Here is a 63,544-nt window from a genome sequence, read left to right on the forward strand (position 1 = left end):
AGGGAGAAAGAGACTGGGGGTTGGCATCCTCTCTCACATTAAAACATACCTGCAGACGAGAGACAGAGAGAGAGGGAGAAAGAGACTGGGGGTTGGCATCCTCTCTCACATTAAAACATACCTGCAGACGAGAGACAGAGAGAGGGAGAAAGAGACTGGGGGTTGGCATCCTCTCTCACATTAAAACATACCTGCAGACGACAGACAGAGAGAGGGAGAAAGAGACTGGGGGTTGGCATCCTCTCTCACATTAAAACATACCTGCAGACGAGAGACAGAGAGAGAGGGAGAAAGAGACTGGGGGTTGGCATCCTCTCTCACATTAAAACATACCTGCAGACGAGAGACAGAGAGAGGGAGAAAGAGACTGGGGGTTGGCATCCTCTCTCACATTAAAACATACCTGCAGACGAGAGACAGAGAGAGGGAGAAAGAGACTGGGGGTTGGCATCCTCTCACATTAAAACATACCTGCAGACGAGAGACAGAGAGAGAAGGAGAAAGAGACTGGGGGTTGGCATCCTCTCTCACATTAAAACATACCTGCAGACGAGAGACAGAGAGAGGGAGAAAGAGACTGGGGGTTGGCATCCTCTCTCACATTAAAACATACCTGCAGACGAGAGACAGAGAGAGGGAGAAAGAGACTGGGGGTTGGCATCCTCCTTCACATTAAAACATACCTGCAGACGACAGACAGAGACAGAGAGAGAGGAGAAAGAGACTGGGGGTTGGCATCCTCTCTCACATTAAAACACATACCTGCAGACGAGAGACAGAGAGAGGGAGAAAGAGACTGGGGGTTGGCATCCTCTCTCACATTAAAACATACCTGCAGACGAGAGACAGAGAGAGAGGGAGAAAGAGACTGGGGGTTGGCATCCTCTCTCACATTAAAACATACCTGCAGACGAGAGACAGAGAGAGGGAGAAAGAGACTGGGGGTTGGCATCCTCTCTCACATTAAAACATACCTGCAGACGAGAGACAGAGAGAGAGGGAGAAAGAGACTGGGGGTTGTACATGACACAATAATTTTTTCAACAATTTTTCACCGACAGATTATTTCACTTATAATTCACTGTATCACAATTCCAGTGGGTCAGAAGTTTACATACACTAAATTGACTGTGCCTTTAAACAGCTTGGAAAATTCCAGAAAATTATGTCATGGCTTTAGAAGCTTCTGATAGGTTAACTGACATCATTTGAGTCAATTGGAGGTGTACCTGTGGATGGATTTCAAGGCCTACCTTCAAACTCAGTGCCTTTTTGCTTGACATCATTGGAAAATCAAAAGAAATCAGCCAAGACCTCAGATAAAACATTGTAGACCTGCACAAGTCTGGTTCATCCTTGGGAGCAATTTCCAAACACCTGAAGGTACCACGTTCACCTGTACAAACAATAGTACGCAAGTGTACCATGGGACCATGCAGCCGTCATACCGCTCAGGAAGGAGACACGTTCTGACTCCTAGAGATGAACGTGCTTTGGTGAGAAAAGTGCAAATCAATCCCAGAACAACAGCAAAGGACTTGTGAAGATGCTGGAGGAAACAGGTACAAAAGTATCTATATCCACAGTAAAACGAGTCCTATATCGACATAACCTAAGAGGCTGCTCAGCAAGGAAGAAGCCAATGCTCCAAAACCGCCATAAAAAAGCCAGACTACAGTTTGCAACTGCACATGGGGACAAAGATGGTACGTTTTGGAGAAATGTCCTCTGGTCTGATAAAACAAAAATAGAACTGTTTGGCCATAATGACCATCGTTATGTTTGGAGGACAAAGGGGGAGGCTTGCAAGCTAAAGAACATCATCCCAACCGTGAAGCACAGGCGTGGCAGCATCATGTTGTGGGGGTGCTTTGCTGCAGGAGGGACTAGTGCACTTCACAAAATAGATGGCATCATGAGGATGGGAAATGACGTGGATATATTGAAGCATCATCTCAAGACATCAGTCAGGAAGTTAAAGCTTGGTCGCAAATGGGTCTTCCAAATTAACAATGACCCCAAGCATACTTACAAAGTTGTGGCAAAATGGCTTAAGGACAACAAAGTCAAGGTATTGGAATGGCCATCACAAAGCCCCGACCTCAATCCTATAGAACATTTGTGGGCAGAACTGAAAAAGTGTGTGCAAGAAGGCCTACAAACTTGACTCAGTTACACCAGCTCTGTATGGAGGAATGGGCCAAAATTCACCCAACTTATTGTGGGAAGATCCTGGAAGGCTACCTGAAACATTTGACTCAAGTTAAACAATTTAAAGGCAATGCTACCAAATTGTACTTGAGTGTATGTAAACTTCTGAACCCACTGGGAATGTGATGAAAGAAATAAAAGCTGAAATAAATCATTCTCTCTTATTATTCAACACTCAACATTCTTAAAATAAAGTGGTGATCCTAACTGACTTAAGACTGGGAATTTTTACTAGGATTAAATGTCAGGAATTGTGAAAAACTGAGTTTAAATATATTTGGCTAAGGTGTATGTCGACTTCAACTGTACGTGTTTGTGTAGCATGTGACAATAGCAGGATCAGATCAAGGATAGCGTCACAAACTAATACATAAATACCACTCGAAGCTTAATGAGGAGTTGATGATTTGAATCAGCTGTGCGGTGCTAAGGCAAAACCAAAAATGTGCACCCCTTTGAGACCCCAGGACCAGGACTGAGAACCACTGCTCTTCATTGGGACCTCTTCATCTACAGACAGGCTTCCATAGCTCTCTTTATCTGAGGACAGAAACCCTCATAAGGAACAGACTTCATTAATGTCAAATTACACCACACTGAATATTATGTTACTATTATCTCCGTCCTCACTTCTAGGGACAGGAACTACACACAAGTACCTGCCCTTTCCAGAATGGTCTACTCTCTCACTTTGACAGTTGGGGCTGCTATCGTAGCCAACAAACTAGCTCATTTGAGTTAAATGAATTCAACAGCATTTGTTTGTTTTTTCAGCATTCTTTGAGTGTTTGATTGAGAATGTCTGGTGTGCCCAGTGGGACTGTTTTGCACTTTTGGGACTAATCTATTATTTCCATTGCGCCAAGCAAGCTCAATCAATTTCAGCTTGAATATTTGCAAGAAAACAGACACTATTTGAACCTAGGTCTGGTGAGAGGGCTAGCCCAAGGCTATACAAGGGAGATAAGGGAGTGTCCTTGAATTTCAGTTTAAATGCGCCCTCTTCACCATCAGATCTGTCTTTGAGGTTGGCATGAAACGATGTGGGGGTTGGATGGAACTGTAATTGGATGTGGGGGGATATGGAGTGGGTTGCCAGATTGCCAGATGAAAAGGTTCATATGATCACTGGTCTGCTGGTGCCTCAGCTTGCCAGGTGGGGGATATGGAGTGGGTTGCCAGATTGCCAGATGAAAAGGTTCATATGATCACTGGTCTGCTGGTGCCTCAGCTTGCCAGGTGGGGGATATGGAGTGGGTTGCCAGATTGACAGATGAAGGGTTAATAAAACTATCCCACCAGGTCACCGGTGTGACTCAGGTGCAAATGAAAGACAAGAGACTGGTATCTGCTGTGATGTGAGGCAGCTAGATGGAAGCATCTGTTGGTGCCTGCCCCTGTTAGGCATTCAGGGGTTGCCCTGCTAGCCATAGGCGAGGGAATATTTTCTCTCCAATATGTTTTGATTAGGGAGGATGGGGGCTGATGAAAGAGGTGTGCCTCAGGGTGAAAGAGTGAAGTTCTCCTGGATTCGCCCTCTCTACCGCCTTCCCTCTTTTCTACATCCCTCCTTCTCTCTCTTTTCTACTACATCCCCCTCGTGCCACTTTCATCTCCACCTCCTCCCTTTCTACCTCTCACTCGCTCCTCTCGCTCAACCTCCTTCCCTCTCTTTTCGACACATAGCCCATTCCCACTTTTCATCCCCATCACTCTTTCTACCTCTCACTCAATTTCTCTCTCTCTCCAGCCCTCTCCTCTAAACTGCATTCCCAACTGTCACCTCTCTACATCCTCCACCTCTCTACATCCTCCACCTCTCTACATCCTCCACCTCTCTACATCACCCACCTCTTTACTTCCTTCACCTCTCTACATCCTCCACCTCTCTACACCCCCTACCTCTCTACATCCTCCACCTCTCTACATCCCCCACCTCTCTACATCCTCCACCTCTCTACATCCTCCACCTCTCTACATCCCCCACCTCTCTACATCCCCCACCTCTCTACATCCTCCTCCACTCTACATCCTCCACCTCTCTACATCCTCCACCTCTCTACATCCTCCACCACTCTACATCCTCCACCTCTCTACATCCTCCATCACTCTACACCCTCCACCACTCTACATCCCCCATCTCTCTACATCCTCCACCTCTACATCCTCCACCTCTCTACATCCTCCACCACTCTACATCCTCCACCTCTCTACATCCTCCACCTCTCTACATCCTCCACCTCTCTACATCCTCCACCTCTCTACATTCTCCACCTCTCTACATCCTCCACCACTCTACATCCTCCACCTCTCTACATCCTCCACCTCTCTACATCCTCCACCTCTCTACATCCTCCACCTCTCTACATCCTCCACCTCTCTACATTCTCCACCTCTCTACATCCTCCACCACTCTACATCCTCCACCTCTCTACATCCTCCACCTCTCTACATCCTCCACCTCTCTACATCCATCACCTCCATTTCCCTTTTGTCCTTCCTCCTTCCCTCCCTCCTTCCCACCTCCATCCCTCTCTCTCTTCCCTCTCCTTCCTTCCCTCTCTCCCTCCTTCTTTCCCTCTCTCTCTCTCTCTCTCTCTCTCTCTCTTTCTCTCCTTCTTTCTCTCTCTTGGGGTGTGTTTTCTGCTTCATCTGTGAGCCACAACTCATGAATTATTCAATGTGCAACACAATGGGGGGTGAGGAGCCACACTCACCATTTGCACGCACACGCACACACGCATGAGCACGCACACGCACACACAGCTCAAATAGACACACCCCAGCAGAGACCTTTCAAACAGCCGATGCATAGACGCTTGTTTGCTAAAGGTAAGCAATGCCCCAAACACTCGCGAGTTTGGCTAAAAGATGAAAATCTGTGTTCAGTGAGCAGTTAGGACACGTTTTATGATAAACTACAACCCAGCACTGAGGAAGGGCAGCGAACACAAGGCAACCAGCATCTTATCTTTCGAGCAACAGCTTGAGGAACTAGTTCACTGACCAGGGGCTTGAGCAATGACAGAACACAGCTTTTACAGAGTCTGAAGGCAGTTCAAGACAACAAAGCAAAGGCCTTCTCTCACAGACTGAACAGATAGGGAGGGGACCAAAGACAATATTGCATGGCTATTATTTTACACCGACACACAACAAAAATCATTTTGTCAGTTCCTTGTTCTCTGTGCCATGTGCTTTCCCTGAAACACAGACACCTAACAAGAGGGGTAGTGAAAAGGGGGAAGGGAAGTGTGGATGTACCACGCCCTAGCTCAGTCCTCCTCTGTCATAGAATGGTGTTACATTGCTCTCCTCTGCCAAGCGGAAAACATACACGCACGAACAAACAGATACACACACAAACACACACACACACACACACACACACCCTTCACACATTTCAATCTAATAAGAAAGGATAAGACTATTCACCAGACTGGGCATTGAAGGGAATTACATGATGTATATCAACTCAATGACTGCAGATTGATATCAAACTAATTGGAAAAGCCCAGCAGGGAAGAGGGCTCTAGAGAGTTCTGCCATCAGAGTACCTAGCGAGCACCTGAGTGTGACAAAGGAGATCTCTATGGCTACAGTCACCAATGCTGCAGACTGCAGTGCACTTCACAGACAATGGCTGTAAAACTCCCAAACGATCTCATCATCAGGGCAGCATTTTCCAAACAGGTTAAAGAAGACAGCTTTAAAGGGTCATTCATCAGATCTTTTAATAATGTTCCGTTTGGCATGTGGTTTAGATTTACGCAGTGCTACTGAACTGTAGATAAAATAGTCCTTCTGGTTTCTTGGAGTGCTGGCGTGTGTGCGTGCGTGGTTGCGTTTGTTTGTTGTGCATCGTTGGTAGTGTTTTTGTCAAGCGGTGCGACGATGGTAGTGCCACACCCTGTTGTGTTTCCACACAGTCAACGTGAGGGAGGGAGGGAGGGAGGGAGGGAGGGAGGGAGGGAGGGAGGGAGGGAGGGAGGGAGGGAGGGAGAGAAAAGAAAAGAGGAGAGAGAATGGGTTTGTTCTGACACCCAGCGTGTGACTAGGGGAGTTGTCACTCTCCTTCTGTGAAGCTACTGAACATGTGAACCCTCCCCCCTCACACACAACCAGCGGGCAGACACACACAGGCGCTCGTGAGAATATGAGAGAGTGCACTGCACATGTATAATACGGAACATCACGCAACCCGATGGTATTAAAGCACACCAGAATACACGCACACACAAACACACGCTCACAGCGCCTGAATATTCATAGAGCACTAAATCCAACAGCACTGCAAGTCAGGGCACAGAACACATGACCATATAACATTACACATCAACATACATCCACTTCCTCTCAAAGTATCCCACAGAGAAAGACTAGCAAACTGTGAAAAAGTGTAGTAGGAAAACAATAGGAAAAACACGTTGGCATGGTTACCTCTTTAATCAATTGGATGCTTTCACAAGATTCACTGGCGTCCAGGGTGTGTTCATTTCACAAATCAATCTGGCGCTGTATGTCTTGATGAGAAATCGAATTACTCCGTTTTATTTCAAATCACTGGCAGCCGCAGTGCCAACTGCCAAGATACTTTCAAGCTCTTAGACAAGCATCTGGGTCATTGCCATCCAGAACATCATTCATTTGTTTCGATGAAACAACATTTCTGTTTCATTTCCTACTTCAAACAAACTACTACTACATCCATTCCCCGACAGTCTGTTGAATTTTGTAACGGCAGGAGCAAATTAACCTTCTAAGGAGAAACAGACAGAATAGAAGCTGTGATCCACATATTGATAGCTAAAGGATGGGCAGGTTTGAGACGGACGACCTTGTGCTGCACATGATCCCTGATGGACAAATCACCTAGCACGCACACACACACACACATCACACATCACACACGCACACATCACACACACACATCACACACACACATCACACATCACACACACATCACACATCACACACACACACATCACACACACACATCACACACACACGCACGCACGCACACACATCACACACACACATCACACACACACGCACGCACGCACACACACACACACATCACACACACGCACGCACGCACGCACACACACATCACACACACACACACACACACACATCACACACACACATCACACACACACATCACACATCACACATCACACACACATCACACATCACACACACACACATCACACACACACATCACACACACACATCACACACACACGCACGCACGCACACACATCACACACACACATCACACACACACGCACGCACGCACACACACACACACATCACACACACGCACGCACGCACGCACACACACATCACACATCACACATCACACACACATCACACATCACACACACACACATCACACACACACATCACACACACACATCACACACACACGCACGCACGCACACACACACACACATCACACACACGCACGCACGCACGCACACACACATCACACACACACACACACACACACATCACACACACACACACACATCACACACACATCACACACACACACACATCACACACACACACACACACACATCACACACACACACACACATCACACACGCACGCACGCACACACACACACAAACACACACATCACACACACACATCACACACGCACGCACGCATGCACACATCACACGCACGCATGCACACACACATCACGCACGCACACACACACACACACACACACACACATCACACACACACACACACACACGCGCGCACGCACACACAAATCACACACAATGTCATGGAGACACAAAGATCCAACGACCACATGGACACTGGGGAAGAGAGAAGCTGCTGTCTGTACGTTGATGCTACAGGAGGTCTGCAGCATGTCTATGTGGCATTTCAGGAGGCAGGCGGCAGATTCCGCATGAATTAAGACGACACGCTGCAGGTCCTGTCTCTGGTAATTGCTTTTAGAGGGGAGGAGCCAAACAGCCATTGATCTTAAATCAATAACCTTAGGCCCTTTACGTGTGCTTCAGTCCTGAGCCAGCATTAGTAGGGGGCAGATCTACAGTTCTATACATTATAGATCTATCTGGGAGGGGGGAGGGGGGGGGATTATTAGCAACAAACATTCTAATTTTGTTTTTAGGTGATGAAGAAAGCATTAATATGGCTATAAATAGAAACAGTAACCCATATAGGAAAGTTTCCCTTATTTCTAGGGAGTTGTCTGCGTGACAGATTCCTCCTCATCTTCAGCAAACTAGTGATGTTCAGATGTCCAGATTCTCAGATTCTCCGCTGCTTCCTCCTACCTACAGGGTGTCATTACACTGACATTCCAGCACCAGGTTTTACATGGACCAGGGTCCTTTTACAGGGGAGGTGTAGCTGGAGCACTGCGTTTGTTGCATAACAGCTGCAGCAGTCTAGGGCGATGTGGGGGCGAGGAGGGGGGAACGCACAGACCTTAGCATTACCCAGCCCAGGGTGTGGTCCCATGCAGGAGCAGATGTGGGACTGAAAGTCCATTCTAGTACTCTCATCTTCATCCTCCAAAAACAATCTCTCTGTTGTGTGATCCAGAAACAGACTAAATGTTAAACGCTTGTTTTTCACTAACTGCTTATTCTAATAATAATAAACGCAGGAGTTAATGAATTAATTTGTGACCAGAATGGTAGGCTAGCGGTTAAGCGGTTGGTCCAGTACCCAAAAGGTTGCTGGTTCAAATCCCCAAGCTGACTAGGTGAAGAATCTGCTCTTGTGCCCTTGAGCAAGGCACTCCAACCTACTTCCTCCAGTAAGTTGCTCTGGATAAGAGTGTCTGCTAAATTACTAAAATGACAAATGGATGGACCTTTCCCCACAGAGTATAACTTTCAATTAACTATTGAATTTCCTACTTTATGCTGACAAGACCTCCTGCTATGATATTGTATACGAAACATACTAGTTTGCCTTTCAACTCACTGAAACACCAATCACATTACAATAAATCACCTTATTCAACAGAGGTCCCCCAACTCACAGGGTGCATCCAAAAATGGCCTCGTATATTGTCACACCCTGATCTGTTTCACCTGTCTGCTGCTTGTCTCCACCCCCCACCAGGTGTCTCCCATTTGTCCCTATTATCTGTGTATTTATACCAGCGTTTTCTGGTTGTCTGTTGCCAGTTCGTCTTGTCCCGTCAAGCCTTACCAGCGGGTTCCCGTGTATTCTGTGCGCTAGCGTTTGGTTTTCCTAGGCGTCCCAGTTCTGACCTTTCTGCCTCTCCTGATCCTGCCTGCCATCCTATACCTGCATGACTCTGAATTGGATTATGACTCTTTGCCTGCCTTGACTTCCCTTTTGGTGAACGGATGATCTCTGCATGTGTGGTTCCCACCGTGAAGCATGGAGGAGGAGGTGTGACATTGTGGGGGTGCTTTGCTGGTGATACTGTATGTGATTTATTTAGAATTCAAGGCACACTTAACCAGCATGGCTACCACAGCATTCTGCAGCGATACGCCATCTGGTTTGCGCTTAGTGGGACTATAATTTGTTTTTCAACAGGACAATGACCCAACACACCTCCAGGCTGTGTAAGGGCTATTTGACCAAGAAGGAGAGTGATGGAGTTCTGCATCAGATGACCTGGCCTCCACAATCACCCGACCTCAAGCCAATTGAGATGGTTTGGGATGAGTTAGACCACAGAGTGAGGGAAAAGCAGCCAACAAGTGCTCAGCATATGTGGGAACTCCTTCAAGACTGTTGGAAAAGCATGCCAAGAGTGCAAAGCTGTCATCAAGGCAAAGGGTGGCTACTTTGAAGAAGATAAAATATATTTTGATTTGTTTATCACTTTCTTTTGGTTACTACATGATTCCATATGTGTTATTTCATAGGTTTGATGTCTTCACTATTATTCTACAATGTAGAAAATAGTCAAAATAAAAAAAACCTTGAATGAGTAGGTGTCAACTTTTGACTGATACTGTATATACACTGCTCCAAAAAATAAAGGGAACACTAAAATAACACATCCTAGATCTGAATGAAATATTCTTATTAAATACTTTTTTCTTTACATTGAATATGCTGACAACAAAATCACACAAATTATCAATGGAAATCAAATTTATCAACTCATGGAGGTCTGGATTTGGAGTCACACTCAAAATTAAAGTGGAAAACCACACTACAGGCTGATCCAACTTTAATGTAATGTCCTTATAACAAGTCAAAATGAGTCTCAGTAGTGTGTGTGGCCTCCATGTGCCTGTTTGACCTCCCTACAATGCCTGGGCATGCTCCTGATGAGGTGGCGGATGGTCTCCTGAGGGATCTCCTCCCAGACCTGGACTAAAGCATCCACCAACTCCTGGACAGTCTGTGGTGCAATGTGGCGTTGGTGGATGGAGTGAGACATGATGTCCCAGATGTGCTCAATTGGATTCAGGTCTGGGGAACGGGAAGGCCAGTCCATAGCATCAATGCCTTCCTCTTGCAGGAACTGCTGACACACTCCAGCCACATGAGGTCTAGCATTGTCTTGCATTAGGAGTAACCCAGGGCCAACCGCACCAGCATATGGTCTCACAAGGGGTCTGAGGATCTCATCTCGGTACCTAATGGCAGTCAGGCTACCTCTGGCGAGCACATGGAGGGCTGTGCGGCCCCCCAAAGAAATGCAATCCCACACCATGACTGACCCACCACCAAACCGGTCATGCTGGAGGATGTGGCAGGCAGCAGAACGTTCTCCACGGCGTCTCCAGACTCTGTCACATCTGTCACATGTGCTCAGTGTGAACCTGCTTTCATCTGTGAAGAGCACAGGGCGCCAGTGGCGAATTTGCCAATCTTGGTGTTCTCTGGCAAATGCCAAACGTCCTGCACGGTGTTGGGCTGTAAAGCACAACCCCCACCTGTGGACGTCGGGCCCTCATACCACCCTCATGGAGTCTGTTTCTGACCGTTTGAGCAGACACATGCACTTTTGTGGCCTGCTGGAGGTCATTTTGCAGGGCTCTGGCAGTGCTCCTCCTTGCACAAAGGCGGAGGTAGCGGTCCTGCTGCTGGGTTGTTACCCTCCTAGGGCCTCCTCTACGTCTCCTGATGTACTGGCCTGTCTCCTGGTAGCGCCTCCATGCTCTGGACACTTCGCTGACAGACACAGCAAACCTTCTTGCCACAGCTCGCACTGATGTGTCATCCTGGATGAGCTGCACTACCTGAGCCACTTGTGTGGGTTGTAGACTCCATCTCATGCTACCACTCGAGTGAAAGCACTGCCAAATTTATTGTCAATCAGTGTTGCTTCCTAAGTGGACAGTTTGATTTCACAGAAGTGTGATAGACTTGGAGTTACATTGTGTTGTTTAAGTGTTCCCTTTATTTGTTTGAGCAGTGTACATTAAAATACAAAAAGTCATGGGAAGCACAAATGTAACATCACAAATCACCCAGAAAAAACAATTACATTCCTCAACTAAGTCCCCAATCAATGTTTTAAATTGACCGAATGGCATCAGAACATCAAAATGAAATGTACACTACCGTTCAAAAGTTTGGGGTCACTTAGAAATGTCCTTATTTCTTTAAAGAAAAACACATTTTGTGTCCATTAAAATGACATTAAATTGATCAGAAATAGACGTTAGACGTAGACGTTAATGTTGTGAAAGAAGGGCAGCATCCCAGAGTTGCCGCTTCACTGTTGACATTGAGGCTGGTGTTTTGCGGGTACTATTTAATGAAGCTGCCAGTTGAGGACTTGTGAGGTGTCTGTTTCTCAAACTAGACACTAATGTACTTGTTCTCTTGCTCAGTTGTGCACCGGGGCCTCCCACTCCTCTTTCTATTCTGGTAGGAGCCAGTTTGTGCTGTTCTGTGACGGGAGTAGTACACAGCATTATGCGAGATCTTCAGTTTCTTGGCAATTTCTCACATGGAATAGACTTCATTTCTCAGAACAAGAATAGACTGACGAGTTTCAGAAAAAAGTTATTTGTTTCTGGCCATTTTGAGCCTGTAATTGAACCCACAAATGCTGATGCTCCAGATACTCAACTAGTCTAAAGAAGGCCAGTTTTATTGCTTCTTTAATCTGAACAATTTTCAGCTGTGCAAACATAATTGTACAATGGGTTTCTAATGATCAATTCTCCTTTTAAAATGATAAACTTGGATTATCTAACACAACGTGCCATTGGAACACAGGAGTGATGGTTGCTGATAATGGGCCTCTGTACGTCTATGTAGATATTCCATTAACAATCTGCCAATTCCAGCTACAATAGTCATTTACAACATTAACAATGTCTACACTGTATTTCTGAGCAATTTGATGTTATTTTAATGGACAAAAAATGTGCTTGTCTTTCAAAAACAAACTTTTAAACGGTCGTGTATTTTGAAATTTGTTCCATCAATAGAGTGCATTCAAACTAAACTCTGATTGATTTAAATGCTGACATGTGTTAGATCAGACTGCTATGAGACGGTTGAACCATGTTAACACATACAGACATGTGGTTTTGGCCAAATCTAAAGCTATAATTACAGATGTAATTTGATCACTCTTTTGTTGCTGAGAATTATGAGCTTTGTGATTTCAATCAATTGACTGTAAACCCACACTAACACACGGTTATATTAACAGTATTGCACTTCATGTAGCCTACTTTTGGCCAGCTAGTGGCCTAACCACCGATCAAGCAACATTATAGACTAAACGCTCAGATTCTGTCGCTGCAGGATTGTTTTGCTGTGACTGAATATAGATCAAATTAAGATCGTACACCTGTATGTGATTCCTTAAAATAATCAATATCTTAAATGAAATCTCTATGTACAATGTCTTCAGACAAGATGACTAGTCTGGCTAATGTCAGATAAGCAGTGTAGAATATAAGAGGATATACAGGGATTAGTGAAGGATAAAGATTCCCATCAGAAATCTCGCTGGGAGAATGATTGAACACAGGCTGCAATAGCACGAATCATTGTGGCTCAAAAGAGAGAGAGAGAGCAAGAGAGAGAGAGAGAGAATGTGTGTGTAGCCACACTGTAAAGGGGTTACCATGAATTGGACAGTAATTTAGAGGGAGGTCGGTGGCAAGTAAAATTCTGTATTTAATATTACTGTACACCTACTGTAATATAAACATGGTATCAGAGCAAGTACTGTGTAATGACACCCAGTACAATACCGTAAAATGTACATTCTCACTCACGGGTGCAACAAATATAGCCTTTTACAAGGCGCGCCTCAAAATGTGTTAATGAGCCAGAAACAACAATACCACTAGTGGTCAAAAGGTTTATGACGCTCCAATGATACGGCATTCTGTGGGGTGGAATTACAGTACCATTCGATATACAGCAACTTTCCCACAATGCACCATCATTTACCGTATGAGTTATTTTCAGTTGATAATACCTAAAATGAAGGTATAAATGACAGTTTCCGTTAAAGTGCAGAGAGAGAGAAAGTACAGTGGCACACGTCACACTCACTGTAACAATGAGCACGCTTGCATGCACACTAATAATTTGAATATTACACATGATTATGGCAGTAGGCCAAGTATGGCAATAGTCACGTAAACAGTTTAGTATTTTTTATCTTAATTGGAATAAGGTCCAAGCATACGCCAAATAAAACACCTAGTTTGCTGAGAAATCATTGGAATTATTAGGAATGTAAACACCTTACTCGGTGTTCCAGCGGTGTGTTAGATCTGCGCAAGTACCAGCACCGGTAGGGCAAGACTCTCTCTTAAGCGCGAGTGAAGTGAGTTCGGAAAAAGTAAAAGTATGCAACTCAGAGATAGTTTTCACATACAAACTTTACATGTCCGAACGTAGAAACAAATAGGCTTCACAGAAATACCATGGTTTCTGTGGTAGAAAGTTCAATTTGACTGGATTTTTTTTCTGCATTTATTTAAAGGGGAAGTTTACCCAAAATCAAGAAACTCTGAAGTGATTCCATATATATATCAGGAGTCATGTGACCCATTTTTGCAGTTGCTTCAGTATAACACTACAGTGAGAGAGAGGGGGAGAGTACCAACTCCAATGAACTAGTTTCAATGTATGGAATATATATTATATCATGAATTCATGATTCAGAATTCGGTGAAATGTTGTTTTATTGAAAGCCTCTGACCGAATGAGCTATTTTGGTCAAAAGTACTATCGGTTTGAGTCAGGAAATGTTTACTTATTCACCATGTAAACTGGATTATTAGGAAAATCCTTCTTCTTGCAAAGCATGTAAACAGTTTAAACAAACTATTATATTAATCTGACTATGCACAATAATAAAATTCCAAATTGCATTATTGTATTATTGTGTGCATGTAACCGTACTCAATATGTCTTTCTCGTAGAATAGCATTGTTGGGAGCAGCAGGTAGCTTAGCGATTAAGAGCTTTGGGCCAGTAACTGAAAGGTCGCTTGGTCGAATCCCCGAGCCGACGAGCTGAAAAATCTGTCGATGTGCCCTTGAGCAAGGCACTTTGCCCTAATTGCTCCTGTAAGTCACTCTGGATAAGAGACATCTGTTAAATGACTAGAATATAAAAATATATTGCTTTTTCTTTCTTTTCTTTTACACCATTTCATTACAAACATCAGCAATAAAAAAAATATACCGGTATTGCCGAATCCCTTTAAGGAGATTTGATCTCTCTCTCTCAAACGTCAGGGAAAGTGACAGTGGGCCCAAAGCGCCACCTACTGGTACAACTGACACATGACTGGCACATATAGATCACAGATCCCCAGTCAAGGATAATCATTTTTTGTATATTTTTGTCAACAGGTGAAAAATATATACTAACTAAAACTAAAAGCAATACAAGTAATGTCAAAAATATTTACCTCTAAGCTATTATCTGTCCTCTTCAATAATGTTAACTAAGTTACAAATACACGATTTTCATATGATACAAAATGTAAACATCATAGCACAATATTTCTACAAGCAAGAAATATGAGTTGGCCATAATAAATCGTTTCTAAAAATAAAAATAGAAATTGTTATAAACTCGAATTTTGATTGGCTGCTGTACAGGAATGACGGTTCTCTAAGAATTCGCCTACACCACTGAGAACCAACGAAACTACAATTTATTCTTTCGGGGGACCAATCAGAATGGCAGATATTGTGCGGTCCACGTTTCTTTATTTTGCCCGTACATGCGCACTTCATTTCGAAAATGGCGGCTGTGCAAGATGGTCAGCTCAATCTGGAGGTCGAAAAAGACATAAAAACAGAAATAACAAACGATGGGTCTGGAAACATCAATGCAAACTCTTCGTCACCCGGTTCTACGTCTTCGGGCGGTAAATCGAAATCTCCTGCGGGATCGGGTGAAGATCAACAGACACTGCTCGCGGTGTTGCAATTTCTCAAGAGGAATAAATTGACAGAGTCGGTCGACATTTTGCGGCGAGAAGCGGGCTTATCTGCAGATGCAGATGATTCCCCGGTATCCGAGTCGGCGGGAGCTGGATCGGGTGGCGTCCCAAGTGTCGGTGCTGATGGGGGGGATGCCAACTCTCTCCTCAGCCGAGTGTCAATCGTCACCCCCATCGCACCCCCGGCCACGGCACCCCCAAAAGGTCTCGTGCGATCACATTCAAAAGTCATGCGTATTGTTTTTATTTGCCTTGTTAGCTAGCTACCCAGCTAAGATACCAAATAAAATATTATAACTTTGCGTATTCACAAGGGCATGCAATGCAATTGATTTGTTATTGCCAGTTGGCTTACTGTTGAATGAATAAAACACGAGAGAGCTTGACAGCCAGTCCTGAAACTGCTGTTTTTGTTCCTCATACTGGTAGATGTATGAAAACAGTTCTTGCGATAAGACCATAGCCGCGGGAAGTAGGAGCACCCCCTGAAAAAAAAACAGAATAAAAAAATAGTCATATTTTTGCAAAAAATGATTTTCACAAAAGTAGTGCCCTCGGCCTTTACTAGTATAAGCGGACAGAAATAGAGGTCTGTTACCGTGAAGCACGTTTTTCCCCCAGCATCTCTGCTTTGGAAGAAAAGGTCGTTGAATAATTCAGAACAGTATCCTGCAGAATTCAATAGTTGCAATTGTAAGAGTTGTCGCCACCGTCCCTGCGATTGTCATTCTAATGGAATCCAGAAAGAACAAAACCCCATCCTCAAACATTTATATTCGAGGGCAGGGTTTTAATATTTTTCTTGACCAAATAAAATAGAAAAAACAATTGACCATCCTTACAAACCACCTAATGTAAATGTACATGACTGTATTGTACATAGGCTGGTGATCGAGGTTAGTACCGGTAGACTTTCCATCACCATGAAGAAAAACAACGTATAATACAGTAATTGAGTACATTGAGGAGGAGGGGGGGGGGCAGTATGAAAAATGTATGCATCACTACAGTTAAGTTGCTTTGGATAAGAACCGTCTACTAAAATGGAAAAGGAATGAATAGACCATTTTCACTTTTCACAAATAAATAAGTTGCATTTTCTTAGTATTTCAAGAAACTGGAAAACATATCAAACAAGTATTTTTATGTTCCACAAGTTAACTGTTTTGTACAGATAATTATCAGACTCTGGTTACAAACGCAGGTAAACACTCAAATACATTTAGCTTCTGTTTTCACAAAAGTAGTGCACTGGGCCTTTACTAGTCGCAGCACCTCAACCCCAAAACTACTATGGATAAGACCAATAGTTCTATTACTGTTAGTTAGCTACTCCAATATATTTTCATTCTTCTAACAACTGTGCTTGTACAGTGGTGGCAGCATCAGGTGGGGAAGACCAACCAGACGTCAACGTTGTCTTGTCGGCCTACAGCCAGCAGGGGGACCCTGTCCTCTACCCACTCTACTATAACGGCCTGAAGAAGTTTATTGAGTCTGTCCTGGACTGCCACAGAGCTGAACTCTCCCAGGTCTTCTACCCACTGTTTGTCCACATGTACCTGGAGCTGGTCTACAACAACCACGAGAATGAGGCTAAACAGTTTTTTGAAAAGTAAGTGTTGTGGACTGGTAGTGTCGTTGCACCTTTGTAGCGTCTCCAAAGTTCCTGCCTGTCAAGTACACGTCTTTTATTGATTTTAGGTCCAACTGGTGTATTGATTTGCCAGGGACTTTTGAGTTCCACAATGAAATGGGTAACAACCTGTTCTATTTGTAGCTGCCTAGCTCAGTGTAATGTGACACTATGCGTGCGTTATGTAGACGTTAGATCCACGGACTCTGCTCCCTGCTGTCTCTCCCTACCTCAGGTTCAGCGGTGACCAGGAGTGTTACTACGAGGAGGACCTCCGCATCCTCTCCAGCATGTCCAAGAAGGAACACATGAAGGGAAACGAGACCATGCTGGACTTCAGGACCAGCAAGTTTGTCCTCCGCATCTCCCGAGACTCCTACCAGGTAAGTAGTCTTGGAAAACCAGAAATGTCAAGGTCTCTGTGGCGGTTAACAATAACGTATCGTATGTTATCTTACCAGCTTTTGAAGAGGCACCTGCAGGAACGTCAGAACAACCAGATCTGGAATATTATACAGGAACATCTCTATATTGATATCTTTGACGGGATGCCTCGGAGTAAAAGTCAGATTGATGCCATGTCGGGCAGTCTGGCTGGGGAGGGCAAGAGAGATGCCAACAAAGCCAAGGTGTGTGTGTGTGTGGGGGGGTTGGGTTGTCAGTGATGCTTAAGCAAAAATCTGTAATAGTTGGTTTGTTTTAAAGTGATAGTGTTGTCAATGTAGGTGTAAGTAAGCCAGTGAGCAATACTTTTTATTTTAAATTTCAGATACGCATTAATGTATTTGCTGATTAAGAGCATTGATCTGTACTGACTAGACTTACTGTACCACTCCTGGCTGTTGTGCAGGTGTTCTATGGTCTTCTGAAGGAGCCAGAGATTGAGGTACCTCTGGACGATGAGGATGAGGAGGCAGAGAACGAGGAGGGCAAACCCAAGAAGAAGAAACCGAAGAAGGACAGCATGGGCTCCAAGAGCAAGAAACAGGACCCCAACGCACCCCAACAAACTAGGTTCATCACCAATGACATACATTTCTTTAGTTAGTTGTTTTCCTTAGTGCACACGCCCTAGCAAGCCGTTTCGCTAGGGGAAATTAACATGTTTATTTCTTATTGGACCAGTCCAGGTAGTCCCTGTTTCAGTCCGTGTTCATTTGGTGCCTAATGAACACAGCCCAGATTTCCTTATGTTTCAGAGACCACGAACAACATTTGTACTCTATTCTGCACTAGAGTTAGCCAGGAAGCTTGTTAGTATTTGCAGTCCCTCCCCATTGAAACAACTGTTACTGCCTGACTATGACTTATGAATGATGTATAAATTGACCGTGTTCATTTTTAATATCCAAGAATCCCCCTCCCCGAGCTGAAGGACTCTGACAAGCTGGACAAGATCATGAACATGAAGGAGGCCACGAAGAAGATTCGTCTGGGCCCAGACAACCTACCCTCCATCTGTTTCTACTCCTTCCTCAACGCTTACCAGGTCAGCCATGCTTGGATATGGATTTTGAATGTTTGAATGACAACTTTATTAGTATACAAGTATAACTTTGATTTCAATGTTGACAAAAACTTTGTGATGAGCTCAGTGTTCTCAACGTGAAGCTTCTAAAGCATCATTATTTAATATTGTGAATAAAACTTTTACTCACAGTATTAGCACAAAACAATGCGGTAACATACAGTATTCTGTCTTGACCTTTGACCTGTAGGGTCTGACAGCGGTGGACTTCACAGATGACTCCAGTCTGATCGCGGGGGGCTTCGCTGACTCCACCGTTAGGGTGTGGAGCGTCACACCCAAGAAACTACGCCGGGTCAAATCTGCAGCAGGTAAATGACAATGGTGACCACAGAGAATATATACAATACATCATGCACACATCCAAACACATGTTATGACCAAGGATGAAAGTAGCATTCCACAAGCCATCTATAACCATTGTTGAACTTGAGATCATAAATTGATAGTAACCATGACTTTAAATCTGCTACCTCTCTCATCTCCCTGTAGATCTGAGTAATATTGATAAAGAGTCTGATGACGTGTTGGAGAGGATCATGGATGAGAAGACGGCCAGTGAGTCTAAGATCCTGTACGGACACAGTGGACCAGTATACGGCATCAGCTTCAGCCCTGACAGGTAAGATGCTATAAAGTGATCAGTGGGGGGGCCACTTTCCCAAACTCAGATTAAATCTGGTCCTGGACTATGAATAATGCTCAATGGAGAATGGAGAAGGTAAGGGGTATCGAACTGATTTTGCCCCGGGGGCCGCATTCGATCTTCAATGAGGTCTGGAATAGAAGTCGACCGACTATGATTTATCAACGCCGATACCGATTATTGGAGGAACTTAAAAGCTGATACCGATTAATTGGACGATTTTTATTTATTTATTTGTAATAATTACAATGACAACAATACTGAATGAACACTTATTTTAACTTAATATAATACATCAATAAAATCTATTTAGCCTCAAGTAAATAATGAAACGTTCAATTTGGTTTAAATAATGCAAAAACTAAGTGTTGGAGAAGAAAGTAAAAGTGCAATATGTGCTATTGTAAGAAAGCTAACTTTTCAGTTCCTTGCTCAGAACATGAGAACATATGAAAGCTGGTGGTTCCTTTTAACATGAGTCTTCAATATTCCCAGGTAAGAAGTTTTAGGTTGTAGTTATTATAGGAATTATAGGACTATTTCCCTCTATACCATTTGTATTTCATTAAGCTTTGACAATTGGATGTTCTTATAGGCACTTTATTATTGCCAGTGTAACAGTATAGCTTCCGTCCCTCTCCTCGCTCCTCCCTGGGCTCGAACCAGCAACACAACGACAACAGCCACCATCGAAGCAGCGTTACCCATGTAGAGCAAGGGAAACAACCACTGCAAGGCTCAGAGCGAGTGACGTTTGAAACATATATTTGATATATATATATATTTGATATATATATATATATATATTTGATATATATATATATATATATATATATATGTGTGTGTGTGTGTGTGTGTGTGTGTGTGTGTTTCTAAAAAGGAGTCCACTATAGTGATTATTAGTTAGCTGGACAGTCAAGAAACAACACTGTTTGACACCCCTGGTCTAAGGGCTTTTTAGTCCAGGACTATGCTTAATCTGTCCTTGGAGAACTGGACCCGGGTGTATTGGACTAATGTTAGGAGCCAAGGATACATAGTTTGAATTAACTGTAAACTTCATAGAGATTTGAAACACGAGTTACGGTCTTTTCTAGTGTTCTTATTTCTATGGTTAACTTCAATTCTCTTCTAATCATGTATTTTAGGAACTACCTGTTGTCCAGTTCTGAGGACGGTACGGTCAGACTGTGGAGTCTGCAGACGTTCACCTGTCTGGTGGGGTATAAAGGACACAACTACCCTGTCTGGGACACTCAGTTCTCACCCTATGGTTACTACTTTATCTCTGGGGGACATGACCGAGTCGCTCGGTAAGAACCCTTTATGAATACCCAATGTTCCATTTGTTTCAATGCGATTATGAATGGCATTCTTTGGGCCTGTTTCCTGGACTGAAAAGGATGTTCAATGGAAATCTTCTATTGAAAGGGCTTTCAAGGCTTAATTTATGTCTAGAGAAGCCTGACTAATTTGGTTTTGTTTACCTGATGGGTCACAAGAAAACAGCCACTGGTCTTTTTGAGGTTTTGCTTGGTCTTCTTCCGCAGTCTGTGGGCGACTGACCACTACCAGCCCCTGCGTATGTTCGCTGGTCACCTGGCTGACATCACGTGCACCCTCTTCCACCCGAACTCCAACTACATGGCCACGGGTTCAGCTGACCGTACCATCCGCCTCTGGGACGTCCTGACTGGAAACTGTGTCCGCATCCTCACGGGTCACAAGGTACGAAGAGTTCAAGGTCGTAGGGTACCCGGTGATCTGTTCTCTCCCAATAGAATGTCTCATAGGATGGTTTGGTAGGCACAAAATGGGAGACTACACCTTGAAAGGGGGGGAGGAACAGCCTAAATTCATTTTTCACAACCCTGAGTAACATGTCCTTTTGTACAATTTGAAATCACTTATTGCATACTGTACACAACAAGATTAGTATGTGTGATGTTACAACCTCCATATCTCAAACCGGTTTGGTTCCCAGGGCCCCATTCATTCCCTGGCCTTCTCCCCCAATGGGAAGTTCATGGCCTCGGGAGCAACTGACGGGAGGGTTCTACTGTGGGACGTTGGTCACGGCCTGATGGTCGGAGAGCTGAAGGGACATACTGACACCATCTACGCCCTCAAGTTCAGCAGGGACGGAGAGATACTAGCCTCAGGTTGGTGTCCCTTTAATTTTACCTTTATTTAACCAGGCAAGTCAGTTAAGAACAAATTCTTATTTTCAATAACGGCCTAGGAACAGTGGGTTAACTGCCTGTTCAGGGGCAGAATGACAGATTTGTACCTTGTCGGCTCAGGGGTTTGAACTTGCAACCTTCCGGTTCCTAGTCCAACGCTCTAACGACTAGGCTACCCTGCCGTCCCTTTACTGACATGTAATACCCTTTTCACACTACTAGCCCTGTGATGGCCTGGTCATGCACCCACCATACTTAGACATTGCGAAAAGAAAATATCTGCGCAAGCACAGTATGGTTTAGGGGGATATTGGGTCTACAAGAAATGTATGCTTGTAGTTTTCCACCACTCCACTTATATATTTTCCAGGCTCAATGGATAACACTGTTAAACTGTGGGATACACTGAAGGCCTTTGATGATGTGGAGCTGGATGACTTCACCGCAGCAACAGGTCACATCCATCTACCAGAGAACTCCCAGGAGCTGTTGCTAGGCACCTACATGACCAAGTCCACCCCTGTCATTCACCTGCACTTCACCCGCAGGAACCTACTGCTGGCTGCAGGGGCCTACAACCCATGAGGACATTCAGAGAACCCCCTGCTAGAAAAAAACAACTGGGGTTGTGTGAGATGAGAAATTACAAAAGTCTGATCCAACCAAAATGCCCAACTGAAGTGTGTCTACTGTGATGCAGACCTAAGGATCATGGTTGTTCCAAAAGCTGCAGCACCATCAAGCCGATCTAGGATCTGATTATGCCCACCCAGCCTAAAATGGCTCAGGGGTGAAACTGCCCCTAGATACAGATCCAGGATAAGCTTGTCCTCTCAAATCTTAATCCTTAGTGGGGAAATGCAAAACTGACCCAGGACCAGTGTCTAGGTGCAATGTCACCCTACTCCCTTAAAAAGAGTGCCATTACTAGCCTATTAAAAAGACCATGTTTCACTGCCACAAACAGCTTTATGTGGCTGTCATGCTGTATAGAGTATTTTATACTGGTGCATATTGTGTAAATAAAACACTTTTTTAATGACTCGGTGGGTTAAATTGTACATTGTTTTTATTGTTAACAACACAGTGATGCCAAATAATGGCCTTATTTCTTACAAGCACATCCAGCTGCCGCCAAACTTCCGACCACTATACTACAGAACAGTCAGGACACCTGTGGGGAAACAAGAACACATTGGAAATATACAGTTAACTTTCCACCAGGCAGAAACATGTATTGTCCACACGACGACTCCCGATTAGTCATACACATTTCTGAATAAAACAGTGCAGTCTTTATAAAATGGTAAGTTTGCTAGACAAAATGGGTACGAGAAACTGACGGTATCCTATGCAATACACTCACATCACTTTGCCGTGACAGCCGCCTGTTTCTTGGGCTTCAACTTGAAGAAGAGGGCAATGGTGGCTATGCTTGCATATGTGAGCAAGACACACTGTGGACAGAATAACACACGTGTGACCTTTCTGAGAATGTGGACTGGTTGTACACCATCTTGCACCGTAATTCATGCATGAACTTACGTTCCTCCTGCCTGTGATTGTGTATGCATTGAAGTACTTGGCAAAACCAGTAAACTGGTGACTGGTTCCTGCGTCGTGTCCGCCCATGTTGGATAGTAGCTGGTCCAGAGAGAAATAGATTACTCAGTCAATTACAATGTATTGATAATGGGAGGATTACAGAGGGCAAGTAAAAGTAATGGCATCCACAAATTATGGAATTACCTATTTCTATCACCCACGCGCAAGAAGTTAATGTCAAGTACTTATTGGACTCGGGGGGGGGATAATTACTCAAGACAACTTGCCTGTCAAACATTGAATCTCAGTAGCCCTAGTTGACAAGCCTAACGGTCTGCAAGCCAGGCAGTTTCTTTCCACAACAGGGAAAACAAATGAGCTAACGTAACGTTAGCTAGTTACAGTAATTATCTCATGTAATTGTGTGGTACCATTCAACCCAAAGCGGACTGCTATATTTGTGTGGGTATTGTTAGCTGGTTCACTTTCATTCAAAAACAGTACCTGACAGGCAGTAGCTAGCTAGCTACCGCTAGAGGTTAACGTTAGCAAACAATCTGGCTTGAGCTACCTCGCTAACGTTAGCAATATTGGCTAGCAAGATTAGTTGGTACTGACAAACAACTAAACAGGCATTTTAGAGACACCACAAGCAACGGCGTTCTGGACAACGCTGTTATAAAACGTAGGGAAATGAATAAAGCTAGATGTTATATTGATTGTCACTATTCTTACCTTCAACACAAACGACCCTTGTGCACGGAATTGAACAAGTGCCCTTCAACGAGAGAGGCCGAAATGCTAAAAGTATCAGGAAGTCCCGCCTACTCTCTACAGCGCATGTTCAGTGGTTAGTGTTTAATGAACCAATTTTTTGGGACGAAGCGAACGTCAGTCAATGAATAACCCCGCCTTTTTAATGTCAAATTGGACAGCGACAGGTTTGTTGAAACGTCAATCACTCGAAAGATGGACGTGAATGGACAATTAGGGAAACGCCCACTGAAGTTCGTTTCCGGTTTGAAAACATGGTGTGCTTCTGATCCACACATGTGAGTTTGCGTACCAACTTCTGAACTGGATATTTAAAAAAAAAAGGTAGAGTTTGCTGATCGATGTTACATTTTCATAAACATGTAGAATCGAGGAAAACGTTGGCACGTATTGATTGTTGTATTTTTGTGTTTTAACCGATTGTCTGGTACGTATAGCTTGCATGCTAATGGATTGTAGCTTACTAGCTAAGGTTAGCAATGCTGTTTTGGGATGTGCTAGTGGGGATCTAGCTAAATATTTTGTAAAGCAGAAGGTAAATAATACATTCGATGTGGATGTAGCAATGCCAAAGTGTTCACAATCAAAAGCTAGGTGTATTAGAAATAGTAGATATATGAAACTGTACAATCATACATTGCATGATATGTGCAGTGGTGTAAAAATACTTTTAAGTACTACTTAAGTCGTTTTTTGGGGGAATCTGTACCTTACTTTAGTATTCATATTTTTGACTACATTTCTAAAGAAAATAATGTACGTTTTACTCCATACATTTTCCCTGACACCCAAAAGTATTCGTTACATTTTGAATGCTTAGCACGACCGGACAATTGTCCAATTCACGCACTTACCAAGAGAACATCCCTGGTAATCCTTACTCACTAAACACACGTGCTTCGATTGCAAATTTTGTCTGAGTGTTGAACTGTGCCCATGGCTATCCTAATAAAAACAAGAACATCGTCACGTCTGGTTTGCTTAATATAAGCAACATTTTTTTTATGTATACTTCTAATTTTGATACTTAAGTTCATTTGACACCCAATACTTTTAGACTTTTACTCAAGTCGTATTTTACAGGGTGACTAACTTTTACTTGAGTTAATTTCTTTAAAGCTATCTTTACTTTTACTCAAGTATGAAAATGGTGTGCTTTTTCCACCACTGGCATGTGTTCTAAAAGAGCCCTTATCACACCCCTTTCCTCTATGATTGATAACATTCACTGTGTCATTTGTCTCTGTAGACCTTTAAATCAGTAAACAACCATGGCATCAACGGAGGAGGACTTCCCTCGTGGAGGTAAAACCAAGCAGACCACTGAAAGTAAAGCAGAACCTGTGAGAAGGCATACAGAAGTGGACAATCTGTTCGAGGTATAAAAAAAAAATGAGTCTAGTCGATCATCAATGTGATATACGAACCTTGTTGTGGTTTAGCTCTAATTAGCTCTGGTCCAGAGATTCGTTCGCGACAGTGCAGCCGACTGACACTGGCGACAATGCAACCTACTGACGCCCTGGACCAGAGATAAGCTCAAATGTGCATCTCAAACAGTATTCTGTCTGTCAGTAAAGATACTATTGTGGTTGACTCTTTCAGACACATACAGCAGAGGAATCCAAGAAAAGGAAGGGACAGAAAGAGGGTGCGTTGAAGAAAGCTAAGAGGCAAAGGACGAGCAAAGAGGAGGCGCTGAAGCTCAATACAACAACCTCTGTAGATATCCTACAGTTAAAAGTAAGTTCAATCAGCAACATACTTTTTAGCATTTTATATTTCTCTTCCATCTCATTTCCTTTGCACACCCTTTGAATGTGATCTGAACCTGGGTCATGCTCATAAGGGCACAACGTTGCAATGTTTTCTTTAAAGGTTGTGTAACAGGGAAAGGGGTAAAAAAAAAAGTGTTTCTTATTGGACAAGTTCAGGGAGTCCCCCTGTTTCAGTACATTTTCTTCTGGTTGATTACTAATGAACACAATCCTGTTTTTTTTGTGTGTTTTTTTTTTACCCCCAGAGCCTGAAGGTGGGTACCCTACTGCTGGGCTGTGTGAAGGAGGTGGCAGATTTTGAGGTGACGGTTAACCTGCCCAGCGGCCTTCTGGGATACCTGAACATTTCCAATATCTCGGACTCGTACACCAAGATACTGAGTGACCACCTGGATTCTGCTTCTTCAGAGGTAAACACATTTAATGTAACTCCTACCGAAGGGATTGTTCTGTCTTATATAGGTAAAAGGCTATGCACTTGTTTCTGAGATGTCTAATAAGGCCGTTCTAAGGGCATGTCTACACTTGGCACATAGCTGCTACTTCTGCTATCAGAATATGAGAATTACTTAAAAGACAGTTCTAGGCGCACAAAAGTCGCACTGGGTTCATATAAGGCTGATCACCTCAGGGACGCATTGTGTGCGGACTTCTCCTGAGTCTGGACGCAATCAGGCCACTGAAAGCGTATATAGTGGGCGACGTCATCAGCATTCCAACGGCAAGTTTTTAGAAACTTGTTTTTTGGGAGCGAGAGCCATCTTTTCATTATACTGTTGTGGGGGAAATATGTTCTTTGTGTGTGAGGAATGTGTTTGCTGGCTTCATAAATGTAATCCAGCTGGCTAATATTTTGAAAAACACAATTTTGTTTAGCTAGAGTTACAGAGATGTTTCTGCTAAGCTCTTTAGCTTTCCGAGCTTGCTGGCTAGCTACGGGGGCTAGTTGACTAGTTACAGTATTTTACTACTGCCATCAAGTTATTGTGCTATTACCATCTTTTGCCTATGCCACCATTAGCAGAATGCTTACTGACATTTGATTATAGTGCGGGAAAGGAAATCCGGACACTGTAGACATATTTTATGTAGTGTAGATGCATGATCAAAACTCCTTGCTCAGAATACAAAACTTAATTAACTGTAGTCTACACACGGCCTGAGAGGTCTTATCCTCATATTATACAATATTTAGAAGAACTGCTCTGAGTTTTTTTTTTAACATATACAGCTTTAATTATTACATTTTTTGCTTTGTGCGCCTGATGCTGTACGAATGAGGTGTGAACAACACATCCTAATGGATCCACTTTGCTCTTTCTCTCCAGGAGATCTTCTCACTCGCCAGTCTCTTCTCCCCGGGCATGCTGGTCAGGTGTGTGGTAACCAGGTTGAACACTGCCAAAGGAGGATCGGTCAGCATTCAGCTGTCAATCAACCCCAAAGAGGTCAACAAGGGCTTGAGTACTGGCTCTCTGATGGCTGGCTTGGTGAGTCAACACCTACAGTATACGTGATATAGTACAAATTAAAAACAGGATCTGGGCCTGTGATATCCTCTTCAGTGATGATACGATGACGAGTCGGAACGGAGCACAGTCTGTCATGGGGCGTCACTGAGTCAGGGTCATGTTTTGTGTCTCTGGGTTCAGGTCCCCAGAGCAGTGTCTCTTCCGTTGAAGACATAGAGGCATTTGTATAAGAAGAGCTAGAAAAATAAAGAAAAGTTGTGATATCCTGTTTATGATTTGAGGTCATGCTTTAGGTTTAGACGGATGTGTCACGTTTTTGTTTCAGATCCTGAGTGGTTGTGTGGAGAGTATTGAGGATCACGGCTACCTGGTTGACCTCGGCATCAAGGGAATCAAGGCCTTCCTGCCCAAGCAGGCAGCCAAAGACAAAACGAATAGTCCAAAAGGTATCTAAAGAGTCCCCTTTCACATCAAATATAGTACACATACAATTCAATGTCAAGCTGTTAGTTTCTCCAGGAGTCTGATACATTTCTTCAATGTACTCTGTAGATGTCAAAATTACGAATGTGTTATTAACCTGTCTAGAACTGGCGGAACCCCTCGCCAACAGCCAATGAAATTGCAGGGCGCCAAATACAAATCAACAGAAATCTCATAAATCAAATTTCTCAAACATACAAGTATTAGGCACCATTTTAAAGATACAATTCTCGTTAATCCAGCCACAGTGTCTGATTTATAAAAATGCTTTACAGCGAAAGCTCCACAAACTATTATGTTAGGTCACCACCAAGTCACAGAAAAACCCAGCCATTTTTCCAGCCAAAGAGAGAAGTCACAAAAAGCACAAATATAGATAAAATTAATCACTAACCTTTGATGATCTTCATCAGATGAAACTCATAGGACTTCATGTTACACAATACATGTATGTTTTGTTCGATAATGTGCATATTTATATCCAAAAATCAAATTTTACATTGGTGTGTTATGTTCAGTAGTTCTAAAACATGCAGTGATTTTGCAGAGTCAAATCAATTCACAGAAATACTCATGATAAATGTTGATGAAAATTCAAGTGTTATGCATGGAAATTTAGATACACTTCTCCTTAATGCATCCGCTGTGTCAGATTTTAGAAAAACTTTACGGAAAAAGCATAATCTGAGTACGGCGCTCAGAGCCCAAACCAGCCAAATAAAATATCCGCCATGTTGCGCAGTCAACATTAGTCAGAAATAGCATTATAAATATTCACTTACCTTTGATGATCTTCATCAGAATGCACTCCCAGGAATCCCAGTTCCACAATAAATGTTTGATTTGTTCGATAAAGTTAATAATTTATGTCCAAATAGCTTCTTTTGTTAGGGTGTAGGGTAAACAAATCCAAAACGCGCGTTGAGGTCCAGCCGAACGTCGGACGAAAAGTTCAAGAAGTTATATTACAGGTCGTGGAAGCCTTAGGAAGTGCAAAATTACCCATATCCCACTGTGTATTCGATAGGGGTTGAGTTCAAAAACTACAAACCTCAGATTTCTCACTTCATGTTTGGATTTTTTCTCAGGCTTTTGCCTGCCATATGAGTTCTGTTATACTCACAGATATCATTCAAACAGTTTTAGAAACTTCAGAGTGTTTTCTGTCAAATATTAATTATAATATGCATATATTAGTATCTGGGACTGAGTAGGAGGCAGTTTACTATTCATCCAAAAGTGAAAATGCTGCCCCCTATCCCAAAGAAGTTTTAACTGTGTTGAATGTGACTTTTCTGGGTCATGTTCATTGTGGCTCGCAATTGAAAACGTTGAAATGTTTTGCAACGGAAAATATAAATGAGAATTTCTTATGGGACAAGTCCCGGTAGCCCCTTCCTGTTTCAGTCTGTTTTCTTCCGTTTGATGCCTAACGAACACAACAACCCTGGTGTTGCAGAGCTGAAGGTGGGCCAGTATGTGACTTCTCTGTTGGAGGAGGTGAAGAACGATGAGCGCGTGGTCCGTCTGTCCATCAGCCCCACGGCGGTGGCCCAGGCCGTTGCAGACACAGCGCACGGCTGGACCCTTACCAGCCTGCTGCCTGGCCTACTGGTCAAGGCGCAGATCAAAAAGGTACATTGACTGAATACTGTATTCTAACAACAATCTTATACATATTAGTAGTCTAAGTCTAAGCACAGAGAAGTGTTGGCTTACACCTATGATTATAAATGAACAATTGCACCGTTTCATGGCTTAGTATTGTTGGTAAATGTCTCTTGTTGCTTGATGTATACACTTTTTGTAATATTTATAGCAACTAGAGAACTTGCAATTTAGTATATCTGAGAGGTCTCCTTTTTTTAAAGTCAATAATCTGTTGATGTCCTGTTTCATTGTGCTTGACCCTGTGGTTCTAGGTGACCCTACATGGTCTGATTCTGGAGTTCCTCTCCTCCTTCACCGGCCTGGTGGACTTTATGCACCTGGAACCAGAACAGGCCTCCACGTTCAACGAGGGAGACAGCGTAAGAATTGACAGTCTATTAGGCTATTGCCAATCAGTCTGTCACACAGTTGGATGAGACAGAATGGTATAGAATGTCGGACTTTGCAGCATATGAAAGCGAGTTTTTCAACAGTAATCATAGATGCAGGAGTTGTACTTATTTCAACCTCGAGTAGCAAAACAAAAACAAGCAATTCATGAGAATTTCAAATTGGCCAATTATGACTGTAATCTTGTTTAGACATTGCATTCAGTTGGCCTTTATTGACCTTTGACCTCTTACCCCTTTCTCTCCCAGGTGAAGGCCTGCATCCTTTATGTGGAGCCGTCCACCCGGCTGGTGGGCCTGTCCCTGCGCAGCCACCTGCTGCAGCCAGGGGGCGTCGTGGACCTGGTGGCCACTGAGAGGATAGGGGAGGTGGCGCATGGCTGCAAGATGACCGCTCTCCATCACCTGTCTGGAGCCATGCTGGAGCTGCCTGACCAGACTGTGGTGTTTGTACATGTGAGTCCGTGTTGTTAGACCATACCTGCTTTGCGTCTTGTGAGTTTAAGTACCAACTCGGGTCTTCGTACATGTTCGTTCCTATTGTTGGTAGACCATATTGTTGGTGTACCATACTAACTATAGCCAAGCCCCTCTTTGTAGACCAGGTAGAGCACCTTACTACTGCCAAAATGCTAAGGATTAGCCACTATAGGACAAAGACAGTGTTGTAGAGAATATTGCGATGGTGAGAACATAATGGCGAGCCCGTGCCCCTTGGATCATGTGACAAACCAACATTAAAAACAATGCAAACCCTCAAACCCTGTTTTGACCTGGCCCAGTGAAAGTGGACTAATGTGGTCTGTGACTGGCCTCGTGGCAGTGGTTTGTTGTGATCCGTCCATTTCTCCCGTCTCCAGAGGAACCACATGAAGGAGCCCAAGGAGGCGTTCAACCTGAACCGTGTCATGGCCAAGCCTGAACACACCTGTAGGATCATGGACTTCAGCCCCATGGAGCAGGTGCACCTGGTCAGCCTGCGTCAGTAAGTGTGGTGTGTGTGTGTGTGTGTGGATGGACATCCTGTTGTGCAGTGGTACTCAAATGTTTTCATCCCCCCCCCCCCCTCCCCCAGAACCAATAAATACATGAATTCAATAACATAGTATTTTTCAAGTTATCTTTCTCAAACGTTTGTGTAATGTCCCATACAATAATCTGTATTCTTAGTTGTCTGTTTCGGGTGACCCAACTACAATTCCCAAGCAACCCCACTAAGGGTCACAAACCCGACTTTGAATAGTGTGTGTGCGTGAAAGCCCTGTTGCAAATGTGTGTGACGTTTTCAATTCCATTCAATACATCTGGAAAGGACGTATGTTTGTTCCAGCTTGGAAAGGACATATGTTTGTTCCAGCTTGGAAAGGACGTATGTTTGTTCCAGCTTGGAAAGGACGTATGTTTGTTCCAGCTTATAAAGGACGTATGTTTGTTCCAGCTTGGAAAGGACGTATGTTTGTTCCAGCTTATAAAGGACGTATGTTTGTTCCAGCTTGGAAAGGACGTATGTTTGTTCCAGCTTGGAAAGGACGTATGTTTGTTCCAGCTTATAAACGACGTATGTTTGTTCCAGCTTATAAAGGACATGTATGTTTGTTCCAGCTTGTAACCTTGCTGTCTCTCCTATAGGAGCATCGTTGATGCCCCGTTCTTCAGAAGATACCATGACATCCAACCTGGACAGATTGTTCAGGTAAGATATTTTATATTTTTAGTTTGTCTCTCTCTCTCGCACAACACCTCTGAAAGTTCTTCAAAACAAATTGCCCATTAAAGTGTGTGTTTGTGTGTGTGTGTGTGTGCAGGGTGCCAAAACTGGTAACTTTCCTAGGTTTTCTAGAAATCCAGGTTGGGGGATTCTGGATGATTTGCTCCTGATTCCAGGAACCTTCCAACCTTGGAATTCTGCATTCCTAGTGGCGTGTGTTTTAACCCAGTTTGTCCTCCCTCTCTCCCAGGGCACGGTGATGTCCCTCCAGAACCATGGCATGATGGTGAAGGTGACCGACTATATCAGAGGCCTGGTTCCCCGGACACACCTCTCTGACATCATCCTCAAGAAACCAGAGAAGCAGTACGCAGTGGGCATGATCATCAAGTGCCGGGTCAGTAGTACTGTGTAACCGCTCACCTTTAGAAAGGGTCAACCTTGGTGACCTTTAACCTTGGGGAACCAATCATTGATGAAATAAACACCTACTCATAATTCTCTTTAGGAAATATTAGGTGTAGGTTAATCTACCTAATAAGAGATTAAAAATGGTCTTGTAACGACATGTATATTCTTTGCACCATTTGAAAGGAAATACTTGAAGTTTGTGAAAATGTGAAAGGAATGTAGGATAATATAACACATTAGATCTGGTAAAAGATAATACAAAGAAAAAAACATGCGTTTTTTTGTATTTTTTTGTACCATCATCTTTGAAGTGCAAGAGAAATTCTATAATGTATTATTCCAGCCCAGGCGCAATTTAGATTTTGGCCACTAGGTGGCAGTGGTGAATGTGCAAAGTTTTAGATTGATCCAATGAAGCATTGTTTCTGTTCAAAATGTTGTATCAAAACTGCCCAAATGTGCCTAATTGGTTTATTAATAACTTTTCAAGTTCATAACTGTGCACTCTCCTCAAACAATAGCATGGTATCATTTCACTGTAACAGCTACTGTAAATTGGACAGTGCAGTTAGATTAACAAGAATTTAAGCTTTCTGCCAATATCAGATATGTCTATGTCCTGGGAAATAGTCTTGTTACTTACAACCTCATGCTAACCACGTTAGCGCACATTAGCTCAACTGTCCCGCGGGTGGAACACCAATCTGTAGAGATCCTTAAGAGGTTTTAACGTACTCTGTGCTTGCTTGTCTGGTTTGCTGTTTAATTTCTTAGTTTAAAACGGTTTCCCTCCATCCCTCTGTCTCAGGTGTTGTCGGTGGACCCACAGGCGAAGAAGCTGACCCTAACCAGGAAAAGGGCCCTGATAGATTCCTCCCTCCCCCCGTTCCTGACCTACGAAGATGCCCGCCGCGGTCGCGTCTCCCACGGGTTCATCGTCTGTGTCAAGGACTTTGGCTGCATCGTCCGTTTCTTCGGCGAAGTCAAGGGGCTGGTGCCCACCAACGAGCTCAGCACGGAGCCAGTGGTAGTTCCTGAGAACTTGTTCTACGTCGGACAGGTGAGGGGGAACAAAAGGGCTGCCTGGAACTTTTCTGTATCTTGATCATTCTTATGCGTTGTAGATTTGTTGTTGTTTTTCTGTTCTACTTGCGATATAGGCTAATTGTCCTCTTGAATAACTTTGAAGTAGCCTACTGATAGTTATTGAACTTTGACACATAAAAGTTTAACTGAAGTTCTTCCACCAGCTTGTCTTGCCGGTGTCAGAAAAGGTTCTGTTTTAAACTTCTGTATCAAAACAGGGAAGTCTTAGTTTAGACAGACAGCCCAATTCTGTTCTCTTTTTCACTAATTGGTCTTTGGACCAATCACATAAAAAAAAAAAAAAAAGATCTGATGTGAAAAGGTCTGATGTTAATTGTTAAAATGGCAATTAGTGGGAAAAAAATATCAGAATTGGGCTGCCTTTCTCAACGCAGTCTTAATGGCTACCTTGGTTCTCTGTTCTGTTCAGGTGGTGAAGGCTAAAGTGCTGAACTGTGACGTGGAGAAGGAGAAGCTCCTTCTTTCCTTCAAGGCAGTGGCAGGAGGAGACACTGAGGGACCGCCTAAACCCAAGTTTGACTTTGAGGTTGGGAAGGTAAGAATATGGCAGCACGTCCTTTCATATTGTTAATAACACATGTAATCATTTCTGAATTATTATTTTTTTTTTAATTAAAAGATGGTCTCTCTTTTATATAGTTGCATGTTCTATGCAGTTGTTAAACGTTAAGGTTAATCTCTGTTGTTGGTTTGGAGTCTAAAATGATCTTTGTATTCTGTTTTTTGTCTTTTTTTGTTTGTTTTAGAAAGTGGAGGTTAAGGTGGTGAGTAAATTCCTTACCGGTCTGGAGGTGTCCATTCTGCCAGAGGAGACCCCCGCCTTGCTACCCATGATGCACCTCTCCGACCACGTGTCCAACTGTCTACTGCTGTGGGAAGGGCTGCAAGAGGGTGACATCATCTCCAACATTCTCTGCCTCAGCAAGAAGAAACAGACTATTGTATCCTTTTCATACTTTTAAACTTCAGATCGCTCACTTACCTTCACACATTGATTTCAGACACATAGCCCAAAACATAACAGAACGCTCATCAGTGTGGCTGAATGCTGTGTTTGTCTCACCATTGCGGTTGGCTGTCGTGGTTGTGTTTTAGAATGTAGTGGCTATACCAAGGATACGACTACCTCTTACTAAAGGACATCGTAACCACGTTTTACTGTAGTACGACTACACAGTACCTCTTTCCCTTAACCCTGCCTGTCTCAAGACCCTGACTAAAAAGCCCACTCTGAAGTCATTCCTGGAGGAGGGGGGCGTGGTGGCTAAGGAGTTCTCTGACATCACAGTTGGGGTGCAGCTGATTGGCTGGGTCAATAACGTCATGCCCTATGGAGTGTTTGTGGAGTTCCCCTATGGCCTGGTTGGCCTGGCCCCTAAAGCGGTGAGTTGGTAGGGAAGGAGTTACCTGTGGGAGTTAGCCACAGTCAATTGGAGTTAGTGGGAGTAACTTGGAATTTACTAAGAGTTAGTAGGGGTCAATGGGAGTTAGTAGGGGTCAATGGGAGTTAGTAGGGGTCAATGGGAATTAGTAGGGGTCAATGGGAGTTAGCTAAGAATATATTATGCAGTTTGTTGAAAAGGTATAATCACCCTGACAAAGATTCACAAGCATCTGAAGCTCAGTCATATGTTCAACCAAAGAAACACAATGGGAACAGATTGTGCTTTTCAGGATTCCTCTCGTTGTAGAATTTATGCAGCTCACGTCTCCTTTCTCCTTCAAATCATCAATAACATTGTCTTAAAGCCATTAGTATAGAATAATTTATATTGACATACTCTTTCTCCTGTAGGCCATGAGTGACAAGTTCGTCGGCGACACTGCGGCTCACTTCCAGCTGGGCCATACGGTGGTTGCCAAGGTGACCAACTTGGACGAGGAGAAGCACAGGTTCCTGGTCAGTCTCAAGGTATCAGAGGTCCCCTCCCCTGAGAGAGACGGCCAGGCCAGGCTGATCCGAGGCCTGCAGGAGAGGAAGGCGGTGATGGAGATGATGGCCAGCAGAGGTACGTGGGTGGAGTTGTAACGTTGTTGTCAACTGTTCAAGGAACTATTCGTTTTCTTCCGTTTGCTAAAGTTCCCTTTTCCTAGTAGGTTCAAAAGTGCCATTCCAATACATTTAAATTGATCAAAATGATTATGCTAAGAGTTACCTTTAACTCTCTATTTTCTTGTTCATCCTCTCTCCTCCCTCTGTCTCTGACAGGTGACTCTGACCTACTCAAACAGCTGTCTGCGCTGACCATAGGCCAGAGGATGAAGATGAGCGTAGACGAGGTGAGGGAGGATGGGAGTGTCACCTTCAAGTCAGACGAACTCAGCGCAGCCACCGTACTGGCCACCAAGGACCATGCGCCGGGTGAATATTCACTATATGTTCAGACAGGGTTGGGCTCAATCCTCTTTCAATTCAGGAAGTGAATTGAAATGACAATTGTAGCTCCTGCATTGACTGAATTGAAATGGAATTGACCCTGTACCCAGTGGAACTTTTACCAGACATAATATGGGGAATCTTTTGACTGTTACACCTTAGTCATCGCAATGAACCCAATAATAGAGCTTTGTTTACCCTTCTACCAGATACATGAGGAATCTTTTGAGTGTGACACGTTTTGACTGTTACATCATAGGTATAATGTAAACTAAATGTGTTTAATATTTCAGGTAAGTTGGCGACGGGACAGGAGTGCATGCCGGTAATCCTCCACGTTGACCTCATGACCTCTGAAGTCTACGTGTCCCTCTTGGCTAAACTGACCGGCAAGAGGAAAGCGGTGAGTACAAGGCTGCATCTCAAGTGACACCCTAGTTCCTATATAGTGTGTTTGGAACACTGCCCTACTATAGCTAGTATCGTTTGTGACTACGTGAAGCTTCTTTATAAGTGGTTGGGTGGCTGAAAAGTCAATAGTGGTTAATTTTTTTTTTTTTTAAATTAAACATTCAATGCAATAGATCTGTATTCTCCCTCAAGTTGAAACTCCCTGCACCCTTATGGACTAAACAATCTTTTCCACTTTGAAAAGCCTTTAAATCTTGATAGTTCATAACCTGTGTCCTTATAGGTGGAGACAGGGTCCACACACACTGCCACTGTGCATCACGCCGACCGCGACTTTGCCGTCATCTCATTGGGCGACACGGCCCAACTGACGGTCATCCAAACCACCAATCACCTCAACGAAACGTTCCGCTTCGACGCTGAGAAACTGACCGTCGGTAAAACCCTGGCGATCACCGTCACCAAATCCAGCTGCGAGGAACTAGAAGGGCTCCCCCTAGTGTCCTGGGATCTCGCCCCGCCCATAAGCAAAAGATTAATCTCCAACTCCAAGAGGTCGAAAGGCATGTATCGCTACGGCGACGTGGTCAAGGGGAAGGTGAAGACAGTGAAGCCTACGTGTGTGCTGGTGACGCTAGAGGACGGGAGCACGGGGTGCGTGCACGTGTCCGAGATACAGGAAGTGGTGTGCGTGGGAACGTTCCCCACGTCCTTCCTCAAGATAGGAAGTGAGGTCACAGCCCGGGTCATTGGAGGACGGGAGGGCAACAGTCACAGGTCAGGATAACAATATAGTAACAGATTTAAGTAGCCACATTTTGTTCTATAGTTCGATCATTTGAAGGATATTTCTGAATTACAGGTATTCTGCTTGAAATATTTGCGTTATTTTAGTTGCAAATATATATTGTCTGTCTTTTATTTAGGTTCTTGCCGTTCTCCCATCCCAACTTCACTTACTCCATGCCTGAACTCTCACTTCTTCCCAGGTAAATGTTCTGAACATTTAGAAGAACGTATTCTGTTATTATAGTGCCTTTTTGGTTTCTTGTTAGATAATCTTTCCCTCTCTGGTCACAGGAACCTGAAAGAAGACGCAGATGTTAAGCCTGTCAAGACCAAAGAGAAGCTGAAGCGTTATCAGGTCGGCGACGACGTCATTTGCTTTGTGTCAAAGGTGAGTTTGAACAAACGTAAATTTAAGTTAAGTAACTTGTTATACAGAATGTGTGAAACATATTTAGTTGTAGTACTAGTTGTGTTAAATTTGTATTTCTTCCTCAGTACTTTCCAAATAGGAAGTGTCTAGAAGTGACTACTGGTCCCTCAGTAACTGGAACTGTTGAACAACTGGCCATGACCTCTGACCTTAAAGTATGTTTTATACACACTTAACTCAATGTTTTCCTCATTCCTTCTATGGGGAATTCCCAGACATTTTTGTAAAATGGTAAAATGTAGATGGTGTCATCCCTCAGATGTCCCTTATACTGTATGGATCTGTGTTCACCCTAATAGGTTCTCTAAAATCATTAATTTTGTATTATTCAGGGTGCCAAACACCCAGAGAAGCTGTTCAAGCTGGGCCAGGCGGTCAGTGCTAAGGTGGTGACAGTCAGCTTCTCCAAGCCCTCACGCCTCTCATTGTCTCTCAATGGTGAGAACACAAAATAAACACAACCCTCTTCTAACCGTCAATACAGTGAATATAAGACCCTTCCAACCATCAATAGTACACTGAATATTGCATAGAACCTTCTAAACATCAGTACATTGAAAATAGGCCCTTCTAACCACCAATACAGAAATATCAACGTATAACCAACTTTTAAACTTTGAATCGTCAATACAGACATGTCGACTCACCATATACAGCTATCTCGCTATGTTGTGGTTGCATTTACTCACTCGTGGTGTCTGTTGTCAATCGCTGTCAGGTGTACACAAGTTGGAGAAGGGCCATGTAATCATGGGGTTGGTGCAGAAGCTAGATCCAGTCCTGGGTCTGCTGGTGAAGCTGCCGTTCAGCGCCATGGGAACGGTTGCCATGGAGGACCTGGCCGACAAATATAAGCCAAAACCTCTGGAGCGGTACAGCAAGGACCAGCTGGTCAGGTCAGTGGCACACTTTAAACCTGGGTTAAAGGCTAACTGGACCAGCTGGTCAGGTCAGTGGCACACTTTAAACCTGGGTTAAAGGCTAACTGGACCAGCTGGTCAGGTCAGTGGCACACTTTAAACCTGGGTTAAAGGCTAACTGGACCAGCTGGTCAGGTCAGTGGCACACTTTAAACCTGGGTTAAAGGCTAACTGGACCAGCTGGTCAGGTCAGTGGCACACTTTAAACCTGGGTTAAAGGCTAACTGGACCAGTCTAAAAGTTTATGTAATTCTTCACGTTATTTCAAGGTTATACTAAGTAATGTGTTAATGTTTTTGTGCTCTTTCTCTAGGTGCTGCATTGTAGGAGAGGCAAAGAGCAATTGGCAGTTGTCCCTCCGCTCTTCGAGGTACGATTCCCTATCTGACTTGGTTTTCATGGACAAAATGAATTAAAGAGTTCAAGTGTATTATGAAATGCAATATCGACACCCTATTCAACCCTGTCTCTCTTCGTTCTTCTCCTCTATTCTACTGGTCCATTCTAACTATCATATATCTATGTTAGGCGCTTTGAGCACTGGAAAAGGGCATATTCTAAGTGAATCATTTGAATGATCTTTCAGGACGAACCCAGAGAAGGCCTCGGTAGTACAGGACCCAGAGATTGTGTCTCTCGAAGACCTGTCAGAGGGGCAGATCGTCAGAGGCTATGTGAGGACTGTCAATGCACAGGGAGTCTTTGTTAGGTAACTCAGTCCATTATCCCTTTATAGAAACCAACCCTTTTAATACAATTTAAAAAATGACGTACCTTTACAATGTCCTGGAAAGATATGAAACTATGAATGAAAAATACATGTAATGTATTCATTACTTCTGTATTATACTTAGACAATATATCTCAGATTCACCGTCCCTTTAGTATGCATGTACAATGGTCTGGGAAGGTATGACATTATCATGCAGCTTTTTCCTGAAGATCAATTCTGATTATGAAAAAGCAACGTATAAAAGCTGTTGCTATGGTAATATAGCTAATTGAAAATGTTGCTTTTTTTGTTTTTGACAGTTTGTCTAGATCCATACAGGGCAGAGCCCAGTTCCAGAAGGCCACGAAGTACTTTTTGGCTAGCCACCAAGACTATGCCAAGAAAGTACCACAGTCCACACTGCTCACCACCAAGATCCTCAGGTAAGACCCCCCCCCCCCCCTACAATAATTTGGTACAACCCCACCACCACTGCTAGGGGAATAGGTCGGCCCTTCCTGACCATCTCATTCTTGAATAGGGGTGTTCCATGAAACAAGGAAGTTAGTACCCAAAAATATGACTAACAACCTAGATTTATTTGTTATACTGAACATGTCTGTGACCCACAGGGTTATTATGGCGTAAACAGGAGCCCCAATGTGTAGGGGTTTTACGTTTTCTACATTTTGGTTTTTAACACAAATGTGTTGTTCCTCGCAGCATCGACAAAGAAAACGGGCTGGTGGATCTGTCTCTGCTCCAAGAGGACACTGGGAAACCAGACGTGCTCCCAGAATCCCTGGGGCTGAACCTGCGCCTGACAGGAGAGGCCAAGGAGAAGCGTGACGCCACCAAGAAGAGGAAACACACGGAGTCGGAGAGCAAGCAGGTGTCCATTTGTCCCTCTTTTCTTAATACAAGGTCATCTAAATTGACACTACGTTGGAGACGCTGTGTCCCTGAAAACTGGATGTTTCTAGTGACCCCGCTGAGGGTGAAATACAAGCTAATCCTTTTTAGTTTGAATAAACAAAGTGATATGACACTTGCAACAAGATAACTGAGATGTGAGTGCTTTTTATTTATTTTTAATTATACATGTAATACAATTTAGATAATAAGCTATTTTCAAAGGAAACCTGTCCTCTTCCATGATGTCACTGATACTAATACTACCAAACAGAATAGAGGACGCACTGATCACTGTATAACTTGGATTGCCATAGCAGTTTGACCGGGGACTGGAATGTCTAATCCATATAATCACTTATCTTCTGTCTTAACGCAGGGAACCGCAGAGAATGTTTCAACGAAGAAGAAGAAGAAGACGAAGAAGGGGAAAGGAGAGGACAGTGACAGCGGAGTGGAGGTGTACTTCAGAGAAGTAGAGGAGGAAAATAAGTTGGCGCCTGCGGAGGTAGAGAAGCCCGTCCCCGTGCAGCCGGCCAGACTGCAGGTGACCGGAGGGTTCTCCTGGGATGCAGCGCTGAGCGCCCTGAAACCAGCGCCCGCTGCCCTGGGGGGAGAGGACTCCAGCGACGGGGAGGACGGCGAGGGGAACACTAAGGTAACGAGTAATGCTGGGGTTGTACGGCGAGGGGAACACTAAGTAATGCTGGGGTTGTACTATGAGTGGCACCCACTAAAGGAAATCACTTAAAGGAATGTTTGCGTTGCATTTGCTATGAGGGTTAGAATGGCTGTACAGCCTCATGTTCATGGAGGTGTACGTCTGACCTCTGGATTGGAGTATTTATAGTACTGATATTGTTTTCATGACCTTGTATGGCCTTTCTCTCTCTCTCTTTAACTGCCACTCTCTAAATCCTTTCTTTCCTTTTTTCTTTTCTTCTTTCCTTGCTTTCATCCCCCTCGTCCACCCAGCCCCAGAAGAAGTCTCACCATGTGCAGGAGGTGGAGAAGCGGGAGGCTGAGAAGGCCCTGACCAAGCTGGAGACGGAGCTGATGGACCCAGGCCTGCGACCCCAGACGGCGGCTAGCTTTGAGCGCCTGCTACTCGGCTCCCCTGACAGCTCTCTGCTCTGGCTGCAATTCATGGCCTTCCACCTGCAGGCCACACAGATAGAACAGGCTCGAGGGTGGCTGAGAGGGCTCTGAAGACCATCTCCTTCAGGTTAGTGGTGTGGTGGGGACAGGTGTGTGTGTGTTCATAACACGCTCCTTAGATCCACTTCTGGAGGGTTCTCCTGTGCTGGTGCTGTCGTCGCTCTCTGAGTGCTGCAACTCCAGCCTGGAGGCCCTCAACAGCTTTCTGGCTGTACGGTTGGAGGTGCTTGAGTCATTGGTGTGTGAGAGCAGTCTACCTGCCCCGCCCAGCCCCACTGTTGCTCTGGCAACCCTCCGTTCTACTGGGGGGATTCTACCAGCGCAGCTGGGCTGGGGGGCGGACAACACGAAGAAGAAAGCGGGTCCTGTGGGTGGGTTGGCGTGGGGGGATATGAATGTGTCGATTAGGGCTGGGCAGTATACCAAACCAAACATTCAAACGGTATTTGAATGTTTGGTTTGTTAAATGTGATACGCTGTGTGTAACGTCCATTTGTATAGTTTACTTCGCTACTTGGGCCATCTCTCTGCTCTCGCTTCATGCCCGTTTCCACAGACCGAGCCCCGCCCCCTGTCACTCAAGGAGTGCATTTGTTGTACCTCGACCACGAGACACATGCGTTCAGTCTGCATGGTCAATGCAGCACATGCAACAATGTTGATGACAACAATGCTGTTTTCACTTTGCTTATTAATATAAATCTACTAGCATTCTAGAATTACACTATTAGTGTGTTTTCTTACATCAGCAAACGGCTAGTTTGTCTTTTCTTGGAAAATTGGCCCGTAATCTTATTTGCCACTAATGCTAATCCCTAGTTAGCTTGCTAGCTAGCTAATAAATGGACTGAGTCAGAGAACGTAATCAGCTATACAGCCTGATAATACGTGTATCTTCAGTATCAACAGTATCTTCTAAATCAGCGAGGAATACGCAAAGCATGAATATGTTAGCTAAATTAAGTAGCTTAAAGAAAACATTCAATGTAGCCAAAGATTGTAGGGTCCCCAGGGAAACACTTGTCAACACTTTGGTTCCTACCCTGTCACAATAACTCGTCCCTGGCATTTTCATTCGTTGTCATGTCAAACAACACTATTCAAAGTGCTCACTATTATATTCTAACTATATAATTAGAATAATCATTCTATATCCATGATTCCAACAGTTCACCCAAGTGTTTTGCTCTGAATTGCAAGTCAAATTTGCAACAGTTGCAACATTTGGTTAAAAATAAGGCCTAGATTGTTTGCCCGTATCGTGGCAGTATGGAAATAATCTCAAATTAGTGCAGGAAATGCAGAAATTCATAAAAATGTAGAAAATGTTTTTTGGTTGAATTGAACAGTATTGAACAATCAGAATGTAGAAAGACCCATCACTTAGAATGTATGTGTTGCCACCCTAGGGTCACGCACTACTCATAAAGCACATTTACAACTTTTATTTATTCAAAAAACAGACAATACCGTCATACCGCCTTTAAAAAAGAATAATTTAAAAGCCCTAGTGTTGATTGTGTGTAATGTCTGCATCCTGTCTGTCATCAAATAATTCTTACAAAGATGTGTCACAAAAAAAGGAGGTGAAAGGAAGAAGGAAAGGGTGTGTAACGTGTGTATTCTATAACATGCGTGTGTATTCTCCCTCAGAGAAGAGCAGGAGAAGCTGAATGTGTGGGTGGCTCTGTTGAACCTGGAGAACCTGTATGGGACAGAGGAGAGTCTTCAGAAGGTGTTTGAGCGAGCCGTCCAGTATTGTGAACCCATGCCCGTCTACCAGCAGCTGGCTGACATCTACGCCAAGTGTCAGAAGACTAAGGTAGCTTACTGCCAGGGCTCACAAACATTCATTACAACGGATAACATCCCTCAATGGAACAAAAAGTGATATACTGCACAAGTAAATATGTGAAGCATATTAGAGCACGTTAGATGTGGTATTGGGAGTTTCTTCTGTTGAATGGTCCTTCTTGCTCGCTGTTTTTACTGGTGCGGTTTGGAGTAGGTTCTCATCAATTCTCTGTGTGTGTGTGTGTGTGTGTGTGTGTGTGTGTGTGTGTGTGTGTGTAGGAGGCGGAAGGTCTGTACAAGACCATGGTGAAGCGGTTCCGTCAGGAGAAGGCTGTGTGGCTGAGCTACGGGACCTTCCTGCTTCAGCAGGGTCAGAGTGACGCGGCCAGCGCCCTGCTACAGAGGGCCATCAAGAGCCTGCCGAACAAAGACAGTAAGGCCCCTGTTATCACCTTTCGGACCCATACACACCTTTTGGGTGCCCCCTACCTCAACACATTCCCTATTCGATCTATAGCTCCAATTGGACACTGGGTTGGATTGATATAAACAAGATGGCAATACCGTCATCTTGTGGAATTTTGGCTGTATTGCTTTACACCAATCTTTCCTGTCCTGTTTCTACTGAGTCCGTTTATCTTTCAACAGATCTACTCACCAAGTCATTTGTCCAGGTTGACGGCTCTTAGTTAGTACCTTTTTGACTCAATGACAAAAAGGTACTAACACCTTACATACAGTATCTGCATGTTAACCATCCACCTTCTCCGTCATCCTCTTCAGATGTGGATCTGATAGCGAAGTTTGCCCAACTGGAGTTCCGCTACGGAGACGTAGAGCGAGGAAAGGCCATGTTGGACAGGATCCTGACCAGCTACCCCAAACGCACCGACCTGTGGTCCGTCTTCATAGACCTCATGGTCAAACACGGCTCCCAGAAGGAAGTCCGGTGAGTGAGCCCGACGGCGCCTCACTGGTTTTTGTTATGTTTACGAAATGATGTTGGAATAGCCTGATCCCAGGTCTGTTTGGCATGACATTGACCATAGGAGTTGGCAATAAAGCACCAACACAGCTGGGACCAGGCTAACCCGGTAATATTTCATTTATGAAAACATGTTTGAATATTAAATATGATCGACTTTAGTCTCTGAAATATTCTTTGCACATTTATTCAAACTAAAAAACAAAAATGCTTTATTTCCATAAGTATTCAGACCCTTTGCTATGAGACTCGAAATTGAGCTCAGGTGCATCCTGTTTCCATTGATCATCCTTGAGATGTTTCTACAACTTAATTGGAGTCCACCTGTGGTAAACTCAATTGATTGGACATGATTTGGAAAGGCTCACACCTGTCTATATAAGGTCCCATAGTTGACAGTGCATGTACATTTACATTACATTTACATTTAAGTCATTTGGCAGACGCTCTTATCCAGAGCGACTTACAAATTGGTGAATTCACCTCATGTCAAAGCATAAACCAAGCCATGAGGTGGAAGGAGTTGTCCATAGAGCTCCGAGACAGGATTGTGTCAAGGCACAGATCTGGGAAGGACATAGCTCCAGAGTTCCTCTGTGGAGATGGGAGAACCTTCCAGAAGGACAATCATCTCTGCAGCACTCCACCAATCAAGCCTTTACGGTAGAGTAGCCAGACGGAAGCCACTCCTCAGTAAATGGCACAAAACCCACTTGGAGTTTGCCAAAAGGCACCTAAAGACTCTGACCACAAGAAACAAGATTCTCTGGTCAGATGAAATCAAGATTTAACTATTTGGCATGAGTGCCAAGCGTCACATCTGGACCATCCCTACGGTGAAGCATGGTGGTGGCAGCATCATGCTGTGGGGATGTTTTTCAGTGGTAAGGACTGGGAGACTAGTCAGGATAGAGGGAAAGATGAATGGAGCAAAATACAGAGTGAACCTTGATGAAAACCTGCTCCAGAGTGCTCAGGACCTCAAACTGGGGCGAAGGTTCACCTTCCAACAGGACAACAATCCTAAGCACACAGCCAAGACACCGCAGGATTGGCTTTGGGACAAGTCTCTGAATGTCCTTGAGTGGCCCAGCCAGAGCCTGGACTTGGGCCCGATCGAACATCTCTGGAGAGACCTGAAAATAGCTTTGCAGTGACGCTCCCCATCCAACCTGACAGAGTTGGAGAGGATCTTCAGAGAAGAATCTTCAGAGGAGATACTCCCCAAATAAAGGTGTGCCAAGCTTGTAGCATCATACCCAAGAAGACTCGAGGCTATAATCGCTGCCAAAGATGGTTCAACAAAGTACTGAGTAAAGAGTCTGAATACTTATGTAAATGCGATATTTCATAAATTTGCGAACATTGTCATTATCGGGTAATGTGTGTAGATTGAGGCATTTTTATTTCAGTTTAGAATAAGGCTGTAACATAACAAAATGTGCAAAAGGTCGAGGGGTCTGAATAATTTCCGAATGCACTGTCATTGGTGGCAAGGTGTTTCCTGTCATGTGACCTGGTCTTACATCCTGTTTCCTGTGTTCAGGGCTGTGTTTGACCGTGTGATCCACCTGAGTGTGGCGGTGAAGAGGATCAAGTTCTTCTTCAAGCGTTACCTGGAGTATGAGAAGAAGAGCGGCACGCCAGAGAGCATCCAGGCTGTCAAGGACAAGGCTCTGGAGTACGTGGAGTCTAAAGGAACAGAGGCCTCCAGATAGAGAGACACACACACACACACACGTCATGTCTTGGGGATTTTCCAACAGCTGTTGTGCAACTGTGGGAAAAGAAGCAAACTGCTCAAGGGGGAAGCCTGACCTGAGTGTCATAACAGCCTCCACACACACACACACACACACACACACACAGATGTAGCCCCACAGATACACACCCTGCTATTGGATAGTGTTGATGGATATTCGGGGAAGACATTTGTTAATTGCTTGGAAGCTTTCAAATGGTGACATGTCACACATGATATGGACTTGGGAATGTGGGAGGTCATTCTACCTAGTCTTTTTTTACTCATTTTGTATAAATAGCATCATTTAAACTAAATGGACTTTTTGGACTTCTGTAATGAAATAAATGACGGTAAATAACCTAAACTGATGATGTCTTATACACCAAAGAGATGATACATATTTTATTTAAAAGCAACAAACGGTACAAAATTACAAGATGGGGGGGGGGGGTCACAACATTACGTACATACATACAGGCAAGACTAGCTGTCTATCAATCTTCGAGGTTATGGACCTGGTTTGTGTCAGAAATGGCACCCTATTCCCTATATAGTACACTACTTTTGACCAGGGCCGGCATAGGGTTCTGGTCAGAGTTAAGTGCACTGTGTAAGGAATAGGGTGCCATTTCTGACACACTCCTGGATATATAGTTCTGTACATCAGAGAGCTGCTGTGATGTTGGTATTGGACCGGTTTTGTGATTCCAGCCTTTGGCCGCGTTCCAGACCAACTACTTTGCAGTCACTTGCCAGATCTCAATGGCTGCATTCCAGACCGACTACATTGCAGTCTCTTGCCGGATCTCCATGCCTGGATAAGTGTTTAACATCTCAGCTAACCGCATATGCTCAGTCGATGACGTGGCGCAGAACCATTTGTTGCTGTGTGCAGCGCGACTGCAATGTAGTCGGCCTGGAACGTGTCCAATGTTTCGACGAACTCAGTATCGTGTTACCTAGGTTGGAGTTGGCAGTATTGGACATGTTCTGTGTGTGGCACATGGTATTGAATGGCATGTTTGTGCTGGCTTATATTGTAACACCCCTGAGGTATAAGAGGTATCCATTTACATCAATCCTGATACTCGACCAATGACCTTCTCAGAATGCCTGACGTGTCGTTTGTGATTGGCTGTTTCTGGCAGTGTTGTACCAGGCATCGTCCAATGACTGGGGGAGAACTCGGTATTCTAAAGTGGCTCCCGTTCCTATGTCACTTTCATCTTATTTTCACTGGAGATACTATTAGTACGCTGCTGACCTGCAAAATGAATATTCAGGTCAGGAGTGTCCGTATAGCCTTTACTCATTCTCCCTGATCTAAAGGGGGAGGCTAGACGGCAGCTTTATGAAGCTCCACTGCTAAGCTAGGAGGGCCCAATCCCAAACTGCCCTGCTGCACCTGACCCCCTACCCTATCCTTCATTTCTTCCAGGAAGCCCCATTGGCATGCTAGTATGGCCATATTCCAAACACCACATCCCTCAAGGTTAGAGTTTTCATGTTGTTTTTAGGTTCCATTGCTAAACTAGTAGGGCCCGATCCTGAAACACTCTCTTGCGCCCTGCCCCCTCGGTCATCGTTGACTTTCTTGACGATCTGAAAGGCCTGGACGGGTGTAATCAACATCCATATACAGTACCCAAACCCCAGCCATATGGATTAATGCTCAGTCAAAGACTAACACCATGGAAGCCACTTTAAGAATACAATCGACTCTGATGCCCATAAAATGACCATCAATTCTGTGTAAATGTGTACAGGTGCGTATGGCGGTCGTGGTGGCCCCTGTGGGTCCTTCACACCTCCTCTGGGTCCTGGGGCCCCTCAGTCCCCTGTGTGGGGTCTGGGTGGAGCCTGAGGATGGGTTTATTACACATGGGGCACACGCTACGGATCTCCAGCCACTTCAACAGGCACCTGGATGGGACACACAAAATAGACTGAGATGTCCTCAAAAGTGCATAACCTGTTCAAATATTATCGAGATGCATCCTTCATTTATTCTGTCTGTCCTTCATTCCTTTCTTCCATGAGCTAATCATTGATCTGACAAGGATGTTAACTTCAAGGAAGGGAGGATGGAACCAGAAGGATTTATGATGTAATCATGTTAGTTTCAGCTGCCTCTTGAACGTCATTATGACCACAGACGTGTTGACATTTTGTAAGCTCTGTCTACAAGGTGAGCCTGACGGTTAACTCACTTCTTGTGAAATGCGTGCGAACACGGACACACGGCTAGCTCATCTCTGGTCCGAAACTCTTCCAAACATACTGCACACGTTTGCTTTAAGGGCAAGAAGAAACATGTGTGTTAGTGTGTGTGTGTGGTCACATTTACAAAAACAATGATTGAGTCAACCCGCCCTTAGCTCAAAGTTAAATACATCATCTGAGTTCAAACACTCGACACCAGGTTAAATGAAAGGCATTGCATCGCCAACATGAGCCACACAGAAATGGGTCAGAAAATGTGACATTATTTTCCAAACGATCTGCATTGAAATAAAAACGTCACACAGAATAACACGACTTACTCCTAGAAGGCTCAGCTTCTTGCCTGCCCCTTTAAGAACCACCTATTGAGAAAGAAAAATTAAAAAGCAGTTTGTACATGTGTTAGAGTGAGTTATAAGCGACTTGACACACACACCGGTATTGGTACAAATCCAGGGTTGACGTAATGAAGGTTAACTATAAAGAGTAGGCGTTGTGTTTCAACGCACAACAACAGACTGTGAAATACTGTAGTAGTAGTTGAACCCTGGTCAGACCCCAGTGCTACATGTGCTCGTGTAGAGAAAGGCCTACCTCGTTGTAGCTGAACTGCTCCCTCGTCCCTTGCTGTTTCAACCTACAAAGGGACAAATACAAAATGGCCGTGTTTAAAGATGGAGTCTGGGAACTTAAGCACTTAAGTTGACAAATAAACTTTGATTTGATTTGCAAATTTGAAACATATTGTGTGAATTGGAATTTATAACATTTCTTATTTGGGGGGGATAAGGTACACGAAATGGATGACATAGTACACAATTGGGCACAATTATACAAAACTTCTGTAGCATCACTTTAAAATGCAGGGTATTCCAATCTTATACAGTGCCCTCAAAGTATTCACAACCCTTGACCTAGACAGGCACTGTATGTCCAACTTGGTATTTCTTGCTTACATTGCATGGTGTTTTGTTAAAATGTAGACTATAACAACTGATGCATTAACAATGTCATACACAGTAGCAGTCAAGGGTGGCTACTTTGAAGAATCTCACATAAACAAATCAAAATATATTTTATAACACTTTTTTGGTTACAACATGATTCCATACGTGTTATTTCATAGTTTTGATGTCTTCACTATTATTCTACAATTTTAGAAAATAGTAAAAATAAAGAAAACAAATGAGTAGGTTTGTCCAAACTTTTGACTTTTACTGTATATAAATAATATCATAGGCCTATAATATGATAATACGTAATTAAATAAAGGCTCGAAGCATAATAAGTGAAGCCTCCATGTGGATAAGTCTACATGTTAATATCCTGATTGCAATGGCAACCGGCCAGCAGCCATCTTTGTTTGGGTCCTTCCCCCTACGGTTTCCAATAGGTGGCGCAGCCACAAAGTCAAAATTCACTATATCGTAAAAATTAATGAGCACAAAAATGTGCTTTTGGTCTTAATTTAAGTTTGGGTTAGGCCTAAGGTTAGCAGTGTGGTTAATGTTAGGGTTAGGTTTAAATTCTGATGTTAAATTGTAGAAATCGGCAGGGTTCATCACTTTGTGGCTGTTCCAGCTAGTGATGACCCTACATACCTGAAGAGGTAGCAGCAGAAGATGAGGCTGAGCATGAAAACGAACAGGCCGATGCCCAGCACTATCACGTAGACATTGAGTGGCAGGTGGTAAGTGGTATCCATCTTGCTAAGTCCACAGTACTTCTCAAAGTGCTGGAGACCTAAACCACAGGCATCCTGAGAAGAAAAGTATTTGCACACAGCTTGTTGTCATGAAAGAGATTGTCAAAACAATAGAGGGACTTGAATGAAAACATGTCACAGCTTACCTCACTTACCATATAATGAACGTGCTATAAATACTACTTTGTTTTCCCCTCTCAATACAGAGGAGCCGGGGACATATCCCCCACATGCAAACGGCTCACAGCTTCTTGTTTACACACCTTTGAAAACAGGGGAGAGAGACACTAAAATGGAACACAGAATCTCTCGCTGATTCACTTCTCACGTAGGTGTTATAACTAGAGACATATTTAGATATGGACTAATATATTTCAGTCTAAATATAGGGCTCTCGTTATAACTGCGTTGCTTATTGTATGGTATTCCTCCCTTAGACATCTCCATTATACCCTCCATGTAGGACACCAGAGCCACCGACATGTGTTTTACTATCTAGGGCTTCATGTTAGAAAGCCTAGTAAGCCTTGTATTGACAATCCAAACGACAAGGTCAATATTTGGTGGGGAAAGTGACTGCCTGGTATTTGGCTCCCATCCCACCCGTACTGCTCTGTATTGCTCTGCTCTCACTGGAGCCGAGGCACGTAATTGGCAGTGAACTAAACCAACATGGAGTACGGTGGCTCCACTTCCGTCGGTGGGCCATCTGTTCCACAGACTCCCCTTCACAGACTAGGTGGCTGGCCTGTGGGTTGTGTGTGTGTGTGTGTGTCATGGATGGGGGTTGGTTGGGGGCTTTAGCTAGCCTTTTCATGAACAGACATACAACACTGACTGAGGACTGAGGCACCATTTGGCAAGACAATGGTAACCAGGAAGCACCACTTCCACCCATATGCCCCATGTGTTCTGTTCTTGTGAATTTGCCTCACCACAGACGAGATGCCCCCTTACCCCCCTCTCTCTGCCAGTCTGTTTTAACGGCTGTGTCACTTAATTTGGAGTGATAGAAAGGGTACAGCTTGAGCACAGTGGGGGGGGGTCATTAATTTGACATTGGGGTAAAGGGAGGGGGGAATGGGAGTTGGGGGGGGGGTCTTAGAATTGAAACATGGTTACATAGACAGTTTATTTTCTCAGATGTAGAATGGACCATATGCAGAGACCGGCTAGGTATTGAATAGCTAAACAACCTCTAGTAGTAACCGTTAGTTACAGTTACACGATAGTTATATACATATAGGCTACATAGTAACCAACTAAACACGACCCTGGAAAATATCATTCTTTTGAGTTCAGTTTCGCCCTGTCGACAAACCCAACTGAACCCACAAGCAACTTCGTCATTTCTCATTTCTCAAGCATATCAATTACAGAAGCCCTGTTAGCAGTAAGTAAAGAGTTGAAGGGAGGGGGAGAGTTATAGTGGAACACACAGGATGTGTAAGCTACAGACTGCATTACATTGACTTGGCAGAAGGTTGAGGAAAAACACTTACCGTTACACCATTGGAATGGTTGCATGAAACCCGACTCCCAGGACTGCAGCAGTAAATCCAGGCCCTGTCAGGAGAAGGCTGGACCTGTGTGAGGGCCAAACTACCAGGTTACCCCGACGCCCGGAAGCCCAAAATCAGTCTCTAAACTGGGGCTAAAAGAAGACAAACGAGTCGCTGGGGTGGTTTGAGGTCGTGGTGGATCGTCCAAAAACAAAACCATGAAGATGATCAGAATTCCGAGAAGAGGAGTGTACAGATTCTGGCTGTGCGGTTTTGTCCACTCAGCAATCCATGCGCGACATTCCCGAATCTGGATTAGCTCCCGAGGGTTAGGATTGGGAGATGTGGGATTGGGAGTGCTGCAGTCCTCGTGTGTGCTCCTTCTCCTCTTTCAACGTTGACGATGACGTCCAAGTGATGACTGTCAGAGAGAGACGAAGAAATCAGTTTAGTCACATGGCTCTTACCTCATGTCAATGTCCACTGGTGAAATCTTCTCTCGACACGGAGCAAAACAACACACATTTCCTTTCCTCCCAATCAAAACAACACACACTTCCTTTCCTCCCAATCAAAACAACTTGCATTCAGGAGAAAAACAGCCCCATAAATTGCAATCCGGTAAACAACAACTGTCCAGTTCATCAGTGACAGAAAACCATTCCAAACGAGTCCTTGCTCTTATTCCAGTGTGGGAGGTATTAGTCCCTGCTTTGTCCCGCTCCAAATCCTTCTGAACAGAGGGATTTTCACAAGCCTTATCCCCTCTGTCTGCCCTCTCTTCTCCTCCTCTTTCTCTACTCCTTCAGGGCTCTGATCTACTAGGGGGGTAGAGCTTACTCTTCACAGCAGGAAAAACATGATTCCCCCAAAACACAAACAAAGAACAGTCTTCTAGCTAGGATATTTTGCTAGTGTGTATGTGTGTGTGTGTTTAGGAGGGGGAAGTTCCTACTCGCCCTCTAACCATCTGCTGCTTCGATTGGGGAAAATGTTGAGACAAAGACAGTCTCCCACCTCCAGCTGGCCTGGTCATGGTGGCAGGATTCCCTCTTTGTCTCAATCCATAATGGTGGTCTAGAAATCTGCCTCGATCCTCCTCTGCTGCTTCTGCTATTGCTGCTGATGTTTCTATATTTCTGCCTCTGCCTCTCTCAATTCAATACAAGGGTCTCTCTCTCTCTCTCCCCCTCTCTCTCTCTTTGGTTTGTAAACAGAGCTCTGGCTGTTGGTCATGTGACCAGTCCTTTGCCTCGCAACTCTCATTTCCCTCCTCCCCCTCCCTCTCCTGTGGGCCCTCCCCTTCTCCCTCCGTCCTCCAATCCCTGTCTCTCTCCCTTTCTCCACGGGAGAGGTGAAAACAGGCATAGGCAGGAGGGTAGACAGGGGGGCTAGACTTTGACGAATGAGACGACTGGATACTGTGTGTGTGTTGGAGTCTTGCAGGAAAGACAGGGAGGTGACATGTGCACTGCTGCCGTCCAGACAACAACCCAGTTTCTCATGAATTATGTGATATATGTACGTTGCAACCCAGCAATGCAAAGCCAGGCAGGGTGAGGGGAAAGCCAGCAGCCAGTCATTTTACTCAAAACAATAAAACTATCACTGGGCAACAAAACCAACATGGCTACCACAGCCAATGCATATAGGGGGATTGGGAAGCTAGCTCTGTCAGTCGAAGCCCTAGTTATTTTCCAGTTTGGTTATTGGTTCCAGTCTGGTTATTTTCTATAGTCTATATATAAACGTGTTGCTATCATGTTGGTAGAGAGACAGGAGCAGGGTTGGAGGGAGGGAAATACAGAGAAAGGGAGATCAAGAGAAAGCAGAAAGAAAGACAAATACTAGAGAGCGAAAGATGGCCAGAGACATCCATCCTTCCACCCCCACACGTCAGTCCTGCCAGTCCAGCAGGCCAACAGGCCTCGGAGACGACAGCTGCAGGATTTGGGCTGTAGGGTAGGGAGCTAGGAAGGAGGATATATGCTTTCCTGGCACCCTGGTTCCCTGGGCCATGTTCATTAGGCACCAAACGGAAGAAAACAGACTAAAACGGACCTTATGGGGGAAAAAACAAATTAATTTCACATGTGAAGGTTCCCTGGGCCATGATCATTTGGCACCAAACAGAAAAAAAACAGACTAACACAGCCCTTATGGGGGGAAAACAGATGAATTTCACATGTGAGGTATTCCAAAAACACATTTTCATGTTATCATGTGATCTCATGTGAAGTCAATGTGATAACATGTGACAACATGAAACTACACGTGAAAACGTGATCACGTGCAGTGTTCCAAAAACACGTGAAATCATGTGTTTTTCGGTCATATTTTCCTTCTAGAAAACCCTTTTTGCATCAGCAGATGTCACAAAGTGATTATACAGAAACCCAGCTTAAAACCCCGAAGAGCAAGCAATGCAGATGTAGAAGCCCGGGGGCTAGGAAAAACTCACTAGAAAGGCAGGAACTAGAGGGAAACCAGGCTCTGAGGGGTGACCAGTCTTCTTCTGGCAGTGCCAGGTGGAGATTATAAGAGTACATGGCCATTATAGCCAGATTGTTCTTCAAGATGTTGTAAAAATTTAATAGATGACCAGCACCGTCAAATAATATTCACAGTGGTTATAGAGGGTGCAACAGGTCAACATCTCAGGAGTAAATGTCAGTTGGCTTTTCATAGCTGAGCATTCAGAGGTCAAGATAGCAGGTGCAGTACAGAGAGAGAGAGAGGGTCAAAACAGCAGATCCAAGATAAGGTTTCATGTCCGCTGAACAGGTCAGAGTTCCATAGCCTCAGGCAGAACAGCAGAAACTGGATCAGCAACATGACCAGGTGGACTAGGGAGAGGATCGTCAGGAGTCCTCAGGCCAGGTAGTGCTGAGGCATGGTCTGGTCCTAGGGCTCAGGTCCTCCGGGAGGGGAGGGGAAGAGAGAGAGAGAGAGAGAGAGAAAAGAGAATTCTAGGAAGCATACTTAAGATCACACAGGACACCAGATAAGACAGGAGAAATACACCAGATAGGACAGACTGACCCTAACTCCCCCGCACATCGTGGGACACTGTAGCCCTGTCTGACGATACCCTGCTCTCCCAATAGCATACCAGGGAGGGAGTGACTCCCTGAACCTATCTAATGAGAAACTGTTGTTTTCTTGCTAATGAAAATGACCAGCGTGTGGGAGGATACCCTGTTCCCAGATCTGCTCTATAGCTAAGCCCTATGGTCATACCAGTTGGCTATACAGCCCAAACTGATCTGGGACGAGCTGTTATGAGGAGGAAGTGGAGGCTTCCGTGGGATCCAGGGGATTCATTACATTCTCATCATCCTATAATTATGACATCATCATTATCCAGAGCACAGCTGTATTGTCTGTCGGTCCAAGATGAATCTCTGCTCCCAGAACCAAATCAGCTACTCTGTTCAACGCTTCCACGAGAGTGTAGTACAAAACAAGATGAAGATGTTCAGTCAATATGGACGTTTTTGATTTATAAGGATGCACTGGGCTCCATTAACATCCTCAAATCAAATTTCATTGGTCACATAATTTCATTGGTCACAAACACATGTTTAGCAGATGTTATTGTAGGTGCAGCAAAATGCTTGTATCGGGTGTCCTGTGACTTAAAAATGAGCAGGGCGTTGACCATTCTTTTACACCTCAATGGTGTTGACAAGCAGCTTTGGGAGGTTAGATTTGGTATTTGTAGTTTTTCTACCCTCTAGTGGTATGCTATGGGAGAGCAGTGTTATGTCAAACCTTCAACAACTCACTGATATATGAGGATAAATGTCATCTATCGCCATGCATATGTAATTAAATAAATAAATGGCGTTTTAAGAAATGTTATTTTAAAAGCTTTGTGACAGATAAAGTGAAGTAAAACATTGATTGCCAAAAGGCAGCCTGACTGATTAAAAAGCACTTTACCTGAAAGCTTGGGGATAGGATGAAATGAGAGAGTGATGCAAATCCTGACCTTGTTTCTATCCCATCATGTAAATTGTTATGGCTGTGTGTGTGTGTGTGTGTGTGTGTGTGTGTGTGTGTCCAGTTTACATGCAATTACTGAGTGAGATGGAATATCAGGTCATGAGGACACTTGTCATGGTTGAGAGAAGGTTTAGACTGAGTCACAACTGTAAATACCATATGAAATTACATACAGTATGTTGATGTTTTAGTATCTTGACAGATGTTTTTCAATTTGTAAATTCTGTTTGACCGAATTGTGACACCTAATTAATAAAAGTTCATTTTGAGTGTGTCAAAGAACATTCCAGAACAACAATCTAACACTATCGGTCAGCATTAGAGTATGAAAGTAAGTTTAAATCATTGATTGTTTGCAAACATTACTACTCATGGTTGCTTTTAAACCAGCATTCGGGGCATTCTGATCTTTGTTTGGTATTCTACAACAGGTTTAGCAAAGAAACAACAATGCTTTTAAGGAAGACAAAAGTTGATTCCACAAGCATGAGGCGCACCCAACAGCATAATTCTGACTCGAAGGTTCATTGGTTTTGGAATTACAATAACTTTGTCGTGGAACTTCCCAGAGCCAAGTTGATCACACCAATGCTGCATACATACAGTTGAAGTCAAAAGTTTACATACACTTAGGTTGGAGTCATAAAAACTCATTTTTCAACCACTCCACAAATTTATTGTTAACAAACTATAGTTTTGTCAAGTCGGTTAGGACATCTACTTTGTGCATGACACAAGTAATTTTTCCAACAATTGTTACAGACAGATTATTTCACTTACAATTCACTGTATCACTATTCCGGTGGGTCAGACGTTTACATTCATCTTAGTGTCTGTGCCTTTAAACAGCTTGGAAAATTCCAGAAAATGATGTCATAGCTTAGAAGCTTCTGATAGGCTATTTGTCATCATTTGAGTCAATTGGAGGTGTACCTGTGGATCTATTTCAAGGCCTACCTTCAAACTCAATGCCTCTTTGCTTGACATCATGGGAAAATCAAAAGAAATCAGCCAAGACCTCAGAAAAAAAGTTGTGGACCACCACAAGTCTGGTTCATCCTTGGGAGTAATTTCCAAACACCTGAAGGTACCACATTCATCTGTGCAAACAATAGTACGCAAGTATAAACACCACGGGACCACGCAGCCATCATACCACTCAGGAACCACTCTGTTTCCTAGAGATTAACGTACTTTGGTGCAAAAAGTGCAAATCAATCCCAGAACAACAGTAAAGGACCTTGTGAAGATGCTGGAGGAAACAGGTACAAAAGTATCTATATCCACAGTAAAACAAGTCCTATATCGACATAACCTGAAAGGCCGGTCTACAAGGAAGAAGCCACTGCTCCAAAACCACCATCAAAAAGCCAGACTACAGTTTGCAACTGCACATGGGGACAAAGATTGTACTTTTTGGAGAAATGTCCTCTGGTCTGATGAAACAAAAATGGAACTGTTTGGCCATAATGACCATCATTATGTTTGGAGAACAAAGGGGGAGACTTGTAAGCCAAATAACACCATCCCTACTGTGAAGCACTGGGGTGGCAGCATCATGTTGTGGGGTGCTTTGCTGCAGGAGGAACTAGTGCACTTCACAAAATAGATGGCATCATGAGGATGGGAAATTATGTGGATATATTGAACCAACATCTCAAGACATCAGTCAGGAAGTTAAAGCTTGGTCGCAAATGGGTCTTCCAAATGGACATTGACCTCAAGCATACTTCCAAAGTTCTGGCAAAATGGCTTAAGGACAACATAGTCAAGGTATTGGAGTGGCCATCACAAAGCCCTGACCTCAATCAAGAACTGAAAAAGTGTGTGCGAGCAAGGAGGCCTACAAACCTGACTCAGTTACACCAGCTCTGTCAGAAGGAATGGGCCAAAATTCACCCAAATTCACCAGCTTCTGGAAGGCTACCCAAAATGTTTGACCAAAGTTAAAAACAATTCAAGGCAATTCAACCAAATACTATTTGAGTGTATGTAAACTTCTGACCCACTGGGAATGTGATGAAATAAATAAAATCTTAAATAAATCATTCTCTCTACTATTATTCTGACATTTCACATTCTTAAAGTAAAGTGGTGATCCTAACTGACCTAAAATAGGGAATTTTTACTGGGATTAAATGTCAGGAAATGTGAGAAACTGAGTTTAAATGTATCTGGCTACGGTGTATGTAAACTTCTGACTTCTATTTCCTGGTAGGAAAACGAAATCAAATATTACAAACACATTTTAGGGGGTGGGGGGGGGGGTGTCAGAACTATGCTTTTTATGTAAGCTAGGATGAATAAAAAAAGTTATGAATTTAGGCTTCCACAGTAGCGTTAGGCTAAAGGAAATATTTCATCGAGATTCTACAAGGCGCCATTTGATGTTTGGTTTAATTGATAAAGAATTTTTCAAAAGTCTACACAGAGCAGTAATAACAAGAAGCAGACTGTACATCCTCATGACATATCTGACACATGTACAACAACTCAAGTAAGGTTCCCCCTTTGGGTACTCTAACAAATAATACAGTTAACCATCCTGAAACCAAGGAGCAACAAAAGTGCCAATTTGGGAGTGTTTGATGTTGGATGCCAGGAATCATTTCCAACTAAGCCCGCCATCAAAATATGAATTATAAATGATCACACCACAAAAAGGACTTCAATTCTATCTTTAAACCACAGTCTAAATCTTCAAGGACAATCAGTCTTATCAGTCTAAATAGTCAATCAAAAATATCCATGTCACAGTGAATGGTGCTTTTTCCTCTTTTGAAATGTTCAAACTTTGCTGTAGTATACCGCCCATTCCCTCTTAGGCAAATCAGGAGCGTGACCGTTAGCATATCCATTTGGTCCTCCACTGACGTCTCCATTTGGTATGAGCCCTTCATGGGATTCTCCATCCGGCTGTTCCTTCCTCAGTGCCAGAGGCGGCTTACACGTGTGCCAATTCCACAGAACTTTATTCATGTCGTCCTGGTCGTGGATCCCGAGAAGCTTGTCCTCGTCGCTCTTCTTCTTGTCATCATCATCATCGTCGCTATCGTCTTTGCTTGACCGGTGCTTGTGGAAGCTGCGCATGTCGCCGCTGATGCTCTCAAAGTACTGCTGGATGCAGACCTTGGCGAAGGTCTTGGCGTGCTCCTTGCACGTCTCGTCGAAGAGCTTGCGCTCGATGTCGACGTAGTGAGACCAGTATTTGGTCTTGAGGAAGGCAGCTTGGGTGAAGCAGGGTCGGATGGCTCGTATCATGAAGGCTGCTAAGGTCATCAGCAGCAGGAATACCCAGCCAAACGCCTACAGGGAAACACGTGATGATGATACGTGAACAAAGACCTTGCTTTACCACTACAACTAACTTACTTTGAACCAATGGCCCGGTTTACACTTAGGTTGGACAACTGATGTACAATGGATTTAACACAACAGTTATTTTGAAAGAGATTGTCTGCACCTAAATGTGAACTAGGTGAATATGGAAACTACCAACGACAACTTACCTGGGATATACACTTGATATATCTCGATGCCGCTTCTCTCGATACCACCTCGGGCTGATCGAAGATATTCTTGCATGGAATCTTCGCTAACAATTTAACAATCTCCACTTCCGTCATTCCCTCAATGAGGGTCGAATTCCCAAACTGATGAATGTCCAAGTTGATGCTGAACGCACACAGGAAGCTCTTCCCGTCCATAAGAGTCACAGATATCCACACCATGGGCGCGATCAAGGACCGCTGCGTGATCGAAACGAACATGTAACGAAGGATCGTCGGATCCTTCACCCTCTTCCCCGTTGGCCTTTTCCACTCCTCAGCTAACATCGAAACATTGTTATTCAACACGAACCCTAGTAGGAAAAACCATATAGGTGGGATAACCAGCAGTCCAATCCCGTAAGCGTAGTTGTACTCCGGGATACAAGGGCAGCTAAACTCGAAGGCTGAGTAGAGCTGGGCGCTAGCTAGGGCCATGATACCACAGATGCCATTCATGAAGGACTCCTGGTTGGATTGGAGGAACTGGAACATCATACGGAACTTATCCATCTTGAATGGTCTGCTGGTGGCGCCTTTTTAAATGTACTGAGATCTGTAGAAAAAAAGATGGATCCAGTTGTTTGAAATCAATTTGATAGTGGTGCCTCTGAAGTATTCAAATCGGTGGGAAAACACGGAGGCAGATGTTAGAATTCAACAACAACAACAAAACATGTGACGGGGTCCAAAATGTGAAAGGCACTCAGTCATTTGATGTTGGAGAAATCGTGTAGCCCTGTGTCTGTGTGAATTTGCAACTCATAAAATGTAGAAAATGTTGTATACAAGTAGCACTGACTAAACAATTGAATCAATCTCCCACTGCTTTATAATGAAACATCAATGGTTTGAGCGTCTGAAGAGCTCACAAATCATTCAAGAATGACTTGTTTTTAATTGAACAACTGGTAAATCAACGTTCAGTTTCATTCCAGCAAGTCATAAATGGTTTGAGTGTCTGAAAAAGACTTAACAAAATAAACAGTGAGAAATCAATCATCTAAGTAACTGAAAAAAAGGCCTGCTTACGTCACAATGGGCTTTTCTCCTCTTCCAAGTATGCAGGTGGTGAAATAATCTCAAATGATGAAAAGGCAACAAATGGATGATCACAAATATTTCTTCAACTTCTCTTGATACACTCCAGCGTTGCCAAACCTCTTGGTAGACCAACTCTCCTCTTTCTAGTATGCAGTCTTTGATTAAATCAAGTTCAATAAGCTCAAATGATGATAAGGCTGAAAATGTATGGCGAAAATGTATGGCAAATATTTCTCCAGGTACTTTTGGAATATTCTTGATTCTGATGCTCACTCAACCCTTCAAGAACAGTCTATGGGGATGTGGAATGGTAGAACGCAAAGGCAAGATCACGTCATCTGCCATCAGCTAGGCCCCTCCCTGTGAAGGCACCTGCACTCCTTTCTCTGTTGTACTGATGTAACAGGTTTCCCATCTCCCCCTCTCCATTGTCCCAAGAGCAAACATGCTACAGGCCCTAAAAAACACTTGGGCCATGGGTACTGCTTTGCAGACATTAGTCTGCCATAAGACAGTAATGACTCATGACTTTCAAGAAGAGATGAGAACCACCTCAAACTAGAGCAACTAATATTTATTGTATTGTTATTCTACTATATGTCGGTCTGTGAAATGCTTTTTTTTGTTCTACCTTTATATGCGTATATTCATATAAAGAAGAGGTTTGATACGTCTATTTGCAGTTGTCTGGACAGGATGAGGTGGTTTTCTGTCTCTAACCAGAGTGACACAGCTGAAATTCCCACAGCTGAGATGCAAAAATAGTTTCAGCCCATTCAAATGATCTGGGTTATTCTCTCTGAAATATTTGTTCACAGATTAATGAGTCACTGTTTCCACTTGGGAATCACAGTGATGTGACTGGTGTCTCTGTATTTAACAATATTATTTATACACCAAATCCATTACTTTATAATTAATTATACCAGTACACATACTGCTGTCATCTTATATACCCTTAGTCACGTGACTTTTATTTACCTTTATTTAACTAGGAAAGTCAGTTAAGAACAAATTCTTATTTTCTAGGAACAGTGGGTTAAACTGCCTTGTTCAGGGGCAGAACGACAGATTTGTACCTTGTCAGCTTGGGGATTTGAACTTGGAACCTTTCGGTTACTAGTCCAACACTCTAACCACTAGGCTACCCTGCCACCTCGTAAACCATATTACATAAGGTTTAGGCATCCTCTGTCCTGCCTTCCTGTGTTGAGTCTTACCTATACAATAGTAATGGGCTTTATGTGGCATCCAACTGCACCTAGGAGAATGAGGCACAGCCGGACAAACCAGTCAAAGCTAGCTAATACCAGTTCATACCCCACAGGACCATATAAAAGCAAGTCATTTTCCATACATTGTTAGCTTTTGTTTGAACAGCATTGTTAATGTGAGGGTATGATCAAAAACATGGAATATTCTATTATTCTACTCATGACATCACATAATGATATATTACTATTATCTGGTGTTGTCCTGCTATCCAGTAGTGTAAAGTACTTCAGTAAAAATACTTGAAAGTACTACTTAAGTAGTTTTTTGGGGTATCTGTACTGTACTATTTATATTTTTGCCCATTTTTACTTCACTACATTCCTAAAGAAAATAATGTACTTTTTACACCATACATTTTCCCTGACACCCAAAAGTACTCATAACATTTTGACAGGAAAACGGTCCAATTTGCAAACATCCCTGGTCATCCATACTGCCTTTGATCTGACTCTCTAAACACAAATGCTTCATTTGTAACAAATGGCGCTGTCTGGTTAGCTTAATATAAGACATTTGAAATAGTTAATACTTTTACTTTTGATACTTGTGTATATTTAAAACCAAATACTTACTACTCAAGTAGTATTTTACTGGGTGACTTCACTTTTACTTGAGTCATTTTCTATTAAATTATCTTTACTTCTACTCAAGTATGACATTTGAGTACTTTTTCCACCACTGCCAGTAGCTTTAGATGTATATCAGTAGTAGAATCATTCTGTACAGAAGGCAAAGGAATTTACTCAAACAAAGTTCAGTTTACTCTGAATTTACTCTGATAGACACAGAAGGATGTAGCAGACTGTGTCTTCTCCCTGGCTTTTTAAATTATGATTGTAATAAAATAAAAATTAAAAGATACAATGATAACAGCGAATAACAATAAAAAGGACAATAGGCTAAACATGGTAACAATAACATGCTACAACCATTACGTCTCACTCAGAATAGCTACTGTGACGATAAGGCAGGAAGAACATTCGGTTTTAGAATACTGTAGTGCAGATGGTATAGCCACGTGTTCTACTGTGCACATTCTGTATGCACGAATGTGCATTGGTAATTGAGCGTGTCATGTTGACGTTAGCCAGTTGTCTGGTTTTTCCACAGCTAGTAGCTGACTTGGGCAGGAGCTCACTGGAGCTGAGTACCGGCACCTCACATGTTCTACTGCTTGAGCTCCTGTTCCTATCGTATCCTACCTGAGATACGTCTATAGTTGGCTCTGCTTCCTCATGTACATGAAGCTCAAGGTCAAAAGTACATACAAAGTGAAAGGTCTATGAGGCAGTAGAGAAACACGTTAAGCCGAACCTACACCACTCCAGGTTTAAACAAACGCATGGGGAGCTATGCCTAACACACATGCAGGTTCTTAAAGTTTGGGTTGAGTGGATATTATAGTATGATTTTCTCCTTCAACATTAGTCAAAACCTCAGACTATCTTTTAAGCCAGGTCAAAGAGTACACAGGGTAACACAGTGAAATATACAAACAAAAACAGGTTTTGGTGCAGGGTCAAGGGAATCACTACCTAAACTAATTCAATTTCAAATCAAGATGCATCAAATATATTCTCTATCAATTGAGTCAGTGAAACACTAAAAGGCCACAAGGCAATTTCCCCTTAACTGCACCTTTCCCCCATGCGGCCATACCTTTAAAAAAAAGAGACACTATTTAAAGAAACAGTCAACCACTGAAATTAAATCAAACTGTATTTGTCTCATGCGCCGAATACAACAGGTGTAGGTAGACCTTACAGTGAAATGTATACTTACAAGCCCTTAACCAACAATGCAGTTAAGAAAAATACCTAAATAAATAAGAAATAAAGTAACAAATAATTAAAGAGCAGCAGTAAAATAACAATAGTGAGGCTATATACAGGGGGTACCGGTACAGAGTCAATGTGCGGGGGCACATTGAGGTAATATGTACACGTGGGTTAAAGTGACTTATGCATAGATAATAACAGAAAGTAGCAGCAGAGTAAAAAGGGGGGGGGCAATGCAAGTAGTCTGGGTAGCCATTTGATTAAATGTTCAGTAGTCTTATGGCTTGGAGGTAGAAGCTGTTTAGAAGCTTCTTGGAACTAGATTTGGCGCTCCGGTACCGCTTGTCGTGCGGTAGCAGAGAGAATAGTCTACGACTAGGGTGGCTGGTGTCTTTCACAATTTTTAGGGCCTTCCTCTGACACCGCCTGGTATAGAGGTCCTGGATGGCAGGAAGCTTGGACCATGTTAGTTTGTTGGTGATGTGGACACCAAGGAACTTGAAGCTCTCAACCTGCTTCACACAGCCCCGTCGATGAGAATGGGGGCGTGCTTGGTCCTCCTTTTCCTGTAGTCCACAATCATCTCCTTAGTCTTGATCACGTTGAGGGAGAGGTTGTTGCCCTGGCACCACACGACCAGGTCTCTGACCTCCTCCCTATATGCTGTCTCATCGTTGCTGGTGATCAAACCTACCGCTGTTGTGTCATCCGCAAACTTAATGATGGTGTTGGAGTCATGCCTGGTCATGCAGTCATGAGTGAACAGGGGGTACAGGAGGGGACTGAGCACGCGCCCCTGAGGGGCCCCAGTGTTAAGGATCAACATGGCGGATGAATTGTTACCTACCCTTACCACCTGGGGCGGCCCATCAGGAAGTCAAGGGGAGGTGTTTAGTCCCAGTGTCCTTAGCTTAGTGATGAGCTTTGAGGGTACTATGGTTTTGAACACTGAGCTGTAGTCAATGAATAGCATTCTCACATAGGTGTTCCTTTGGTCCATGTGTGAAAGGGCAGTGTGGCGTGCAATAGAGATTGCATCATCTGTGGATCTGTCAGGGCGGTATGCAAATTGGAGTGGGTCTGAGGTTTCTGGGATAATGGTGTTGATGTGAGCCAGGACCAGCCTTTCAAAGTACTTCATGGCTACAGACGTGAGTGCTACGGGTCAGTAGTCATTCAGGCAGGTTACCTTAGTGTTCTTGGGCACAGGGACGATGGTGGTCTTCTTGAAACATGTTGGTATTACAGACTCAGA

The 63,544-nt window shown here is 43.7% G+C and overlaps 5 protein-coding genes and 2 non-coding genes across 9 annotated transcripts; 4 read left to right on the forward strand and 3 right to left on the reverse strand.

Moving 5' to 3' along the window:
• Positions 1–15,433: 15,433 nt before the first annotated feature.
• Positions 15,434–22,678, forward strand: LOC135524376 (transcription initiation factor TFIID subunit 5-like). The gene is made up of 12 exons (XM_064951849.1): positions 15,434–15,847; positions 17,018–17,258; positions 17,515–17,662; positions 17,741–17,908; positions 18,130–18,293; positions 18,633–18,768; positions 18,998–19,118; positions 19,300–19,429; positions 20,602–20,766; positions 21,004–21,181; positions 21,438–21,615; positions 22,007–22,678. The coding sequence occupies exons 1-12, from the start codon at positions 15,442–15,444 to the stop codon at positions 22,219–22,221; spliced, it is 2,250 nt and encodes a 749-aa protein (XP_064807921.1). The 5' UTR covers positions 15,434–15,441; the 3' UTR covers positions 22,222–22,678.
• Positions 22,679–22,687: 9 nt separating this feature from the next.
• Positions 22,688–24,013, reverse strand: LOC135524434 (ATP synthase membrane subunit K, mitochondrial-like). The gene is made up of 4 exons (XM_064951966.1): positions 23,917–24,013; positions 23,182–23,280; positions 23,003–23,093; positions 22,688–22,810 (listed from the first exon to the last, which is right to left on the reverse strand). The coding sequence occupies exons 2-3, from the start codon at positions 23,266–23,268 to the stop codon at positions 23,004–23,006; spliced, it is 177 nt and encodes a 58-aa protein (XP_064808038.1). The 5' UTR covers positions 23,269–23,280; positions 23,917–24,013; the 3' UTR covers positions 22,688–22,810; position 23,003.
• Positions 24,014–24,198: 185 nt separating this feature from the next.
• LOC135524355 (protein RRP5 homolog) lies at positions 24,199–45,570 on the forward strand. Its single transcript, XM_064951818.1, is given in 36 exon segments — positions 24,199–24,276; positions 25,203–25,334; positions 25,561–25,698; positions 25,979–26,143; positions 27,062–27,223; positions 27,531–27,651; positions 29,148–29,323; positions 29,611–29,718; positions 29,998–30,204; positions 30,609–30,733; positions 31,378–31,441; positions 31,707–31,853; positions 32,676–32,927; positions 33,384–33,509; positions 33,721–33,915; positions 34,184–34,357; positions 34,770–34,983; positions 35,184–35,336; positions 35,645–35,754; positions 36,046–36,539; positions 36,689–36,751; positions 36,843–36,939; positions 37,047–37,136; positions 37,314–37,419; positions 37,700–37,877; positions 38,215–38,271; positions 38,488–38,610; positions 38,934–39,056; positions 39,337–39,505; positions 39,905–40,183; positions 40,501–40,711; positions 40,714–40,750; positions 42,337–42,505; positions 42,757–42,910; positions 43,261–43,426; positions 45,009–45,570. Coding segments are annotated over 35 exon segments (5,433 nt in total). The 5' UTR covers positions 24,199–24,276; positions 25,203–25,226; the 3' UTR covers positions 45,181–45,570.
• LOC135524939 (small nucleolar RNA SNORD15) lies at positions 27,293–27,440 on the forward strand. Its single transcript, XR_010453048.1, has one exon. It is a non-coding gene; the product is annotated as a small nucleolar RNA SNORD15 (small nucleolar RNA).
• LOC135525014 (small nucleolar RNA SNORA53) lies at positions 40,789–41,029 on the forward strand. The gene has a single exon (XR_010453059.1). It is a non-coding gene; the product is annotated as a small nucleolar RNA SNORA53 (small nucleolar RNA).
• A 1-nt stretch (position 45,571) lies between the features above and the next one.
• LOC135524414 (RING finger protein 122-like) lies at positions 45,572–51,869 on the reverse strand. Of its 3 annotated transcripts, none has more exons than XM_064951921.1 (8): positions 51,654–51,869; positions 50,637–51,057; positions 49,290–49,397; positions 49,031–49,188; positions 48,024–48,066; positions 47,750–47,791; positions 47,417–47,499; positions 45,572–47,129 (listed from the first exon to the last, which is right to left on the reverse strand). In XM_064951921.1, exons 3-8 carry the CDS (start codon positions 49,290–49,292, stop codon positions 47,009–47,011), a joined length of 450 nt encoding a protein of 149 aa, XP_064807993.1. In that variant the 5' UTR covers positions 49,293–49,397; positions 50,637–51,057; positions 51,654–51,869; the 3' UTR covers positions 45,572–47,008. The 3 variants fall into 3 exon arrangements, with proteins under 3 accessions (XP_064807993.1, XP_064808002.1, XP_064808010.1); XM_064951930.1 differs by having other exon boundaries at positions 51,596–51,869; XM_064951938.1 differs by lacking the exon at positions 49,290–49,397 and having other exon boundaries at positions 50,637–51,869.
• A 5,480-nt stretch (positions 51,870–57,349) lies between these two features.
• On the reverse strand, positions 57,350–58,715 carry LOC135524398 (calcium homeostasis modulator protein 1-like). The gene is made up of 2 exons (XM_064951900.1): positions 58,154–58,715; positions 57,350–57,950 (listed from the first exon to the last, which is right to left on the reverse strand). The coding sequence occupies exons 1-2, from the start codon at positions 58,703–58,705 to the stop codon at positions 57,432–57,434; spliced, it is 1,071 nt and encodes a 356-aa protein (XP_064807972.1). The 5' UTR covers positions 58,706–58,715; the 3' UTR covers positions 57,350–57,431.
• Positions 58,716–63,544: the final 4,829 nt, after the last annotated feature.

The sequence above is a fragment of the Oncorhynchus masou genome, chromosome 4, assembly GCF_036934945.1.
Source record: "Oncorhynchus masou masou isolate Uvic2021 chromosome 4, UVic_Omas_1.1, whole genome shotgun sequence".
NCBI lineage: Eukaryota > Metazoa > Chordata > Actinopteri > Salmoniformes > Salmonidae > Oncorhynchus > Oncorhynchus masou.

Excerpts from the sequence above, each read along its gene's own strand:
- LOC135524376 (XM_064951849.1), top strand. The coding sequence starts at position 15,442 with ATGGCGGCTGTGCAAGATGGTCAGCTCAATCTGGAGGTCGAAAAAGAC. Across the intron at positions 17,909-18,129 it reads GAGATGCCAACAAAGCCAAG|GTGTTCTATGGTCTTCTGAA; the intron begins GTGTGTGTGTGT and ends GCTGTTGTGCAG. Across the intron at positions 19,430-20,601 it reads ATCAGCTTCAGCCCTGACAG|GAACTACCTGTTGTCCAGTT; the intron begins GTAAGATGCTAT and ends CATGTATTTTAG.
- LOC135524434 (XM_064951966.1), bottom strand. The coding sequence starts at position 23,268 with ATGGGCGGACACGACGCAGGAACCAGTCACCAGTTTACTGGTTTTGCC. Across the intron at positions 23,094-23,181 it reads CAATCACAGGCAGGAGGAAC|TGTGTCTTGCTCACATATGC; the intron begins GTAAGTTCATGC and ends TTCTGTCCACAG.
- LOC135524414 (XM_064951921.1), bottom strand. Across the intron at positions 48,067-49,030 it reads TTCTGCTGCTACCTCTTCAG|GTTGAAACAGCAAGGGACGA; the intron begins GTATGTAGGGTC and ends GTCCCTTTGTAG. Across the intron at positions 47,792-48,023 it reads AGCAGTTCAGCTACAACGAG|GTGGTTCTTAAAGGGGCAGG; the intron begins GTAGGCCTTTCT and ends CTTTCTCAATAG.
- LOC135524398 (XM_064951900.1), bottom strand. The coding sequence starts at position 58,705 with ATGGATAAGTTCCGTATGATGTTCCAGTTCCTCCAATCCAACCAGGAG. Across the intron at positions 57,951-58,153 it reads ATATCAAGTGTATATCCCAG|GCGTTTGGCTGGGTATTCCT; the intron begins GTAAGTTGTCGT and ends GTTTCCCTGTAG.